This window comes from Bos javanicus, chromosome 1 (genome assembly GCF_032452875.1).
Source record: "Bos javanicus breed banteng chromosome 1, ARS-OSU_banteng_1.0, whole genome shotgun sequence".
Lineage (NCBI taxonomy): Eukaryota > Metazoa > Chordata > Mammalia > Artiodactyla > Bovidae > Bos > Bos javanicus.
The window spans coordinates 151,260,584-151,321,531 of record NC_083868.1 but is presented as its reverse complement, the minus strand read 5'-3'; the positions used below and the strand labels follow the sequence as shown (position 1 = coordinate 151,321,531).

General features: G+C 45.7%; 3 long non-coding RNA genes across 3 annotated transcripts; 2 read left to right on the top strand and 1 right to left on the bottom strand.

Annotated features, from left to right (window-relative positions):
- Positions 1 to 438: 438 nt before the first annotated feature.
- Positions 439 to 14,046, top strand: LOC133252252 (uncharacterized). Its single transcript, XR_009737869.1, has 2 exons — positions 439 to 2,393; positions 3,015 to 14,046. It is a non-coding gene; the product is annotated as an uncharacterized LOC133252252 (long non-coding RNA).
- A 2,365-nt stretch (positions 14,047 to 16,411) lies between these two features.
- Positions 16,412 to 39,045, top strand: LOC133252263 (uncharacterized). Its single transcript, XR_009737880.1, has 3 exons — positions 16,412 to 17,431; positions 36,226 to 36,541; positions 37,000 to 39,045. It is a non-coding gene; the product is annotated as an uncharacterized LOC133252263 (long non-coding RNA).
- Positions 26,842 to 30,048, bottom strand: LOC133252274 (uncharacterized). The gene is made up of 2 exons (XR_009737890.1): positions 29,906 to 30,048; positions 26,842 to 27,604 (listed from the first exon to the last, which is right to left on the bottom strand). It is a non-coding gene; the product is annotated as an uncharacterized LOC133252274 (long non-coding RNA).
- Positions 39,046 to 60,948: the final 21,903 nt, after the last annotated feature.

Below are 60,948 nucleotides of genomic sequence, written 5' to 3'. Positions count from 1 at the left end.
CAGGCTTGCCCTGGGGATGCTCTGGGGTCTCTCGTGCTGACCAGGCCTGGGGAGGACCCTGCCCCTTGACGGGGCTCCCTGTAGCCTTTCCTGGGCTGGTGGAGCAAATGGTAAAGAACCTGCCTGCCAATGCAGGAGACATAAGAGACCTGGGATCGATTGCTGGGTTGGGAAGATTCCTCTGGAGGAGGGCATGGCAACCCACTCCAGTATTCTTGCCTGGAGAAGCCCATGGACAGAGGAGCCTGGTAGGCTACAGTCCACGGGGTCACAGAGAGTCGAACATGACTCAGTGACTTAGTACAGCACATGCTTCATGTTAGTGCTCGGTGTTGGGCACACCTCGATGTTACTGGGTCCTGACTCAGGCTGGAAAGAGTCACCTCCCTTCCTCAGAGAACACAGAGGAACTGCCCATGGTTAAACAGGAAGGTGAGAGCTGGGCCTGTGTTGTCTGTCGTCTCCCGAATCTTCACACTCCACCTCTGTGCTTGTGCTTTCTGGAACCTCACTCGGCCACAGAGCACGAGGGGCTCCTGAGTCCTAAGCTCCTCTTCTACCAGCTTGGCCTAACTTTCTTAGGTGGGCTTTCCAGGTGGTGCTGTGGGAAAGAATCGGCCTGCCAGTGCCAGAGATGCAAGAGATGGGGGTTTGATCCCTGGGTCAGGAAGATCCCCTGGAGGAGGGCATGGCAACCCACTGCAGTATTCTTACCTGGGGAATCCCATGGACAGAGGAGCCTGTTAGGTTACAGTCCATGGGGTCACAAGTGAGCGACTAACACTCACTTTTTTACGCTCATGAGGACTCGGTGAAGGAGGTTTAGAATGTGGCCTCATTCTTCAAAGAGGAGGTCACTGACGCCCATGAGGACTCTGTGTAAAGTGATGCTGGAGTTTATGGATCTCATCTGCTGGACCTCCCTGTGACATTACGTTCCATCTGCCCTCACTCTGGGCCTGTGCACCCAGCTGTTTCAGCTCTTCTGTTTTTCTGTCCGGGTCTAGGGAAGAAATCCACGGTGCCTTTCACATTGGATGACATGGAATTTGGGGGTGAAATATTTTAGCTGCTCTCTCTCTCTTTTTAAATATTTATTTGTTTGGCTGTGTCGAGTCTTAGTTGCAGCATGTGGGATCTTTCCGTGCGGCCTGGGGCCGTCTCTAGCTGCAGTGCTCGGGCTTAGGTGCCCAGGGCATGTGGGATCTTAGTTTCCTGATCCGGGATCAAACCCAGTTCCCAGCATTGGCAGGTGGATTCTTAACCACTGGACCACCAGGGAAGGCCCGCTGTTCATTTTGCAATCGTGCTGAGATGTTATAAATGAATAGATCAGAATCCTTCTTCATGCGCACAGTTCATTCGTTGCAGTAAAGCTTTCAGAACATTCAAGGTCTCTAAAGGGCAGAGAAACCTCGGAGGGTGATGGCTGAGCTGAGCTCTTTCAGAGTCTGCTGTTTGGTACAACCTTGCCGTAGCGAATCTGGGGTGGGGGGGCTTGGCGGGCAGACAGGCCCTGGTTCCCCCATCCCACCGTTGAAGCCACGCATCACCAGGTGCAGATATCCCGGCAGAGGCCCACTCACATTCCGAAGGTCCTTTGGGGAAAAGGAAAACAAAAGCAAACAGTAACAAACCACAAGTTTCCAAACCTCACAGCGGATGCGTTTTGTCAGACAATGCAGTCACCCTCTTACTCTCCACTTTTCATTTAATCAGACTAGAACTGACGTACTTTGAATACCAGGAAAAGGGGAACTCATGTTCCCTGGTATCCCCAAAGAGGAAGTGAAACAAACAAGCAAAACAATTCCATTCAAGAAAAAAAAAAAAAACCCAAACTGCTTATAGAAATATGACTTGTGCTTTCAGCTAACCAGGCGTCTAAAATAAGAATGGTGCTCAGCACAGATTCTGGGAAGGCTTTTTAAGAAAGGGAGGAGGAAATGAGTCGTCATCCTGGGCTCCTTGGGCGCAGGACTCGCCTTGGTCGTGGTGTCTGAAGATGACCTCCTGCCAAACCAAGAGCCAGGGTCCACGGTTGGAAAACTGCCCACCGGCCACTGATGTTAAAAAGAAGCTGGGGAAAGTCTACTTAAGCGCCCTGTGCCTTGTCTGTGCCTTTGAATGATGTGTGACTTTTCTTATTCAATTTAATTCGGCACTCGCAACCTGCCATTTCTTCTTCTTCTTTTTCTTGCATGCATGATCTTAGCTCCAACTAGGGGTTGAACACACACCCTCTGCAGTGGAAGCACAGAGTCTTAACCACCGGACAGTCAAGGAAGTCCCTGCAATCTGCCACTTTTGTTGTTCTCAGCTCCTTCCAGAATGGGTCACCCTTTCCCTGGGACTCCTCACCTGGACAGGCCCTGCCTCACCTGGGGAGACAGGTAGAGTATATTGGCCTAAAAGTATATTGGCTGGTTTTTGCACACGGGCTCCGATGGATGGGGAATAAGAAGGGAACAAGGAGAGGGGTCTCTTAGGTACTTTCTCCCTCCCTTGACAACTCCCGGGTCTTTGCTCGGGGTTACCACTCTGGCTGGCACATCATCCGTTGTCACGGCGGCAGGTCAGCTGGGGAGAAGCTGTACCTGTTGGCCATTCAATCTCGCTGGGGGCTGGAGTTGGCTGTATGGGCACAGACTGTGGAAGACTTTGTGAAAGATGCTATCTGCCCGGGGCCACTGCTCGGTCATCACCAGGGTCTCACAGTTGCAGGCAGGGCTTAGCGGAGGCCCATGGGTGTGGGAGAGTCTGGCCAGGCTGGTGGAGGAGACTCAGGCATTAAGGATGGACGCTGGGGAGGCAGAAGAGGGGCCATGGAGTCCACAGGGGCCCCTCACCCTCCTTCCAGTTGAGCTCTTCTCTTTTTTTTTTTTTAAAAAAAATTAATTTTTATTGGAGTAGAGTTGCTTTACAAGGTTATGTTAGTTTTCTGCTGTAAAGCAAAGCTGATCGACTCCACAAATACATACATCTCCTCTTTTTTGGATTTCCCCCCCATTTAGGTCACCACTGAGCTCTGAGCGGAGTTCCCTGTTCTGCACAGTCGGGTCTCGTTAGTTGTCTGCTTTATACATAATGGTGTGTATATGTCAATCCCAATCTCCCAATCCCTCCCGCTTTCCCCCTCGGTATCCACACATTTGTTCCCTATGTCTGTGCCTCTATTTCTGCTTGGCAAATAAGTTCACCTGTACCATTTTTTCTAGATTCCACATATCAGCCTTGCTAGGTGACATTTGTTTTTCTCTTTCTCATCTGCTTCACTTTGTATGATGGTCTCCAGGTCTGTCCACGTCTCTGTAAATGGCACTATTTCATTTTTTATGGCTGAGTAATATTCCACTGTACACATGTACCACACCTTCTCTATCCATCCGTCTGTTGATGGACATTTAGGTTGCTTCTTTGTCCTGGTAGTTGTAAATAGTGCTTCAGGGAACACTGGGGTGCGTGGATCTTTTTGAATTATGGTTTTCTCCAGGTATATCCCCTTTTTAACCACAGATCCAATTCAGTTGTCTCCACAGGAACCTCAGGGGACTTCCTGTTCCCATACAGTTGCTACAGAGATGCAGAAATCAGGTTCACTCTTCACTCCTTCAAAATGTACAGCGGGCGTGTTAGACTTGAGTTAAAGGGACACATCTGGTTTTCTACCAGGTGTAAGAACGGTTTTGACCAGACTGTGTGTTTCAGAATCACTGGCTTCTGCTGTAACCGTTTGTGATTTATTTTACGTATTTGAGAACATCTGATGGCTCCCCCGCCCTGCCCCACGGCTGCCATGGTGGGAGCCTTGGATACAGAGGGCTTCTCCTCCCTTTGGCCTCAGCACCCAACACTCCACACTTCTCCCAGGAACCCATGCTGCTTCAGCTGAAACTTCATCTGATGCTTCACAGGGAATTGGAATCAAGTTGGGGGCGTGGTGCCTTCCAGGCCAGGATGGCAGGGCCCCTCCAGTGGGAAGGGTCAGAGGCTCAGGCAGCGTGGGGTCAGGCACCCAGGGAGCAGATGAAAGTCTAATCTTGGACCATGGGTTTTCTTTGGTTTCTTCTCAAAGGCTGCGTTTGGAACTCAGACCCCACTGATTGGCTGGTCTTTTGACTGGTGTTGGGTTTCTAAACACCCTCCTCCACGGAGAGGTCCCTGGAGAACCAAGGTGGTCAGTGAGATGAATGGAAGCTTTTTTTTTCCCCCTTTAACTTTGTTTAAAAAGAGCTATTTTGTTATGAAAGTATCAGTGTTTGCTCACTGTAGAAAATAGATCACATAAAAGGAAAAACATCCTCGCTGCTTTCTGCCACCCCAATAGGCTGTCAAGGATGTAGGGTCTATCTTTCCATCCTGGAAGGCAGCCTGGTACCCACACTGCTTGTCACCCTCTTTTCCTCTTGCTTAGTAATGTATTGTGAATATCTTCCCACGGTAAAATGTTTTGCCATGCTACAATCCCTTCTGTACGACTTACTCCATCAGTGTATGAAATTAACTGTTATCCTCAGTGTATTATTTGTTCAACTTCCTGGTGTTAGCACACTGACTTTTTTTATTCTTATAAGTGATGCCCATCTTGTGTCCATGAATCAGTATTTGTTTAGCTCAAGAGAAGCTTTGTTTTTTTTTTTTTTTTTGGGTCACAGTCTACAAAGGAGGCTTTTCTTTCTTTCTGGCAATGCTATGAGACATAGAAATTAAAAATAAAAATTGAATCCTTCAAGTAACCAGCTGGAGTTAGCTGGTTGACCATTCATGAACAGTTTCAGCCCAAACCCCACGAACTCTCTCTGGTGGCCCAGGAACCAGCCAGGAGAGCTGCCCTCTGCTGGCCCTACCTCTCTGGAAGTCATCCCACCTGTCCCCCAACTCCACGCAGGGTAGAAGTGGAGACAGGGGCACAGTAGGATGGGAGGCGGTCAGCGTCCAGGGGCTGGGTCTGGGAGGGACCAAAGGACGGAGGAGTGTGTTGTCCAAGCTATGAACTGACTCCCTAAAAAGGTGGGACACAGTGAGTGGCGTGCTGAGTACAGAAAGTTCTAGAACCCGGAGGACCAAGGCCTGGCTTTGTCTCCAATTGGCACCAGACTCTGAGCTTAACATTACCATTCATGGCCTTTAGCTGAGCACCTACTTTTTATTTATTTTTCTTGTGTCTGGCCTCTTTTAAGGCTCAAAGTAGATAATATTGGTAAGGGTGCTTAAGAACAGCTTATTTCATTAAAGGAGCCAAAATCTAGTCTCTGTTGTAAGTGAATGTACCTTTTGTAAAAAAAAAAAAAAAAAACGTTTTGAGCAATAAAGTAATTTGTTTATTGGCTGTACCCGTGGCGTGTGGGATCTTAGTTCCCTGATCAGGGATCAAACCCATGTCCACTGCACGGGAAGCACGGAGTTTTAACCACTGGACTGCCAGGGAAGTCCCAGTAAATTATTCTTAGATTAATGTATAACGTACCTTTTCTTAATAAACACAGAGCATCATCCTCCCAGTTGTCACAGGAAGAAGCCCCTTCTGGAGGTGTCCTTGATCCCCAACACCTGCCGAGAAGCTGAGTCACCTCCATTCTGACCTCAGGGTACCCCCTCTTTCACTCACCCTTAGCCTGGGACCACAGACCCCAGAAACAAAGCCAGGAGTCAGTGGTCCCAGGCGACTAGCCTGAGCAAATCCACTCATTCCTGCAGCTCAGGAGCCAGCCAGAGCCTAGGGGCCTTCAGGCCTCCCGGAAGTCCTGCTGGGCCCTGGTCTCCTCCACCCTGAAAGGACCAGTGCCAGGCTCTGGGCTCTGGGCATGAGTGTGAGCTTGAGGCCTGTTAGGGGGTGCCTGTGTCTCCCAAATGTCGGAATCCTTACCCCCAATACCTCAAAAATGAGTTGATGTGGAGACAGAGTTTTCACAAAGGTGATCAAGTTACAGTGAGGTCATTAAGGTGGCCCCAATCCAATAGGAGGGTTTCTCTGGTGGCTCAGTGGTAAATAATCCACCTGCAATGCAGGAGATAAGGGTTTGATCCTTGGGTCAGGAAGATCCCCTGGAGGAGGGCGTGGCAACCCACTCCAGTATTCTTGCCTGGAGAATCCCATGGACAGAGGAGCCTGGTGGGATACAGGCCATGGGATTACAAAGAGTTGGATACAACAAAGCAATTGAGCAACAACAAATCCAGGACTGTGTCCTTATTCAAAAAGGAAATTTGGACACAGGCAAACACAGGGAACTAAGATCACGGCATCCAGTCCCATCACTTCACAGCATATAGATGGGGAAACAGTGGCTGACTTTATTTTGGGGGGCTCCAAAATCACTGCAGATGGTGATTGCAGCCTTGAAGTTAAAAGACACCTACTCCTTGGAAGGAAAGTTATGACCAATCCAGACAGCATATTAAAAAGCAGAGACATTACTTTGTCAACAAAGGTCCATCTAGTCAAGGCTATGGTTTTTCCAGTAGTCATGTATGGATGTGAGAGTTGGACTATAAACAAAGCTGAGCGCCGAAGAATTGATGGTTTTGAACTGTGGTGTTGGAGAAGACTCTTGGGAGTCCCCTGGACTGCAAGGAAATCCAACCAGTCCATCCTAAAGGAGATCAGTCCTGGGTGTTCATTGGAAGGACTGATGTTGAAGCTGAAGCTCCAATACTTTGGCCACCTGATGCGAAGAGCTGACTTATATGAAAAGACCCTGATGCTGGGAAAGATTGAAGGCAGAAGGAGAAGGGGACGACAGGATGAGATGATTGGATGGCATCACCGACTTGATGGACATGAGTTTGAGTAAACTCCGGAAGTTGGTGATGGACAGGAAGGCCTGGCGTGCTGCAGTCCATGGGGTCGCAAAGAGTCAGACATGATTGAGTGACTGAACGGAACTGAACTGAGGCACAGGGAGGAGAGGAAGCCATGTGGAGAGGAAGCCATGTGAACAGGAAGGCAGAGATCGGGGTGATACTGCTCAAGCCAAGATGATCAGCAAAACATCGGAAACTCAGAGGGGTCTGGACACATTCCCCTTCACAGCCCTTGGGGCTCCTCTGTCCATGGGATTCTCCAGGCAAGAACACTGGAGTGGGTAGCCATTTCTCTCCAGGGGATCTTCCCGAACCGGGGATCGGACCCGCGTCTGTTATGTTCCCTGCATCAGCAGGCAGATTCTTCACCACTGCCTCGGGCTCTGGGACTTTCGGCCTCCAGAGCCTGAGGCAGTGACCTCCTATAACCCCTCAGCCGGTGAGACTTTGGTGGCCAAGCACCCGGCTGCCTTGACCTCCTGGGAAACCGGATTGGCTTTGCTCTCTCGGCATTTCTGATGTGCTTGCAGGCTCTGCTCCTCTGGAGCATCTCAGAGACCAAAGGAAAAAGCCCACAGCAACCACCCAACCAAACAACAACAGCAAAAAGGGAAGAAGTGACGACTGGACACCTTCTGGGGTCAGCTTCCACTGGGGGAAGTGGCTGGGGGGAGGCTTTTCGTCCAGCTGCGAAGGCGGCTCAACTCAGCAAAAACTGTGGGGAATTCAGCAAAGAAAGGCTGGGAACGGGCTCTGTGAGTGTTGTGCTGATTAAAGGCCTGATCCCTGCTGTCCGCCACGTGGATACAGCCAAGCTTTGCTTTCAAAGCTTTGCTTTCAAAAACTCTGGCCTTGGATTTTTGGCAGCTGCTCCCAACCCTGGCTGGAAATGAGCATCACCCCTGGGCCTTAAAAAAATGTGCCCCTAACAGAGCCTGGCAAGACCAATGTCTTCAGAATCTCCAGGGAGGGTCAGACAGCAGAGATATACAGAGTGGATTCTGGCATGCAGCATGCCTAGGTGGCCGCTGACCCAAAGGGTGAGGGCAGAGTGTTCTGGATCAGCCAATGGCTTGGCCGCCTTCCCACCCCACCCAGCCTCTCCAGGCTCCACCTTCAGTCCTGACCCGCCAGCCAGACTCTGTTGCACCTGACAGTCACCACGGAGTCCTGTCCTGGGGCTACTGTGAGTAACAGAAGTACCACAGACTGGCAGTGAAAAAGAAGGAATGTGTCTTCTCATGGCTCAGGAGGCCAAAATCAAGGTGCTGGCAGCGCTGGCTCCTTCTGGTTCCCTGAGGCTCCCCCAGTTCCTGGTGCTCCCCACAATCCTCGCATCCCTTGGCTTGTGGATGCATCACTCAGATCTCTGCCTCCATCTTCATATAACTTGGTCCTGTCTGTGGGTCTTCTTTTCTGTCTCTCATAAGGACATGTTGTGTGCTCAGTCACTCAGTCGTGTCTGACTCTTTGTGACCCCATGGACTGTAGCCTGCCAGGCTCCTCTGTCCATGGGATTTCCCAGGCAAGAATACTGGAGAGGGTTCAGTTCAGTTCAGTTCAGTCGTTCAGTCATGTCCAACTCTTTGCGACCCCATGGATGGCAGCATGCCAGGCCTCCCTGTCCATCACCAACTCCTGGAGTTTACTCAAAACTCATGTCCATCGAGTTGGTGATGGAGTGGGTAGCTACTTCCTTCTCCAGGGGATCTTCCCGACCCAGGGATCAAACCCACATCTCTTACATTTTCTGCATTAGCAGGCAGATTCTTTACCACTAGCGCTGCCTGGGAAGCCCCAAAAGTCATTGGGTTTAACGTCCACCCTAATCCAGGATCACTTCATCTAGAGAGCTTTACCTTAAAGACATCTGCAAAGGCCCTTATTCCTAGTCAGGTTGTGCTCTGAGGTCCCAGGTGTATATATTCCAGGGAGCAACACTGCTCAGCCCACGACCCCTGGAGGGTTTTATATATCCTGCTGGGCCTGGGCACAGAGCCGGGAGTCTTCAAAGCTCCTGATGATTCCAACCTGCAGCCTGGGTTGCAAAACCCAAGGGAGACGTGTGTCCTCAGGTGCCTTTTATATTGAAAAATCTGAACTGAGACCGGCTCAGTGGGGTTGCCCCTGGTGGAGGGGTCCGTGCAAGGTCTAGTCTTCCCAAGTCCATGGTTGTGGGCTGTGTGTCTGTGTGTGTGTGTGCGCGTGTGTCCTTTTTCAGTAAATCAACCATCGTGAAGGGCAGTGTGGGCGCCGGAGCTCCGGCATCAGCTGTCGTGTGTTATTTCTGGCTTTCTGCACCTGGGCAGCCTTGGCTTCGCGAGGAGATGTTTGTTGTCACTGGGCAGCACCAGCCACTTTGTAATCCGAATCTCTGGTGGTCACGCGAAGGCTTGAACAAAGGTTTACTTCACTCCTCGACGACGTCTGAATGGTTTTCTCGTAAGAGACCGTGAAGCTGGTTTTCTTGGGTCTGTCAGCTGGATTTCCAGCCAAGGGCTTTTGATCCACAAAAGGGCCATTCAGGGCTCGCCTCGGCCTTAATTAATCGCAGGCCCTTGGCCGGCGGGCCCTGTGGGGCTGAGAGCCCCGTCTGGTTTCCATCCCGCCCCGAGGCTGCACCCGCTCCACCAGCTCCCCGGGCGCTCTGTGCCCGCAGCCTCCGCTCAGACCCCAGCTGGCTCCTCTTGGGGCAGAATCAGGGCAAACAGGAGCCTCAGGCGCCAGCTCGGGGACCAGCTTCCACGCCGGGTAGCCATAGGCTTTCGATCCTGAACCTCGCTCACTTCTAGGGAAAGGGAATGAGCACCGGGGAAGGGCCCGCAAGCAGAGGGCTGGCTCGTGGGATCCACGTCTGTTCCGGCCCGGGGTGCAGCCCTCGGGACCCATGTGGGTTCGCAGCCCCGCTTCGCTGTGCCACGCTGCAGGACCTGGAGCAACTTCTTAACCTCTCTGTGCTTCCTGGACGCCCTGGAACGTGGTTATGGCCGCAGGTGACCGCATGTGGCCCTTGGCTCCCTTTGCGTGATAAATGCTCGCAGTCATCGCTGGAGCCTTGTTGGAGCCGCGACTCTGCCTGAGGCTCCTCGTGTTGGAGGGCACATCTTGGTCATCAGAGATCATGTAAGGAAATACCATTCCTTATCCATGGCCTGCAAAGACATGAAGGGGCTCCAATCATGCCCAGCAGCCCAGCTTACTTCTCCTTCTCCTGGGCACTGCCACTTTCTTCCCCAGATGCCTTTCCATGCCTGAGGCTCTTCTTTGGAATTCCTTCCCAATTTCTTTTATTTTAATTTATACTTATTTATTTATTTGGCTGCACTGCATCTTTATTGCAGCATGTGAGATCCAGTTCCCAGACCAGGGATCAAACCTGGGCCCCCTAGGTTGGCAGCGTGGAGTCTTAGCCACTGAACCACCAGGAAAGTCTGGTTCTCAGTTTCTTGATCCTCAAACTTAAATGCCTCCCAAAGCAGGACACCCAGCTGAGCAGGTGTAGGAAGCAGGGACACTGGGGCTATGAAGCCAGATTCTTCCGGAGTGAACCAGCTTTTGCCAGGTTAATTGTGCTTAGTCACTCAGTCATGTCTGACTCTTTTCGACCCCATGGACTGTAGCCTACCAGGCTCTTCTGTCCACGGGATTCTCCAGGCAAGAGTATTGGAGTGGGTTCCCATGCCCTCCTCCATGGGATCTTCCCAACCCAGGAATCAAACCCAGGTCTCCTGCATTGCAGACAGATTCTTTACTGTCTGAGCCACCAGAGAAGCCCAAGAATACTGGAGTTGGTAGCTTATCCCTTCTCCAGGGGAACTTCCTGACCCACATTAATAGTTACACTAATATTATTAATAAGAAATAAGGCTGGAACTTGAGCCCAGGTCTGTTGATGCCCCGGCCCTTGCCATTTAATCAACAGGAACAGGTGAGGAGGGCTTGTGTGAAGTCCCTTGGAGCCAGGTTAACTGTGAGGCAGGGTTTTCAGGGGGTGGTGCTGCCTTCCTGTTTTTGTAAAGGACCCAAAGCTCACTCCCAGCCCTCAGGACAAATGCCCAGTTGATCTGACTTGTTCAGAAGGCTGTTCCTATAAATCAAGAAATTGTTCTCACAGCAAGAATGACATAAGATTTCTTGCTTCTTGTGACAAGGCTTTTACTGGCATCAGCTTTTACTGAGCACCCTGGTGATGACTTTCTTGGGTGTTGAGCAGTTCAAGGGAAGCTGCTTTTGAAGACCAGCATTTTCAGTTGGAAAATAAACAGAAATTCAAGTGCCAAATGCTGACGGCAAGGTTTCTCCATGAATGGAGAGTGGGCAGGTCAGCAAGGGCTGGAAAGGGCCAGAGAAGATTGGTTCCTGATTGAGGGGAGCTTGAGCTTCGGAGGGTGAGGGGTGGGTAGGTGTGGGGTCGGAGGGGTGGCAGCAGAGGCTGGAAGGCTCAGTGTGTTGTGTGATCCCCAGGAGATGAGCGGAATTGCAGCAGGAACGCAAAGTCCAAGTCAGCTCAGTGGGGACCAAAGGGCTCCCTATTTCGTCCAGAGCTGTCACTAGCACCAGCCCTGCAGGTGCGTTTGCGAGTCCTGGGGTATTTGATCTGTGCTTCAAGCTGGAAGAGAAAGCACACTCCACACTGGGCTTTGAAGTCCTGGGACTCTGAATTGAAATGCATAAGGATCTGGTCAGGTTTAGGGGGCTATTTTGGCACAAGACAGACCAAACCAGAACCTTGGAGGGGTTGCAGCTCCCTCCGCTCCCAGCAGCCTTCCCTGCAGACACGCCTGCCCTGGGAGCTGTGCTCTGTCCCCAGTGAGGAGGGAGGTGTAGACAGCTCCCTCTGGAGTAGCGAGACCTGGACACGTCCATGCCCCTGGGAAGCTCAGTCTCCCCTGAGATTCGCCCACTTCAGCTACATCAGAGTCACCTGAGGGCGTGCCTCCACCTCTGGTGTCTCTGATTCTGCAGGTCTGGGCGGCGCCTGAGCATCTGCATGAATCTGACAACCTGCCAGGTGGTGCTGATGCCGCTTGTCTGGGGACCACACTTTGAGAACCACTCGTCTAGGGGATTCCCTCTTGGCTCAGACCGTAAAGAGCCTGCCCTCAGGGCAGGAGGTGTGAGTTCGATCCCTGGGTGTGGAAGATCCCCTGGAGAGGGAAATGGCAACCCACTCTGGTATTCTTGCCTGAAGAATCCCACAGACAGAGGAGCCTGGCGGCTACACACACTCGATAGGATCATAGAGAGTCGGATACGACTGAGCAACTACACGCTTTCATCTAAGATGCCGGTCCCAAATTTCTGATGCCTGAAAATCATCTGGGTCTAGTTTCTGGAAATTTAAAAAAATTTTTATTTATGTCTTCTTTTTGGCTGTGCCGGGTCTTCATTGCTATGCATGGGCTTTCTCTAGTTGGGGTGAGCAGGGGCTACACTCTAGCTGTGGTGCGTGGGCTTCTCACGGCAGTGGCCTCTCTTGCTGCAGAGCGCGGGTGAGAGGGCTTCAGTGGTTGCGGCCCATGGGCCTCGTTGTCCCACGGCATGTGGAATCTTCCTGGACCAGGAATCGAACCTGTGTCCCTTGCGCCAGCAGGTGGACTCCCAATCACTGGACCATTAGGGACGTCCCCATGGAGATTTTGATAAGTCTGCCATATATCGGGGTGAAAGTGAAAGTTGCTCAGTTGTGTCCGACTCTTTGCAACCCCATGAACTACACAGTCCATGGAATTCTCCAGGCCAGAATACTGGAGTACGTAGCCTTTCTCTTTTCCAAGGTATCTTCCCAACCCAGGGATTAAATCCAGGTCTCCTGCATTGCAGGTGGATTCTTTACCAGCTGAGCCACAAGGGAAGCCCAAGAACACTGGAGTGGGTTGCCATTTCCTTCTCCAGCAAATCTTCCCAACCCAGGAATCGAACTAGGGTCTCCTGCATTGCAGGCGTATTCTTTACCAACTGAGCTATGAGGGAAGCGCCAGCTACCAGGGAAGCCCTGTTCTGGGGCAGATGCATGCATTTTGATGATGTTGCTGGGGACTCTGGGATTTGTGAATCTCTGGCTTACAGAGGGAGGTACTTGTTGCTGCAGCCCCCCAGGTTTCTCCCCAGGTTCCAGACTTGCATCTTTAACAACCGGTCCTCTGACTCTTACAATGATACCGGCTGGGGAGAGATGAGTGGGAGTTGCAGCTCCTATGTCTGGAGGGAGGAAGCATCTGTTGTCTCTTTGTCAAGCCCTGGGTGTCTCCCACCTCCCTTTGCCAGCTCTCCTCTTCCACAGCAGCAGTGCAGCCACTGGCACGGATTTAGGAAGTGCCCATTGTCCACTATGTTTCACTTGGCATGTAATGAGTTGCCCATACCCTTCGGTATTCTCAACAATGGAAATGCCCAGCAGTGTGAGGAACATTTTGACCTTGTTCAGTCTCATCAGGGCTGGGTCCTGCACCTCCCAGTGTTCCCTGCCGCCCCGTCACTTCCCCAGCTCCAGCCTCAGCTGCTGTCGACTGTTTCAATGGAGTGACTGCTTGCAGCACTTTGAGTCCTTACCTCCAACCGCAAGAAAGCAGAGATGCTATCCAATACGGCTAATGACATGCCTGCTGATGCTCATGTAAGCACGTGCCCCGGGATTCTTGCTCATCTTTCCTGTGCAAGGCTGATGCAACCTCCCCAACCCCCTCCCCCACCCCAGCATTGAGGAGATTGGAGGCCCCTAAATATGAGCACTTGCAAAACAGTGCGGTTTAAACAGGATCTGGTTTCCTAAGCAAAATGGTCCAGCTCCACCCCATGCAATTCTGTGACTACTACTTTGGGGAGATTCCTTCAAGGAAGTCCTAGAGACTGAAGGGAGACTTGAGAGGTCAGAGGGCAGGGGAGAAGAGGGCAAAGGGTAGATTTTTACTGCTGTGAGGCTCTATTTTGGAGCAGTCATGACTGTAGAACACAGAGGAAGGGAAATGCAGACTTGGTTGCTTAGATGGTGAAAAATCCGCTCGCAGTGCTGGTGACCTGGGTTCGATCCCTGGGTTGGGAAGATCCCCTGGAGGAGGGCATGACAACCCACTCCAGTATTCTTGCCTGGAGAATCCCATGGACAGAGGAGCCTGGCAGGCTACCATCCATGGGGTCACAAAGAGTCGGACACGACTGAGCGAGTACACTTTCACTTTCAACCCAGCCCCACCCAGAAAGTGGAAGCCTGTGCTCTCTCCCCCTACTAGGCAGAACCAAGCAGCGCGGGTGAGATGAGAGCTCAGGACGGGGAGCAAGCCCCAACCTGGCTTCCCCCACCCCTACATGAGTGGAATCCCTCAGTTTATGCATCTGTGAAATGGGAGGGAAATGTCTCTCCGACTCCCTGCTGAGGGAGACCTGGGAGGATGCAGTGTTTGAAGCTGGTTTCCCGGGAGGTTTGGCATCACCAGGCTGCTGGCAGGGCCCTCCCTGGTAGCAGTGTCTGGGAGGAGGCACCCTCTTCCACCCCCAGCCCCGTAGAGTGTCGATATTAGTGGGGAATCCTTCTGGAGAGGCCCAAGGACTCTAAAGGCGGTGGTCAGAAAATGAAAATTCATCCTGACCTTTTGTGTACATTTTTAAGACTATCCTGGAGGAAGTGGGCAGCGGGCGGGGGGCCTCCCTGTTTGTTATTTTCACTGATGCTGTTTCTCCTTTCCTGGCTGACCTGGCATCTTCAAGGTCACCCGGGCAGAAGATGGGGAGATACCGCCATACTTTAAGAAAGCAAAGGGACACCCAGGCCAATAAACAGGTGCGCATTTGTCCTAACGATCCTTGTCACGTGGTGCCCCATCCTCCCAAGTTCAGACAGAGGGGGACACAGAGACAGGCGAGCTTGGAGGTGGCCACACAGAGTGCATGCACTGCGCAGGCCGGCGTGAAGGATGCTTGGGCAGAGGGCAGAGGTCGCCAGGGTCCGGGCTTAGGTCTGCAGGACCCCTGGGCTGAGCAATGCTGGGCAGGAACACATGTATTTCTTTGCTTTGTTTTCTTTATTTTAAAAATAGCAAGATCTCCGACGTGTTGTTAGCCTTGCAGTTACAGGGTTCTGGGGCCGTGGTTCACACAGCAGCTGTAAAACTGTTCGGTGAGAATGAAACATTTATATAACCAGCTCTCTCTGCCCTGCAGAAAAGCTCAGAGTCATTTAGTCACTGTAAAGTGTGAAGGTGGTGAAAGTGCTGATGGAAGCCCAAGGAGCATCCCTGGAGTCTCAGCTGCTCATTGGCTCACGGGTTGTAGGGCAGCCTCCGACCCAGGCCCGGGGTGTGTCCCTGGCTCCATGAGCTTGACTCTTGACTAGGGCAGGGGTTCTGCCTTCTGGTGCTGTGACACCTTTGAGGAAGCCTGTTGGCTCCTTATTAGGATAACATTTTTAAATGTATAAAATAAAACACTCGGGATTGCAAAGGAAATCAGTTTATCTTCTCTGGTGGCTCAGATGGTAAAGAATCTGCCTTCAATGCACGAGATCCGGATTTGGTCCCTGGGTTGGGAAGGTCCCCTGGAGAAGGGAAAGGCTACCCACTCCAGTATTCTTGCCTGGAGGATCCCATGGACAGGGGAACCTGGCGGGCTATGGTCCATGGAGTCATAAAGGGTCAGACGCAATAACAAGGAGGAAAGATACAGTTATCAAGTTAAAAAAATGTGCTCTTGTTTAAATGTGTTTTGTAATAAGATCTACCAGCGGTTCGGATAACCGCTCTAATTTGAGAGTGGTGGGAGATTATTCTGAGATTTGTACACCAAGTGTAACGTTAGATCAAAGCATCTGCTGTTTCTAATCCATGACCAGTTCCCAGGATCTGTTCATTCTGTGTGTTGTGTCCATTCATGATGGAAAGAAATGCTCATTTTCAGTTGGAGATTAGTGAAAATATGAATGTCATTATTTGCCTATGCAGTTTCAAAGACTCCTTAAATTCCGTCCATGGACACTCCTGACTAGGACCCCCTCGAACTAGAGCTCATTTACCAGGAATGTCTGCCTGGCTTCCTGCAACCGTGCTGTGCACTTCTCTACCTCCCTCCACCCCTTCCTCTCTCCCTTCCTTCCCCACTGTTTTCCCAGCCTGATATGAGAAAGCCCTTAAAAAATATTTCTGGAAGGAGTGAATTCCTTCAATTGTAGGCATGAGGGGAGGTCGTGTTATGAGGCCAGGGCTGTGTAAGGTGATGGTTTAAAGAAAGCACTCCACCAAGGTCCTTGCTCTCCACGTGGAGCTCCGCAGTTGGGCTGTGGTCCCCTCTGGCCAGGATTGGAGGCGGCCGAGTAGGAAGCCTGCAGCAGAGCTCGGGGTGTGACTCCAAGTTCCAGGCTCACCACCTGTGTGACCTAGACATTTTTTTTTTTTTACAGTGTGAAGTAAGTCAGAAAGAGAAAAACAAATACCGTATATTAATGCATGTATAGGGAATCCAGAAAAATGGTACTGATGAATCTATTTTCAGGGCAGGCATGAAGACGAAGACATACATAATGGACTTGTGAGCACAGTGGGGGAAGGAAGAGACGGGACACATGGAGCGCGTAGCACTGACACGCATGCACTGTCGCGGGGACATAGGTGGGTCGTGGGACACATGGAGCACGTAGCACTGACACGCGTGCACTGTCGTGGGGAAATAGGCGGGTCGTGGGAAGCTGCTGTGTAACACAGGGAGCTCAGCTCTGTGCTCTCTGACAACCTAGACGGGCGGGATGGGGTACATGGGAGAGAAGCTCAAAAGGGAGGGGATACACGTACACATATAGCTGACGCATGAGGTTGTATGGCAGAAACTAAGGCAGCATTGTAAAGCAAATATCCTCCAATTAAAAAATTTAAAAATTGAGGTATGTCAATCACTGACATATTGTGTAAGCTCAAGGTGTACAACATATAGCTTTGATACATTTATGTTACAGTGTGATTGCCACTGTAGCATTAGCTAAAAGCTCTGTCACATCCCATAATTATCATGTCTCCTAGTCCCTCCTGACCTGTCAGGTCCACACCTGTTAAGAGGCGAGGAGCGCAGGAGCTGCCCTATGGGTGGTCCAGGTCAAATGAACTGATGCATTGAGCGTGCTTAGAACATTCGGCACACGGTCAGGGTGACCAGTTGTCTCATTTTCCTGGCGCTTCCTGGAGGCACTGAGGTTCACTGAATGCTGGTGGCTTCCAATATTAAAAACCCCAATAGACCCAGGCAAAGGGGAATGAGTTGGTCGCCCAGTGATTGCTCAGCAAACGTTAGTTACCATCACCCTCTTGGGTGGTGTTGCCATGGTGCAGGAGGAAAGGAAAGGGAAGTGATGTGATGGGTGGGAGTTTGCTAGCCTGACCTAGCATGACCTACAGGCATCCCTGTAGGATTTTGATCTTCTTTGCAATTATCTTAAAAGGATGCCCACTCTTTGTGACCCAATTTAAAATGGAATGCCTCCAAAAACAGAATGCATAAAGTCCAAGCCTCAGCATGACAAAGGGAGAGGTTGGGAGGGAGACCCAGGCACCGCTCACAAGGATCCCAATTCACCAGGGACCTCCGAAGCTGGCAACGCCTGCCTGGGGTTCTGGAGCTCGGATATTTTGCTGTAACAACAGGCTGACTGGTGAGTGAAACTGCTTTGTTTTACAAACCCACAGTTTTGGGGATCTCTTTGAGGATGTAAGTGTTGTAACAGCAGGATTCTATTCTGCAGGCTGATATTTCAGTGGATTTGTTGCAGTTTCCATACCCACCTGCCAGGTGCTATTAGCTGGTGCTGAAACCTAGAAAGGTCAATATTCTAATCTTTGCTTCCTGAGCGTATGAACACTGAGCTCATAGAAATGCAGATCTCTCTCGGGTACATGCTTGGCTTATACCTTGTATGTAAGGAACTGGAAAAGATGCAAGCAACACTGGCTGGTAACTATTAGAGGCCTTTTCTGTATTTTTCAGTTGATTGCAGAATTTCATTGTTGCCTTTAGAATTAATTTCATGCCCCTGCCTCTTTGGGAAATAAATGAATATCTCACTCTCGCTATACACAAAATATTTTTTTTTAAAAAACAATGTAAGCTTTATCGTTTTCTAATATTTATATTTATTTATTTCTTTGACTGTGCCAGGTCTTAGCTGTGGCATGCAGGCTCCCCCTGACTGGGGATCGAACCTGGGCCCCCTGCATTAGGAGTGTGGAGTCTTAGCAACTGGACCATTAGGGAAGTCCCCAGGAAATACTTGTTGATTGCCTCTACCGTCTGCTTCTCCTGCCCTGGTCACCTCCCCAGACAGCACGAGGGGGGCCATGAAATGGAACCACAGGTGTTTTTCCTCACTGGCTCCAAGAAGTCCTGATGGATGCATTAGCCAGAGGTTTCCAGTTCTTCCTGACTGTAACCAAGAAAAGTCTAGCAAAATATATGCACACATATGTGTGTGTGTGTGTATAATTACAGAGGTTTCTGTGAACAGTTGGGGAGGCTTCCCTGGTAGCTCAGATGATAAAGAATCTGCCTACAATGCGGGAGACGCAGGTTCGATCCCTGGGTCGGGAAGATCCCCTGGAGTAGGAAATGACTACCCACTCCAGCATTCTTACTTGGAAAATTCCATGGACAGAGGAGCCTTCTGGGCTACAGTCCATGGGGTCACAAAGAGTCAGACACGACTGAGCCACTGACACCTTATCACTGTTCTGCGAGCCATGCTTACCTTGAACATACTCTCCCATGCCAATGCTTTCAACTCTAGGCTATGCGAGTATGCCTGTACCCACATGTTTTTACAGCATACACATGTATGCACATGTACGTGTGGCTGAAACAGTGTAACATGACACCCTCACCCTACGGAGGCTATGCATTCTAATCTATTGTATTCTATTCCATTCTCACTTTGCTGTTATTGGTTGCTGGCTGTGACATTTCAGTTGATTTCAGGACTTACTGGTGGTTGAGATCCTGGACAGATTGCTGCTGGAGAACAGATCTTACAGGTGTGGGTAGGGTGCCCTGAGGCCTATGAACCAGCCAAGGAATTCCTGGGGTAAGGTGGGGTGGGCTGCTTCTAGTGGCTTCTGCATTTGGGCCCTTCCCCCTTTCTTCTGGCCTTGACCTCTGCCTCCCTTTGTTTGCATCAGACTCATTTTTTTCTTTAAACCTCAGTGTATGCACACTCAGTCATGTCCAACTCTTTGCAACGCCATGGACTGTAGCCCTTCAGGCTCCTCTGTCCATGGGAGTCTCCAGGCAAGAATAGTGGAGTGGGTTGCCATTCCCTACTCCAGGGGATCTTCCTGACAAAGGGATGGAAACTGTGTCTCCTACATCTCCTGCGTTGGCAAGAGGACTCTTTACTACTGAGTCACCTAAGATGCATAAGAGAGAGTAGGAAAATATAATCTAAATTTGGAGAGATTACTCTCAAAAAACAGTATGGCAAAAGGAAAAATCTTTAAGAAAACATGAACAAATAAAACACGCACACATAGAACATCCATTTGGAAGATCAGACAGAACATTTACATCTCAAAGACACAGAGAAACGTAAGTTTCCCCCAGAAAGCCTTTATGTAAAGTCCAAAAAGATATTTTTACTAAGTCAGCTTATAATGTTAGTTAATGTAACTTAACTGCATATGCAATAAAAGAGCCCCCTCAATTTTTAGGGTGAGATTTTCTTTAATTAAACCTCAGGCTATCAACTTAGCCCTTTGCCCCGAAGGCTGCTTGGTCTCTGTGGGGTCCCCTCCACCCAGGCCTGCACTAGCTGGTGGTGAGAGATCAGGGGGGAAGACCTCACTGGCTGTCAGCGCCTAGCCTCAGGGTCACGGGCACAGCAGGTGAGGTGGCTCATCGAGGCATCTCTGTAAAGCTGCTGGATCATCACCCAGGCTTTCAGAGCAGGAAACCCTGCCCCCTGCAGCTCTCTGACTCACCCCGTCTCCAGGTCCTGCTGCAAGTAGGGCAAAGGGTTTCTCTCCAGCCCAGACCTGCCCGGCTCCCAGGCCTGCGGTTTTCATCTCTGCTCCCTCCAGACTCTTCTTTGCTTTTTTGGAAACCATGGTTTAAGGGAAGAGCTCTGACAATGTCTTTGGAGCAAGGATGCCCTCTGCTTCGTGGGAATCAGCTCCTTAGAAGTCGACTGTCAACTCTACCTGAGTTCAGGAGCTTCCCAGTAAGTCGTTGAATGTGAAAGTGATTTTGCCTTGAAACACACCAGCAGTGATAAAGGGTGCCATCAGTCGGTGATCCTTTGTTTACCTGCTGTTTCCTGGGCTCCTTGCCTGTTCTCTTTGTATCTGTATGTGGTGGGGGTGCCTGTTGGTATTTGACTGGTGGGAGGATGCTTTTGGACTTTGGTGTTGAAAAGACTCTTGAGAATTCCCTGGACCTCAGGGAGATCCAATCAGTCCATCCTAAAGGAAATCAACCCTGAATAATCATTGGAAGGACTGATGCTGAAGCTCCAATACTTTGACCACCTGTTATAAAGAGGCAACTCATGGGAAAAGACCCTGATGCTGGGAAAGATTTAAGGCAGGAGGAGAAGGGGACGACAGAGGACGAGATGGTTGGATGGCATCAATTACTCAATGAGTTTAAGCAAACTCTGGGAGATGGTGAAGGACAGGGAAGCCTGGCATGCTACACTCTATGGGGTCGCAAAGAGTTGGAAATGACTGAGAGAATGAACAACAACAACGAGGCAGGTGTGGAGTCATACTGGGAGGTTTAGGTATTTCTGAGGAGGCAAAGCACTGTCCAGTCATGGGGTAGGATGTCCTGTGTGGGTCGTGAGCGCCCCACTACCGGAAGTGTCCAGATTTCCCGGAAGACTCCTGGAATGCGTGATTTGGAATACCCAAGAGGTAGCATGGTGCCTGTATACAGTGCTCAATAAATGCTTGTTGGATGAGTGAGTTTCTGAGCTTGGGTGCCCCCTTTCTGCCCTGATGAATCTCGGAAGAGGGTGAATGTTAGAAAAGACATTGAGGGATTTGTTGGTGAATTCATCAGCCCTGCATCTTCAAAACCAGCCCAGCCAGAGGGTGGCCACCTTTCCTCAAACTCGACTCAGCTGCTCACGTTGAGGACTTCAGATGCTTCATAATCAGGAAGTTCTTAAGGTGCTGTCTTGAGTCCCTTCTCTTTTTTGGCCACACCATGGAGCATGCAGGATCTTAGTTCCCCCACCAGGGATGGAACCCACGGCCCCTGCAGAGTCTCAACCCCTGGACCACCAGGGAAGTTCCTCAAGTCCCTCCTGCCACGAGTGAAGTCCACTTTCCTTGGCATGCTCACCAGCACTGAAGATATGATTGTGCCTGTGCCCATATACGTGTGGAAAGTGCTTTCTGACCTGTCCTGTCCTGTCCTGGCTGAAGGAGATCCATCCTTCATGGAATGGAGCACTTGCATGAGGCTACCTCCTTCTGCGCTCGTCCTAGAGCTGAGGTTGGCACACTCTAGTCTGAGGGCCACATCTGGCCTGCTGCCTGGGGCTGGTTTGTTGTGAATGAAATTTTATTACAGCACTGTAAATGTCATACACATTGTCTGTGACTGCTTCATGCTGCAAAGGCAGAGCTGACCACAAGGCCCATGAAAACGAAACTATTTACTTACCTGGCCCTTGGAGGAAAAGTTTGCTGGCCTTTGATCTGCAGCAAAAATATTCAACATAAAGATTGAAAATATGAGCAGATATTGCACTGAATACCCTGAAATGTACGGTCTCAGTAACATCGGCTGTGTGGTCAAAATGGTGAGGATGCAGAGTGATTCCAGCCCTAGGTATGAGCCCCAGAGCACTGAGGTCAAGGACCCAAAAAGTACTTGTACGTGAACGACCAGGGCAGCATTATTCACAATAGCCAAAAGCTGGGGATTACCCAATGTCCACTAGCGGACAAAATGTGACATTTCCACACAATACACTACTATTCAGCGATGGCAAAAGGTGAAGTCCCAATGCATGCTTCAACATGGATGACCCTCAGAAACATTATGCTAATTCAAAGAAGTCAGATGCAAAAGGTCATATATTGGAATTTCATATAATTCCATTTTTATGAACTGTCCAGAATAGGTAAATCCAAAGAGACAGAAACAATTAGTGTTTTCCAGGAGCTGGGGGTATGGGAAAAGGAGGTGACTGCCTAATAGTTGCAGGGTTTCATTTTGGGCTGATGAAAAAGGCCTGGAACTAGAGAGAAGTGATGGTTGTATAACACTGTGAACACATGCCTCCGAATTGTTCACTTTCAAATGGTCAATTTTCTATTGTGTGAATTTCAGCTCAACTGGAAAAACTGATAGGGATGCTAAGCAGTATAATACATCCTAGAGTGGCAACTGCAGCCTCAGAGTCCAGAGTGTGAAAGCCTCCCTTTGTCTGTGATGCGTTTGGGCTTGTGCGTCTGTGACGTTCCTGAGTCCCTTACAAGGCAACACCATGACCATGGTTTTCTCAGGGCAGAGTTCTTTAAGGGAAGCGACCAGAATCTCATTATCCCTCTTCAGAATTTTTCCTTCATGTACATCCCATCAATTGCTGCTTAAATTCCCATTCCAATCTTCATGGTCCTTAACATTTCTTTAGAAACACAGAAGCCGCAGTGCATCCATGTTAGATGCGCACACACTTCTGAGAGGTGTAGGTGGGGAGGGAAGGCAGAGAATGAGGTGGAAATGCATTAACAGGAAGGGTCTTGTTGCAAGGTTCTGTAAGGAACAGGATGGGGAATAGGAGAGGCTGAGAACTGTGGCCAGAGAGTGGGTCCCTGTGAACAGTTAGCATGAAGACAAGGGAGGGATAATTTGCTGAAGACATGCTTGCTGTGTTACACGGTTTTAGAGGCACCATAACCTGATGGCTATATGTTGCACAGTACACAACCTGAGCAACTGTACATGGTGGTCTTGGGTGACAATCAGTTCACCAGACTGACGAACTTTAACTTTGATGTTCAAGTTGTAGACTTATCTGAGATCATTATCTCATCTAACACTCAAATATTGCATGGGACATACTTATACTGAATAATTACTGTTTATATTACAAATAAATATATTATACATTTATCTGAAATTCAAGTTTAACTGGGTATCCTGCAGTTTTATTTATAAAATTGACAGTTCTGTGTCTAACGCATCCTTCAGACACTGGAACTATACGTGCGAGATGCCAAGTCACTGATGTGGGTCTGGAACCCAAGCTGGGCTGACATGTCTGAGTAATGGAAAATAAACCAGTTACAGGAGCTGTTGGAATTCTGGTCTGTGTTAGTTTCCTAGGGCCTTTGTAACTTTGTTTACAAAACAAAGTCTCCCTGGTGGCTCAGACTATAAAGAATCTGCTTGCAATGAGGGAGACCTGGGTTCAGTCTCCGGGTCAGGAAGATCCCCTGGAGAAAGAAATGGCAGCCCACTCCAGTATTCTTGCCTGAAAGACCCCATGGACAGGGGAGCCTGGTGAGCTACAGTCCATGGGGCCCCAAAGAGTCGGACACGACTGAGTCACTAACACTTCCACTTCTTTGTACCAAAGTGCCATGACCTCAGTGGCTTAGAACAACAGATGTTTCTTCTTTCACGGTTCTGGAGGGTTGAAGTCTGAGCTCCCGCTGTCGGAGGGCCAGTGCTCGCTCTGAAGGTGCTGGGGAAGGATCTGTCCAGGTATCTCCCTCAGTTTCTGGGGCCCCAGATGGTCCTCGGCTTGTCACAGCATAGCATCAGCCTTCACGTGGCATTCTCCTCCATCTCTTCACAGCTTTCCCCCTGTGTGTGTCCAAATTTCCTGATGCCAGTTACATTGGATCAGGGCCCACCCTCGTGAGCTAATTTTAGTGTGGTTACCCCGGTGAAGACCTGATCTCCTGATAAGGTCGCCTTCTGAGGTCCTGGGATGTCTCAGTCTGATTTGTGGTTGTTGTTTAGTTACTCAGATGTGTCTGACTCTTTGCAACCTCGTGGACTGTAGCCCCACCAGGCTCCTCTGTCCATGGGACTTTCTGGGCAAGAATACTGGAGTGAGTTGCCATTTCCCTCTCTAGAGGATGTTCACGGCCCAGGGATCAAACCTGGGTCTCCTGCATTGACAGTCAAATTCTTCAGCACTGAGCCACCACGGAAGCCCCCTTGGTATCACTGGGTGGTTCTAAAGGAATCCCGTAAACTGAGTGCTTGTATGTTGTGTCTCACTGTCTGGAGGCTGAGAAGTTAAAAACCAAGGTGCCTGATGAGGGTTTGGTTCCTGGTTCACAGACAGTGCCTTCTTGCTGTGTCCCCAGCTGTAGAAGAGGTGGCAGAGCTCTCTGGGGTCCCTTTACAAGGGCACTAATGCCATTCATGAGGGCTCCACCCTCGTGACCTCATCCCCTCCCAGAGGCCCCACCTGCTGATACCATTCCATGAAGGTTAGTGTTTCACGTAAATTTTGGACGGACACAGGCACTCAGTTTAGAGCACAGATGTCAGGATTTCAGCATATCTCTTTTAGGGAACACTGTTCAATTCATAACACGGCCCTAGGTCTGTCCAGGGCCTTTGTTTTCTGAAACTGAGTTGGATGGCTTCCATGTGGAGGGCTGGATAGCCCACATGTATCTGGCCTGTGGACAACTGGTCTTAACTAATGACAGTTCAAAGTGTGGCTGAGAGTCACGCCTGTCCAGAGGGGTCAGGTCTTGGGAAGGCCGATCATCAGAGGACAGGCACAGAGGCAGCCAGCCCAGCCATGAGAGAGGGGCGTGTGTCTGCCGGACGTGTGGAAGTTTTCAAGGGAACAGGCAAACGTGCACGCTCACTTCCGCAAAGTAAACATTTCTGGAAACCCTTGCTTCATAGAAAGGGCCCACGAGTTTTGCACAAAATGTTACACAAGCTTTGGAAGTCATGGGTAGAAACTGTTTGCAAAATCCTTCGAGCCTCATACCAAATGTTTGCTTCAGTCTTGAAGCCTGAAACAAACAACCCTGCTGTGTCGAAAATGTGGACTATGTATAAATAGGTAAGCAACAAGGATATTCTGTATCACAGAGAAAATTATAGCTGTCATCTTATAATAACCTGCCATGGAGTATAATCTGCAAAAATACTGAACCAGTGCGCTGCACACCTGCAACTGACAGCACTGCAAATCAGCTGTGAGTGCAGTTCAGTCGCTCAGTCATGTCTGAACCTGCGGCCCCATGGACTGCAGCACGTCAGGCCTCCCTGTCCGTCACCATCTCCCTGAGTTTACTCAAACTCATGTCCATCGAGTTGGTGATGCCATCCAACCATCTCATCCTCTGTCGTCCCCTTCTCCTCCTGCCTTCAATCTTTCCCAGCATCAGGGTCTTTTCCAATGAGTCAGCTCTTCACATCAGGTGGCCAAAGTATTGGAGTTTCAGCCTCAACATCAGTCCTTCCAATGAATATTCAGGACTGATTTCCTTTAGGATGGACTGGTTGGATCTCCTTGCAGTCCAAGGGACTCTCAAGAGTCTGCTCCAACACCACAGTTCAAAAACATCAATTCTTCACTGCTCAGCTTTCTTTAGAGTCCAACTCTCATGTCCATACATGACCACTGGAAAAACTATAGCCTTGACTAGATGGACCTTTTTTGGCAAAGTAATGTCTCTGCTTTTTAATATGCTGTCTAAGTTGGTCATGAGTTTTTTTTTTTTTCCAAGGAGTAAGTGTCTTTTAATTTCATGGCTGCAGTCACAATCTGCAGTCATTTTGGAGCCCCCCAAAATAAAGTCTGCCACTGTTTCCACTGTTTCTCCATCTATTTGGCATGAAGTGATGGGACCAGATGCCATGATCTTAGTTTTCTGAATGCTGAGCTTTAAGCCAACTTTTTCACTCTCTTCTTTCACTTTCATCAAAAGGCTCTTTAGTTCTTCAAATTGACTGTACTTAAAAAAAAAAAATCAGCTAATGAGACATTTTGTTCTTTTTCAGCTGTACTTGTAATAGGGAAGAAACTTTGTATTCTATTGCAAGTTAATCACTAAAGGGATGTTTCCCATAAGCTTAAATTATGCATCATGGTCCATCTCTGGGAGCCCTGCCTCCCAGGTAATGAGCATTATTCTAAATTACCTTTGGTTAGTTTATAGGAAACATCCTGATCAGGCCCACCTCTGAATGACTGCAGGGAGGAAAAAATTGGCATACCCCTCTGGAGTCTGGTTGGAAATGGGAAATGTTGGGCTTTACTCCCTCCCCTTTCAGTATGAATGAGTTTGAGTAAACTCTGGGAGTTGGTAATGGACAGGGAGGCCTGATGTGCTGCGGTTCATGGGATCGCAAAGAGTTAGAAACGATTGAGTGACTGAACTGAACTGAGTCTAACTCAGGCAAGATGGTTCTTTGGGGCATGAGCTCACCGTCTTCTCAGCTGTCTGCCTTTCTGTCAACGTTTCTCACTCCAGAGACTCATCACTTGATTTATCAGCCTGTGTATGGCAAGCAAGACGAGCTTGGACTTGGTAACAAAGGCAAAGGTATCATTAGGAAAAAAGCCCCAAATGTATCATGTTGGCCAAGAAAAGAATCAGCTGAGGACTCCAGTCATGCTTGTTGCTTTGATCAGAAATAAGGCTGATATCAGCTTAGCTAAGTATTTTGTTGGACAGGCTTAAAGGTCAATTTAAAGGACAAGCCTCTGATACCTGGAACTAGGCATGTTCAGTCAAGGGTCAGCAGGATAATCTTCAAAGGAAGCCCTGGCTAGGCTGACAGAAAACTTGTGGCAGGTATATATGTGGTACCTGTAGCCCCTTCCTTCTGCTTTCTAGACAGAAGAGATGAGATGACAAGACTATCTTGACAAGCTGATAAGTTTTATGAATTTTCAGAAAACAGAGAATCAGATATAAAACGGTCTTTAAGAATACTTCCAAGAATCATAGCTTTGAAGTTTGGGGAATCCCTTAGATCAGGGCTGCCCAAGAGAAATATAATCTAAGCCTTTTTTTATTGGATCTAAAATTTTCTCGTGGCCACATTCAAAAAAAGAAGAAAGAAACAGCAAAATCAGTTTTAATCATATAGCTTATTTATATCCAAATATATACAAATATTACCATTGCATCATGTGTGTGTGTTAGTCGCTCAGTCGTGTCCAACTCTTTGCAACCCCATGGACTGTAACCCTACTGGAATGGGTTGCCATTTTCTTCTCCAGGGGATCTTCCAAACCCAGGGGTCAAACCCAAGTCTCCTGTGTTGCACGAAGTTCTTTATTGTTAGATCCACCAGGGAAGATGGCCTGACTTCTTGGCCCAAATCACTTAGCCTCTTGGTGTCTCTATTTTCCCATTGATGACATGGAATTTACGTTCCTGGAGGGTCTCTCCTGAGTTTGGAGGAGGCATTTTGGAGCCACTAGGGGAGAGAAGTACTGTTGCCTGGAAAATCCCATAGACGGAGGAGCCTGGTGGGCTGCAGTCCATGGGGTCATGAAGAGTCGGACATGACTGAGCGACTTCACTTTCACTTTCCACTTTCATGCATTGGAGAAAGAAATGGCAACCGACTCCAGTGTTCTTGCCTGGAGAATCCCATGGACGGAGAAGCCTGGTAGGCTGCAGTCCATGGGGTCGCACAGAGTCGGACACGGCTAAAGCGACTTAGCAGTAGCAGCAGCAGGGGAGAGAAGGGATGAAGTGCAGGCTCTGTGAAGGACACACATCCAGATGCTACACTAAGATGCTGGAGTGATAATCTCCAAGCCGGGAATTCCAAGAAACCCCCATGTTCAGGTTTTACCAGAAGGTCAAACCATCCTCAGGCAGGACTGAGAAAAAAAGAGGAAAACAAAATTAGACAAAACCACGAAGAAATCCAAGAGGTGATGGAGAAAAAAATCCAGCCCAACCCTCCCAGGGTATAAATGACCCGTAGGAATGGACAAGCCTGCTGATGGCTGTAGACATGTTTCCAGCCCGTCTGGAACTTTTGAGGCTGGTGGGTAATGTGAGCCATGCTCAGATCTCTGTCAGAATCCTTTCATATGATTTTCTTTTGTTAAAACTTTATTTAAAAATGCTTTACAGTATTGTATTGGTTTCTGCCATACATCAACAAGAATCGGCCATAGGTATACATATGTCCCCTCCTGAACCTCCCTCCCACTTCCCACCTCATCCCACCCCTCTAGGTTGTCTCAGGGTACCAGAGTAGTCACTTCATAAGATTTTAAAGAAAGATTTCTAGGAAGTCACTGGCTTACAAACTTCTTTTATGCAAACACTCCATAACGAGTTCCTGGCTGTGGGAGGTGGCTCAGGGCAGGGTCTCTGGGGACATGGTTGCTAGTAGAAATATCGCCAGGCAGATTCCACCAGTGGTGCAGGGACCAAAAGCCTGATTTCTCGTGGAGAAAGGCATGCGAAGAGCATGTCAAACCCTCTGCATCATACCTTTCTCCAAAGCTATAAAGGTGAAATGCCCAAGTCATCTCCAGCCAGAAGTTTCTAGAACAGTGATTGTGCTGCGTGCAGTCAGTTGTTCAGCCCTGTCTGACTTTTGCAACCCCACAGACTGTAGCCCACCGAACTCCTCTGTCCGTGGGATTTCGCAGGCAGGAATACTGGAGTGGGTTGCCATTTCCTCCTCCAGGGCATCTTCTCCATCCAGGGATGGAACCTGTGTCTCCAGTGTCTCCTGCATTGGCAGGGGGATTCTCGACCAGTGCGTCACTGGAGAATGGTGAGCACTTAATAATAACACACCAGGCTCTGTTCCTTTGGGGACAATCCAGGTAGTCACATCTGTGAAATGGCTGTGAAATGACTTTGATGGTGAGGACTTCTGAAAGCACAAATAAATCCTTCATTCCATCACATGCTTGCTGCCTTATTTTAAAAACCAAGTGAATACATTCACCATTTCATGCCAGGTGGAAATTTTAAGTGCTAAGATGCATTGCTGGATGGGATTAGCCCTTCCGAGTTGACTCATTGGAAAATACTCTGATGCTGGGAGGAATTGAGGGCAGGAGGAAAAGGGGACGACGGAGGATGAGATGGCTGGATAGCATCACTGAATCGATGGACGTGAGTTTGAGCAAACTCGGGGAGTTGGTGATGGACAGGGAGGCCTGGCATGCTGCGATTTATGGGGTCGCAAAGAGTCGGACATGACTGAGTGACTGAACTGAACTGACTGAAAGAATGTTTCCCAGACACATGGGTGAAGAGTCAAGAGCATTACTTCAGATGGCTCATCACTCTCTACTCTTCAAAATTAAAATATAAACATTTCTCCTAATTATCAGTTTTACATGCCCATGGTAGAAAGCCAGAAATTAGAGTGTAGACTAAGGAATGAAATTTACTGTAATAATCCCACCAGCCAAGATAATATCTACTGGGGACATTTTGGTCTAAAACATGTTCATTTGAATAGCTTAGATGTTATTGTGTTTACTTTTTTCCTTTTCTGCTTAGTATAGTGAAAGTGTTAGTCACTCAGTTGAGTAGATAATGGCATTTGCCCATGTCACTGAAAATTATTTGCAAGCAAGATTTCAAAACAGTTCATTATAAAATTTTAAAATGTACCAAATTCAATAGCAGTTTATCATCAACTGGAAACACTGACAATTATCAGGATGTGGCTAGTCTTGTTTCTTTTAATCCCACAAATCATCCCACCCCCAGAATTTACTGGAAGCAGTTTCAAGGAATCACATAATTTTATCTCTAAATATTTCATTATGTAACGGAAAGATGATGAAAAGACAGAGAACTTAAATCATGCCAATAAAACCACAGTACCATTATCTCGTTTAAAAACAAGCACAAATTTTTAGTCAAATTAAAATAATATTTTTTTAATCATCCAGTCAATGCTTACATTTCCCTGAATGTCTTGAGAGTTTTATTTTGTTTTTAGCATTTTATTTGAATTGGGATCCAAAAACTTTGGTTTGTTTGGATTGGTCCATACATCTCTCTCTCTCATTATTCAGTTATTCTTGTAACTTACTTATTAAAAGAACCAGGACACTCGTCCTGTCCTTTCCTGGAGTCCCGTGTTGCTGGTTACATCCCTGCAATTTTTTCAGTTTTGCCCTGTTCTTTCTTTTTCTTACCTGTTCGTGGTTCTGGCCCCTTCCAGTGAGCCTGCAGGCTATAACATGCTCCCAGGGAGATTCAGGGTCCTGAGAGGAGGTGTCAGCAGGAAATTCCATCCTGCCCATGACTCCTCCCCTGAGGAAACAGGCAGCCTTGAGCTCTGTGGTTCCGTCAGGAGGGACTGAAAACATGGATACACAAAGGGAAGACCAGAGGCAAGATTCTAGAAAATGTACCAGGTCAGGGTTAGGGGCCTGTGTGGTGTGTGTGTGTGTGTGTGTGTGTGTGTGTGTGTGTGTGTCCTGAGTACGCTGTGTGTGTGTCCAGAGTATGCTGTGTGTGGGTACTCTGCCTTACCTCTAAACTGGATTTTGTTGGTTGAGATATAATCAGATTGGTGCTCAAACTTGGAATATTTCTATTATTGATAGAATGTGCCTTGGTGTTGTTGAGTCACTAAGTCATGTCTGACTCTTTGCGACCCATGAACTGCAGCAAGTCAGGCTTCCCTGTCCTTAATTATCTCCTGGAGATATATATATATATATATACACATATATATATATACACATATTGCATGGTATCATTCTATTTGCTTACTTATATTGCATTTTCTCATAACTGTAATTCATTTTTTATTGTGGTAAAATATGCCTAACACAAAAGTTATCATTTCTGCCATTTTTCAGTGTACAGCTCAGTGGCATTAAGTATATTCACTTTACTGTACAACCACCACCACCAACCGTGTCCAGAACTTTCACATGTTCTCCAATTAAAGCACATTGAGTGCTAATTCCTCCCCGTCCCCTCCCCAGGCCCTAACAACCATTGTTCCTCTTTCTCTGTGGATTTTACACTGTAGGAACTTCATGTAAGTGGAATCACCATTTTTTTTTTTTAAATTGTGTGGTGGCTTACTTCACTTAGTGTAATGTTTTCAAGGTAGCATTGAAATCCTAACATTATTAAGTCTTTTAATCCATGAACCCAGGATGTCTTTCCATGTATTGGTATCTTCTTTAATTTCCTTCAGCAACATTTTGTTCTTTTTGATTTTATTTTAAATGAAGTCACTAATTTCCTTTCTGGATTGTTCACTGTTAGTGTACAGAAACACATCTGATCTTTGTGTAATAATTTTATATGTGGCAACTTTGCTGAATTCATGGATTAGTTGTCACAGTTTTTCTTTGGTGTAATTTTTAGGGTTTACTATGTATGAAATCATACATAGGAATAGACAGTAATAGATACTGATAGACAGAGTGCCTGATGAACTATGGAATGAGGTTCATGACATTGTACAGGAGACAGGGATCAAGACCATCCCCATGGAAAAGAAATGCAAAAAAACAAAACGGTTGTCTGAGGAGGCCTTACAAATAGCTGTGAAAAGAAGAGAAGCAAAAAGCAAAGGAGAAAGGGAAAGATATAAGCATCTGAATGCAGAGTTCCAAAGAATAGCAAGGAGAGATAAGAAAGCCTTCCTCAGCGATCAATGCAAAGAAATAGAGGAAAACAACAGAATGCGAAAGACCAGAGATCTCTTCAAGAAAATTAGAGATACCAAGGGAACATTTCATGCAAAGATGGGCTCGATAAAGGACAGAAATGGTATGGACCTAACAGAAGCAGAAGATATTAAGAAGAGGTGGCAAGACTACACAGAACTGTACAAAAAAGATCTTCACGACCTAGATAATCACAATGGTGTTATCACTCACCTCGAGCCAAACATCCTGGAATGTGAAGTCAAGTGGGCCTTAGAAAGCATCACTATGAACAAAGCTAGTGGAGGTGATGGAATTCCAGTTGAGCTATTTCAAATCCTGAAAGATGACGCTGTTCAAGTGTTGCACTCAATATGCCAGCAAATTTGGAAAAGGTCAGTTTTCATCCCAATCCCAAAGAAAGCAATGCTAAAGAATGCTCAAACTACTGCACAGTTGCACTCATCCCACTCCAGTACTCTTGCCTGGAAAATCCCGTGGATGGAAGAGCCTGGTAGGCTGTAGTCCATGGGGTCACAAAGAGTCAGACACGACTGAGTGACTTCACTTTCACTTTTCACTTTCATGCATTGGAGAAGGAAATGGCAACCCACTCTAGTATTCTTGCCTGGAAAATCCCAGGGACGGGGGAGCCTGGTGGGCTGCCGGCTATGGGGTCGTACAGAGTCAGACACGACTGAAATGACTTAGCAGCAGCAGCAGCACATGCTAGTAAAGTAATGCTCAAAATTCTCCAAGCCAGGCTTCAGCAATACGTGAACCGTGAACTTCCAGATGTCCAAGCTGTTTTAGAAAAGGCAGAGAAACCGGAGATCAAATTGCCCACATCCGCTGGATCATCAAAAAAGCAAGAGAGTTCCAGAAAAACATCTAGTTCTGCTTTATTGACTATGCCAAAGCCTTTGACTGTGTGGATCACAATAAACTGTGGAAAATTCTGAAAGAGATGGGAATACCAGACCACCTGACCTGCCTCTTGAGAAACCTATATGCAGGTCAAGAAGCAACAGTTAGAACTGGACATGGAACAACAGACTGGTTCCAAATAGGAAAAGGAGTACGTCAAGGCTGTATATTGTCACCCTGGTTATTTAACTCATATGCAGAGTACATCATGAGAAATGCCAGGCTGGATGAAGCACAAGCTGGAATCAAGATTGCTAGGAGAAATATCAATAATCTCAGATATGCAGATGACACTAACCTAATGGCAGAAAGTGAAGAGGAACTAAAAAGCCTCTTGATGAAAGTGAAAGAGCAGAGTGAAAAAGTTGGCTTAAAGCTCAACATTCAGAAAATGAAGATCATGGCATCTGGTCCCATCACTTCATAGGAAATAGACAGGGAAACAGTGGAAACAGTGTCAGACTTTATTTTTTGGGGGGCTGCAAAATCACTGTAGATGGTGATTGCAGCCATGAAATGAAAAGATGCTTACTCCTTGGAAGGAAAGTTATGACCAACCTAGATAGCATATGAAAAAGCAGAGACATTACTTTGCCAACAAATTCCATCTAGTCAAGGCTATGGTTTTTTCTGTGGTCATGTATGGATGTAAGAGTTGGACTATAAAGAAAGCTGAGCACTGAAGAATTGATGCTTTTGAACTGTGGTGTTGGAGAAGACTCTTGAGAGTCCCTTGGACTGCAAGGAGATCCAACCAGTCCATCCTAACCAACCAGTCCATCCTAAAGGAGATCAGTCCTGGGTGTTCATCGGAAGGACTGATGCTGAAGTTGAAACTCCAATACTTTGGCCACCTCGTGTATAGAGCTGACTCATTGGAAAAGACTCTGATGCTGGGAGGGATTGGGGGCAGGAGGAGAAGGGGACGACAGAGGATTAGATGGCTGGATGGCATCACCAACTCAATGCACATGAGTTTGGGTGAACTCCAGGAGTTGGTGATGGACAAGGAGGCCTGGAGTGCTGCGATCCATGGGGTTGCAAAGAGTCAGACACGACTGAGCAACCGAACTGGACTGATGTATGAAATCATGTCATTTACAAGCAAAGACAATGTCTCTTCTTTCTTTCTGATTTAGTTGAATTTATTTGCCACATTAAATCTTTATTAATTCCATTCCTATAATGGAAAGAGAAAGTAGGTCAGAGAAGGAGAAAGCAGAAGCTGGGCTAAGGACTGTGCATTTGGTTAATTTCTTCCCCACCCATAAAAGAGTCTCTTGGTTCAGACAATTTTGACTGAGGGGCCTGGTTTAAATTAATAGAAGTGCAGCTCAACGTCTTAATTTGGGACTGAAATGCTTTGCTGAGTGTTCACTGAAGCTTCCAAAAACAAGACCATCTGGTCAATAAAGAAAGGACCAGGGAAGGCTCTGCTGCATTTCCAAACAATGTTCATGGATCTTGAATTCTCAGTATTCAGGTTGAATTAGCAACATCTCCTTTGTTGATAAGCTGAACCTGCTTCTGAACCAAGCATCATTGTATGGTATTTTTCCATAAACAAGAGTGGTCATATATCATATACATAGATCTGTAATATATGTAAAATGCTGAAAAATAACAGCACCCTATAATACATGAATCTGGAACATTTCTCTGGATTCGAGGGGCCTGCAAGATTTGGGGAGAGAAAACTAAGTGTGGTGGTAGGTGGTGGCCATGTCTTGGGATTTCCCTCCACAAGACTATGTCACTTAGCTATGTCTGCAAGGATGCATATGTGACAATTCTGAGATCCAATTCTGAGTTTGAAACAGGAGCTGTTTGACTGAGTCACCATAGGTTAACCTCCATAACAAACAATCCCACTGTTTTAGTGGCTTAGTATAATAGAGTTTATTCTGTATCTGGTGGTGGGAGTTTGGTGGGAAGGAAGTCTGCTCTACAGCCTTGTTCAGGAACCCAGGCTCCTCCTGTCTTATGGCCATGCCTTCCTCCAAGACCTGGGGTCCTCCCTTCCCAAAGGATATGGGAAGAGAGAACGTAAGCAGGATTTCCCAAAAGATTTCTCAGGGTCAGATCAGGAAGTAGCTTGTGTTCTTTCTGCCCATGTTCCATTGGCTAGAGCCGTCACCTGTCTGCAAAGGAGACTGGGGTGTTGGTCCAGGTGGGAGCCTCAGAAGCAGAGGAGCCCACTGGGACACAAGGCATTCTCTGTCATTCTGGCCAACCTGAAAACTGGTAAGTCAAACCATCCCGGGGATGGGAAAAAAGGCATTTTTATTAAATCAAAGGATTGTAAATTAGTATCTATTACATTTCTTCGGTATTCAGTTGCTTTTCGACTCAGTGAAAAGACTTTTAAAATTGATATAATTTTCATGACTTTTTTTCAGAGTTTGGTTAGGCTTCAAAGGCTAAAATAAAATTTTCTGTATAAAGGCCTTAAGACATAATTTTTTCCTTCTAGTTTTATGGAGATAGAATGACATCCAGCACTGAATGTCGAAGGTGTACAGCATAATGATTTGACTTGCATACATCACGAAATGATGACCCACTGTAGTAAACATCCATCATTTCATAAAGATACAAGATGAAAGAAATAGGAAAAAGTTTTCTCCCTGTGATGAGAGCTCTTACAGTTTCCTCTTTCAACAACTTTCATATATAATGTATAGCAGTGTTAACTGTATTGGTCGTTTGTACATTACATCTTTAATGCTTTTTTATATTATAACTGGGAGTTTATACCTTTTGATTACCTTCCTCTAATCCCCCCTCCCTGTCCCCACTACACAGATTCTTTACCAGCTGTGTCACCAGGGAAGCCCAAGAATATTGGAGTGGATAGCCATTCCCTTCTCCAGGGGATCTTCCCGACTCAGGAATTGAACTGGGGTCTCCTGCATTGCAGGCAGATTCTTTACCAGCTGAGCCACTAGGGAAGCCCATTTAATCCCCCTTCCCTGTTTCCACTACTGGTAGCAACAAATCTGATCTATTTTTCTATGAGTTTGTCTGCTTTTACAATGTCAAGAACTATGAAGGGTCCTAGATTTTAACCCTACTTGTAAGCTAACGAGTCAGCATGCCTGTCTCATAGTAAAAGACATGAAACTCCCAGGCCAGAAACATTATTTATCTTGTTCACAGCTGTCTAAGCAGTGCCAAGAGCACATTGTTTGGCACATAGGAGTTTCAAGTAATATTTAGGAAGGAATGGACAAGTTAATATTCATGTATTATGGATTTATTAATATTCAAAATAAATGATGTGTACACACTAGTATATTTAAAATAAATAACCGACAAGGACATATGGTATAGCACCTGGAACTTGGCTCAATATTGTGTAATAACCTAAACGGGAGGAAAATTTGATAAAGAATGGATATTTGCATGGATATAACTGAATCACTTTGTTGTATGTCTGAAACTAACGCAGCATTGTTAAGCAACTCTACTCCAATGTAAAACAAAAATTAAACAAAATCAAAGCATAGTTAAGTCAATGAATACTGGTATAACAAATAAATGAGGAAATACCATGACCTAGTCTCATCAAGCCCCCTTCTTATACTTTGTCCTCTGTTTCAGTAAAGGACACTCTCAGTTGCCAAAATAAAAAACTGAGGGCCACTCTCAACTCTCCCTGTTGTTGTTCAGTCGCTGTCATGTCTGACTCTTTGCGACCCTATGGATTGCAGTTTGCTCAAAGTTATGTTCACTGGGTTGATGATGCCATCCAACCATCTCATCCTCTGTCGTCCCCTTCTCCTCCTGCCCTCAATCTTTCCCAGGATCAGGGTCTTTACCAATAAGTCAGCTCTTCTCAACAGGTGGCCAAAGTATTGGAGTTTCAGCTTCAGCATCAATCCTTCCAATGAATATTCAGGGTTTATTTCCTTTAGGATGGATTGGCTGATCTCCTTGAAGTCCAGGGGACTCTCAGGAGTCTTCTCCATCACCGCAACTCTCCTTACTGGAATGGAAACAGTCACATTCACGAAACTACCTATCAGCCAAACATGGGCCCTCCACGTGTCAGCTCCTGCTGACTTGATCTTGCTGTTGGCTTTGAAGATGGAGGGAGGGCCCATGGAATGCAGGCAGCCACCAGAAAGCTGGAGAGACCAGGAAACAGACTGTCCCCAGAGCTTCCAGGAGGAACCAGACCTGCTGAGACCTCGGCTTTGGTGCCCATGTCAGATGTCTGACCCCAGAATTGTAAGATGACGTATCTCTGTTGTTTTAAGCCAGTGCATTTGTGATCATTTGTTATAGCAGGAAATCAACACAGGAGAGAAAGGGCTCCCTGAGACGCCATCCCTCCCACTGGGAACTGGCCAAGGACTCTGATGACATCTTGAGAAGATTTGTTTGTAGGATGAGCCTTGATGGGGAAGGGGTGTTTTGTGGGTGATCAGAAACAGGAACTGGAGAGCTTCTAAAACAAATTTCCAGGCAAGGCTGGAAGGAACCAGAAGGGCATGTCCCAGCTCCTCCATCCAAGTTCTTGAGACTCTTCAGTGCTCAGAAGGGCGTGGGGACAAGTGGGGAAAGGAGAGGTTAAAATTAGTACATGGGTTAAAAAAAAGAAAATTAGCAAACAGGTGCACAGCCATGCAAGAAAGCCGGACCTGCTATTTCGGGAACAAGACTTTTTTTCTTTCTTTCTTTTGCAGGGAGACTTCCCAAACCGTCTCACCTCCCTGTGAGCCAGATCTTGGCAGCTCTGTGAGGTCCACCTTCCCGGCTCTGTTCTGCCTGCTGAGGTCGTAGCTTTTCTTCCGCTCCCCCTTCCTTTTAAATATTCTTTTCTTCTCCTGATGGCCTCTCCTTTATGGTTTTCCAGTAGAACTTGGGATGTAGTACAGGGGAAAAACAAATGACAGATGAGACTTAAAAGTGGAATGTTCTGAATTTCTCAAAGGAGACTATGAAAAAAGGAAAAATGTTTAAGTAGCGTCTACAAGGGAGGAGAGAGGACAAATGAAAGGAACAATTTTTAATGGGATTTGCAATAGGCGTGGATGGGCATGAATCGAGGGGCCTTGAATGAGCGTATACCCCACCAGGGACTCTGGTCTCCTGGAGAGGATGGCTGGATGGGGACACAGGAAGAGGATGGGCCAGCATTTCTCGCAAACATCAGAGAGGCCAAAGGAAGGCACACGTCATGAATCTGATGGCTGGATTTTCGTTATTTTCCTTTTAAATGTCCATTTCTTTTTAATGTTTTAATTGGAGTCTGATTGCTTTACACTGTTTTGTTGGTTTCTGCTGTACAACGAAGTGAATCAGCCATCATTGTTGTTGTGTTCAGTTGTTCAGTTGTGTCCAGCTTTTTGCAAACCCATGGAGCGCAGCCCGCCAGGCTCCTCTGTCCAGGGGATTTCCCAGGCAAGAATACTGGAGTGGGTTGCCATTTGCTTCTGCCATCCAGACCCAGGGATCACGGTCATCTCATACTGTCTCCTGCTTGGCAGGTGAATTCTTTACCACTGAGCCAGCAGGGAAGCCTGAATCAGCCATATACACATGCATATATCCCCTCCTTCTTGAGCCCTCCACCCCCCCATCCCACCCTCTAGGTCATCACAGTGCCCGGAGCTGAGCTCCCTGCTATACAGCAGCTCCCCACCAGGCGTCTATTTTACCCGTGGTGAGGTAGATGCCATGCTTCCAATTTGTCCTGCCGATGGTTTGATTTTCCTATTCTGATTCTTGGCCTTCTCTTAGATGTTTTTTCTCAAAGCTCCACCATACTAGAAAGAAGACACGGGCCTTGGAATTCTGTACTTCCATTCTCGTACTTCCCGAATGGCAACCCCGGTCATGTAGACTGGGAGCACCGACCTCATTTTCTTCCACAGCTTGGCCCTGTGGTATTTTGTGCCCTGTCCATTTGTCACCTGACTCCAAATATGTCTATGGTCCTTATGGTTGAAAGGAACAGTGGTTCAGGTCTTATGAAAGTGAAGTGAAAGTGAAAGTTGCTCAGTCGTGTCTGACTCTTTGTGGAATTCTCTAGGCGAGAATACCAGGGTGGGTAGCCTTTCCCTTCTCCAGGGGATCTTCCCAACCCAGGGATGGAACCCAGGTCTCCCACACTGCAGGCGGATTCTTTACCAGCTGTCGAGGAAGCCCTTCAGGTCTTACGCACGTATGCATCTGTGAAAAATGCAGACTGCTTTGTCTTCATACCCAGCGTTAAGGAATTTGTGTGGACTCGTCGAGTGACTTTGTGGGTTATTCTTCAGGAGTCATCCTCTAAACTTGCTTAGAAGTTATGAAATGTGTCTTGATATCAGCCTTGGTCTTTGAGTTGACAAATGGTCTCAATAAAAAATAGTTCCAAACACTGGCATGCAGTCAGGTTCCTGGATGCCTTCTGCCACTCATTAGAGCTTTCATTTGCAATTGTTTTTCGATCACTTATCCATTGTGTTAATTATGCTTTGTCGGTTTATTAATGTCTCGTATTTGCTGTCACATGTGATCATAGTATTGTAATAAAAGCCAGTAATTTGTAGGTGATGGCAGGCGGTAGGCATCCAAATGTGACCTAGAGGGAGAAGTGAATTTATAGATTGCATCACAATATTTTTCTCTTCAAAGTTCCCATAATGTTCTCTTGCAAAGCCTTTTTTTTTTTTTTTTTGGTGTGTTTGTCTTGAGGACACAAGCCTTTGAAATAATTTTTCTCCAGGAAGTTTCTCTGGTGCCAATTCTCCATGACAACTGTTTAAAATACCCTGAGATGTTTTATAAAAAAGAAACCCCAAACCCAATAATAGTAATAAAATTACTGGAAGCAAGGGTAGAGATCATCCAAGGCAATTCAAAAGTTTCTGAGTAGCAGAGCAGTCATCTCTGCCGTTGCAACTTTAATCATGTTGAAAATTGTCATTGTCTTGAATCCCTTTGATGAGAAATCTCCCTGGGTCGCTTGTAACGCCTCTGGTATGAGTGTCTTGGAAAAACAAGTCTAATTTCAGGCTTCCCTTAGGGTAGTGGAAGATGGAATATTTTTTCCTTTTCTTGAGCAGCATGTAATTTTGCCAGATTCCCTCTGAGAAGCTCCACATGGCATCAGTGTGATAAATGGCTATGTGGCTCTGCAAATAATTTGAAATTCTGGGGAAATCCTGCTGGGTTGGCAGGAAGAAGTGGGGGTCTGTGCCACATTTTGGGGAAAGTAGATATTTGAAATGAGCCCCCCATCTGAAGTACACAGCACTGGAGTACACACGTATTTTATGTCAGTTGCCCACCTAGACAGGGCAGACCAAGAGGACATTGACCATCTCTCAGTGGGGGTACTGATCAATCTCAGTCCTTGGAGGTGGCTGAACTCTCCTTGGAAGACCTGCCTGCAGAGAAGGCAGCTTCATCCCACACCTGGAACTTCAGAAAGTTGGCAGAGGGCTTCAGTTATGTCGGGAAAGCATGCAGATGAAGGTTTCCCTGGGAACTCTTGTTCTGACTTGAAATTACTTGAGCTAGTTACCAACCTGGGAGGCGGGGCACCTTCCGATGTGGGTGGGGCGGGGGGCAGGTGGCGGGGAAGCCATCTGAATGGCTCCTTGTCTGGATCCTAGCAATTGTCAGAGTGGATTTGCAGTTTCCTGTGGGAGGCCAGCCTCCTTGGGGACCTTTTGGCAATTAAGACACGGCCGATTTTAGGGCCTGAAGCCCCCACTCTGGAGCCCCGGGCGTGTGACGATGCGAGGGGAAGAAGGGGTGTGTCCCTTCCTCCCTTGGTTCTCTGCAGGCTGGTGTTTTCCTTGAAGAGGGAATACATGCCGTCAACTTCTCAGGGCCTCAAGCATCACAGAACAAACATTAGTTCTAGTTCCCTCATCAGATCCCCAAGAATCTCAACTTCCTTGAAAGAAACCCTCTGATCCTGTGGAATCTCTTCCCTGGAATTTCACTGAGGGCAACCAGTCAACAAGGACCAGGCCAGCACTTAAACCAGATTCTGCACAGAGTTTAAACACTTTGGGGAGGCACTTCACCCTGAGACTCTGCCTCCATGGCCTTGCCCCCTTCACGGGGAACTTCCTCCTAGCAAAGGGCAGGGCTGGGGACATCTACATGGGCCATACTCAAAGCCCCACAACTAATTTTTTTTATATGTATATACCGTAAAAGTCATCCTTTTAAAGGGCACAATTCAGTGGTGTTTTTTTTTTTTAATTTATTGAAATATAGTTGATTTACAGTGTTGTGTTAGTTGGAGGTGTTCAGCAAAATGATTCATTTATCTCAGTCTCAGTTCAGTTGAAGTCATGTCCGACTCTTTGCGATCCCATGGACTGCAGCTTGCCAGGCCTCCCTGTCCATCACCAACTCCAGAAGTTTACCCAAAGCTGGTGATGCCATCTGACCATCTCATCCTGTCGTCCCCTTCTCCTCCTGCCTTCAATCTTTCCCAGCATCAGGGTCTTTTCAAATGAGTCAGCTCTTCACATCAGGTGGCCAAAGTACTGGAGTTTCAGCTTCAACATCAGTCCTTCCAGTGAACACTCAGGACTGATCTCTTTTAGCATGGACTGGTTGGACCTCCTTGCAGTCCATGTACATATATTCATTCTTCCCAGATTCTTTTCCCATTTAGGTTATTATGGAATATTGAGTAGAGTTCCCTGTCTTATACAATAGGTCCTTAGGCCAATAGGTCCTGTTGGTTATCTATTTTATATTTGGTAGTGTGAATGAAGCAGGGCAAAAACTGATAGAGTTTTGCTAAGAAAATGCACTGGTCATAACAAACACCCTCTTCCAACAACACAAGAGAAGACTCGATACATGGACATCACCAGATGGTCAACACCGAAATCAGATTGATTATATTCTTTGCAGCCAAAGATGGAGAAGCTCTATACAGTCAGCAAAAACAAGACCAGGAGCTGACTGTGGCTCAGACCATGAACTCCTTATTGGCAAATTCAGACTTAAATTGAAGAAAGTAGGGAAAACCACTAGACCATTCAGGTATGAGCTAAATCCAATCCCTTATGATTATACAGTGGAAGTGAGAAATAGATTTAAGGGCCTGGATCTGATAGAGTGCCTGATGAACTATGGAATGAGGTTCCTGACATTGTACAGGAGACAGGGATCAAGACCATCCCCATGGAAAAGAAATGCAAAAAAGCAGAATGTCTGTCTGGGGAGGCCTTACAAATAGCTGTGAAAAGAAGAGAAGCGAAAAGCAAAGGAGAAAAGGAAAGATATAAACATCTGAATGCAGAGTTCCAAAGAATAGCAAGAAGAGATAAGAAAGCCTTCTTCAGCGATCAATGCAAAGAAATAGAGGAAAACAACAGACTGGGAAAGACTAGGGATCTCTTCAAGAAAATCAGAGATACCAAAGGAACATTTCATGCAAAGATGGGCTTGATAAAGGACAGAAATGGTATGGACCTAACAGAAGCAGAAGATATTAAGAAGAGATGGCAAGAATACACAGAAGAACTGTACAAAAAGATCTTCACAACCCAGATAATCATGACGGTGTGACCACTGACCTAGAGCCAGACATCCTGGAATGTGAAGTCAAGTGGGCCTTAGAAAGCATCACTACGAACAAAGCTAGTGGAGGTGATGGAATTCCAGTTGAGCTATTCCAAATCCTGAAAGACGATGCTGTGAAAGTGCTGCACTCAATATGCCAGCACATTTGGAAAACTCAACAGTGGCCACAGGACTGGAAAAGGTCAGTTTTCATTCCAATCCCAAAGAAAGGCAATGCCAAAGAATGCTCAAACTACCGCACAATTGCACTCATCTCACACGCTAGTAAAGTAATGCTCCAAATTCTCCAAGCCAGGCTTCAGCAATACGTGAGCCATGAACTTCCTGATGTTCAAGCTGGTTTTAGAAAAGCCAGAGGAACCAGAGATCAAATTGCCAACATCTGCTGGATCATGGAAAAAGCAAGAGAGTTCCAGAAAAACATCTATTTCTGCTTTATTGACTATGCCAAAGCCTTTGACTGTGTGGATCACAATAAACTGTGGAAAATTCTGAAAGAGATGGGAATACCAGACCACCTGACCTGCCTCTTGAGAAACTTGTATGCAGGTCAGGAAGCAAAAGTTAGAACTGGACATGGAACAGCAGACTGGTTCCAAATAGGAAAAGGAGTTCATCAAGGCTGTATATTGTCACCCTGTTTATTTAACTTCTATGCAGAGTACATCATGAGAAACGCTGGACTGGGAGAAACACAAGCTGGAATCAAGATTGCCGGGAGAAATATCAATAACCTCAGATATGCAGATGACACCACCCTTATGGCAGAAAGTGAAGAGGAACTCAAAAGCCTCTTGATGAAAGTGAAAGAGGAGAGTGAAAAAGTTGGCTTAAAGCTCAACAATTCAGAAAACGAAGATCATGGCATCTGGTCCCATCACTTCATGGGAAATAGATGGGGAAACAGTGGAAACAGTGTCAGACTTTATTTTTCTGGGCTCCAAAATCACTACAGATGGTGAATGCAGCCATAAAATTAAAAGACACTTACTCCTTGGAAGGAAAGTTATGAGCAACCTAGATAGCATATTCAAAAGCAGAGACATTACTTTGCTAACAAAGGTCTGTCTAGTCAAGGCTATGGTTTTTCCTGTGGTCATGTATGGATGTGAGAGTTGGACTGTGAAGAAGGCTGAGCATCGAAGAATTAATGCTTTTGAACTGTGGTGTTGGAGAAGACTCTTGAGAGTCCCTTGGACTGCAAGGAGATGCAACCAGTCTATTCTGAAGGGGATCAGCCCTGGGATTTCTTTGGAAGGAATGATGCTAAAGCTGAAACTCCAGTACTTTGGCCACCTCATGCGAAGAGTTGACTCACTGGAAAAGACTCTGATGCTGGGAGGGATTGGGGGCAGGAGGAGAAGGGGACGACAGACTCGATGGACGTGAGTCTGAGTGAACTCCGGGAGTTGGTGATGGACAGGGAGGCCTGGCATGCTGTGATTCATGGGGTCGCAAAGAGTCGGACACGACTGAGCGACTGATCTGATCTGATCTGAGTGTATGTTAATCCCGAGCTCTTAATTTATTCCTTCCCTGAACCCCCTTCCCCCTTTGGTAACTGTAAGCTTGTTTCCTATTGTTAGTAATATGTCTGTGAAATCCTTTCTGTTTCGGAAATAAGTTCATTTGGATCCTTAAGATTCCACATATAAGAGATGAAAGTGAAAGTCACTTAATCATATCTGACTCTTTGTGACCCATGGACTATACAGTCCATAAAATTCTCCAGGCCAGAATACTGGGGTGGGTAGATCTCCAGGGGATCTTCCTAACCCAGGCATCAAACCAGGGTCTTCTGCACTGCAGGCAGATTCTTTACCAGCTGAGCTACAAAGGAAGCCCAAGAATACTGGAATAGGTAGCCTGTCCCTTCTCCAGTGGATCTTCCCAACCCAATCAAACTCAGGTTCCCTGCATCACAGGTGGACTCTTCACCAACTGAGCTATCAGGGAAGCATATAAGACATACCATTTGATATTTGTCTTTCTCTGTCTGACTTCATTTGGTAGGATAATCTCTAGGTCCAACATGTTGCTGCAAATGGCATTGTTTCATTCTTTTTTATGACTAAGTAATATTCCATAGTGTACATGTACCACATCTTCTTTTTCCATTTATCTGTCGATGGACATATACGTTGCTCCATGACTTGGTTATTGTAAATATTGCTGCAGTGAAGACTGGAAACCTCACAATGATTTCTTGTCCCTGAGTTGTAAGGAGTTCTGGAATTGAAGAACATGCCTGCTTTCCTGATGGGGCAGGAGGAAAAGCACCTTCTTGCTAAAAAGCTACAGCTTTCCTATAAGAGGCCAAATAGGTTTTTAGAGCTTTGCTGGTCCTTTATATAATAATTCAACACTGCAATTATAACATGAGAGCAGCTATGCGTGATACTAGAGCCAGACATCCTGGAATGTGAAGTCAAGTGGGCCTTAGAAAGCATCACTACGAACAAAGCTAGTGCAGGTGATGGAATTCCAGTTGAGCTCTTTCAAATCCTGAAAGATGACGCTGTGAAAGTGCTGCACTCAATATGCCAGCACATTTGGAAAACTCAGCAGTGGCCACAGGACTGGAAAAGGTCAGTTTTCATTCCAATCCCAAAGAAAGGCAATGCCAAAGAATGCTCAAACTACCGCACAATTGCACTCATCTCACACGCTAGTAAAGTAATGCTCCAAATTCTCCAAGCCAGGCTTCAGCAATACGTGAGCCATGAACTTCCTGATGTTCAAGCTGGTTTTAGAAAAGCCAGAGGAACCAGAGATCAAATTGCCAACATCTGCTGGATCATGGAAAAAGCAAGAGAGTTCCAGAAAAACATCTATTTCTGCTTTATTGACTATGCCAAAGCCTTTGACTGTGTGGATCACAATAAACTGTGGAAAATTCTGAAAGAGATGGGAATACCAGACCACCTGACCTGCCTCTTGAGAAACTTGTATGCAGGTCAGGAAGCAAAAGTTAGAACTGGACATGGAACAGCAGACTGGTTCCAAATAGGAAAAGGAGTTCATCAAGGCTGTATATTGTCACCCTGTTTATTTAACTTCTATGCAGAGTACATCATGAGAAACGCTGGACTGGGAGAAACACAAGCTGGAATCAAGATTGCCGGGAGAAATATCAATAACCTCAGATATGCAGATGACACCACCCTTATGGCAGAAAGTGAAGAGGAACTCAAAAGCCTCTTGATGAAAGTGAAAGAGGAGAGTGAAAAAGTTGGCTTAAAGCTCAACATTCAGAAAATGAAGATCATGGCATCCAGTCCCATCACTTCATGGGAAATAGAAGGGGAAAGAGTGGAAACAGTGTCAGACTTTATTTTTCTGGGCTCCAAAATCATTGCAGATGGTGACTGCAGCCATGAAATTAAAAGACGCTTACTCCTTGAAAGGAAAGTTATGTCCAACCTAGATAGCATATTCAAAAGCAGAGACATTACTTTGCTAACAAAGGTTCGTCTAGTCAAGGCTATGGTTTTTCCTGTGGTCATGTATGGATGTGAGAGTTGGACTGTGAAGAAGGCTGAGCATCGAAGAATTGATGCTTTTGAACTGTGGTGTTGGAGAAGACTCTTGAGAGTCCCTTGGACTGCAAAAGTAGGAAGTCAAGAAACACCTGGAGTAACAGGCAAATTTGGCCTTGGAATACAGAATGAAGCAGGGCAAAGACTAATAGAGTTTTGCCAAACAAATGCACTGGTCATAGCAAACACCCTCTTCCAACAACACAAGAGAAGACTCTACACATGGACATCACCAGATGGTCAATACCAAAATCAGATTGATTATATTCCTTGCAGCCAAAATGGAGAAACTCTATACATCAAGACCAGGAGCTGACTGTGGCTCAGATTATGAACTCCTTATTGCCAAATTCAGACTTATATTGAAGAAAGTAGGGAAAACCACTAGACCATTCAGGTATGACCTAAATCAAATCCCTTATGATTATACAGTGGAAGTGAGAAATAGATTTAAGGACCTAGATCTGATAGATAGAGTGCCTGATGAACTATGGAATGAGGTTCGTGACACTGTACAGGAGACAGGGATCAAGACCATCCCCATGGAAAAGAAATGCAAAAAAGCAAAATGGCTGTTTGGGGAGGCCTTACAAATAGCTATGAAAAGAAGAGAAGCAAAAAGCAAAGGAGAAAAGGAAAAATATAAACATCTGAATGCAGAGTTCCAAAGAATAGCAAGAAGAGATAAGAAAGCCTTCTTCAGCGATCACTGCAAAGAAATAGAGGAAAACAACAGAATGGGAAAGACTAGGGATCTCTTCAAGAAAATTAGAGATACCAAGGGAACATTTCATGCAAAGATGGGCTTGATAAAGGACAGAAATGGTATGGACCTAACAGAAGCAGAAGATATCAAGAAGAAGTGGTAAGAATACACAGAAGAACTGTACGAAAAAGATCTTCACGACCCAGATAATCACAATGGTGTGATCACTGACCTAGAGCCAGACATCCTGGAATGTGAAGTCAAGTGGGCCTTAGAAAGCATCACTACGAACAAAGCTAGTGCAGGTGATGGAATTCCAGTTGAGCTCTTTCAAATCCTGAAAGATGACGCTGTGAAAGTGCTGCACTCAATATGCCAGCACATTTGGAAAACTCAACAGTGGCCACAGGACTGGAAAAGGTCAGTTTTCATTCCAATCCCAAAGAAAGGCAATGCCAAAGAATGCTCAAACTACCGCACAATTGCACTCATCTCACACGCTAGTAAAGTAATGCTCCAAATTCTCCAAGCCAGGCTTCAGCAATACGTGAGCCATGAACTTCCTGATGTTCAAGCTGGTTTTAGAAAAGCCAGAGGAACCAGAGATCAAATTGCCAACATCTGCTGGATCATGGAAAAAGCAAGAGAGTTCCAGAAAAACATCTATTTCTGCTTTATTGACTATGCCAAAGCCTTTGTGTGGATCACAATAAACTGTGGAAAATTCTGAAAGAGATGGGAATACCAGACCACCTGACCTGCCTCTTGAGAAACTTGTATGCAGGTCAGGAAGCAAAAGTTAGAACTGGACATGGAACAACAGACTGGTTCCAAATAGGAAAAGGAGTATGTCAAGGCTGTATATTGTCACCCTGTTTATTTAACTTCTATGCAGAGTACATCATGAGAAACGCTGGACTGGAAGAAACACAAGCTGGAATCAAGATTGCCGGGAGAAATATCAATAACCTCAGATATGCAGATGACACCACCCTTATGGCAGAAAGTGAAGAGGAACTCAAAAGCCTCTTGATGAAAGTGAAAGAGGAGAGTGAAAAAGTTGGCTTAAAGCTCAACAATTCAGAAAACGAAGATCATGGCATCTGGTCCCATCACTTCATGGGAAATAGATGCGGAAAGAGTGGAAACAGTGTCAGACTTTATTTTTTGGGGCTCCAAATCACTGCAGATGGTGACTACAGCCATGAAATTAAAAGACGCTTACTCCTTAAAAGGAAAGTTATGTCCAACCTAAATAGCGTATTCAAAAGCAGAGACATTACTTTGCTAACAAAGGTCCGGCTAGTTAAGGCTGTGGTTTTTCCTGTGATTATGTATGGATGTGAGGAGGACTGTGAAGAAGGCTGAGCACCGAAGAATTAATGCTTTTGAACTGTGGTGTTGGAGAAGACTCTTGAGAGTCCCTTGGACTGCAAGGAGATCCAACCAGTCCATTCTGAAGGAGATCAGCCCTGGGATTTCTTTGGAAGGAATGATGCTAAAGCTGAAACTCCAGTACTTTGGCCACCTCATGCGAAGATTTGACTCATTGGAAAAGACCCTGATGCTGGGAGGGATTGGGGGCAGGAGGAGAAGGGGACGACAGATGATGCGATGGCTGGATGGCATCACTGACTCAATGGACGTGAGTCTGGGTGAACTCCAGGTGTTGGTGATGGACAGGAAGGCCTGGCGTGCTGCGATTCATGGGGTCGCAAAGAGTTGAACACGACTGAGCAACTGCACTGAACTGATGCATGATACTTAAATGAGTGGTCACAGCTGTGTTCCAGTACAATGTTACTTGGCAATACCAGGCAGCGGGACTTCCTTGGTGGCACAGTAGATCAGAATCTGCCTTCCAATGCAGTGGACACAGCTTTGATCCCTGGTCAGGGGAGATTTCACATGCAGCGGAGCACCTAAGTCCGTGCACCACAACTCCTGAAGCCTGTGCACCCCAGGAGACGTGAACTGCAACTACTGAGCCCCTGTGCCCAGTTCTGCGTCCTCTGCAGGTTTGGCCTAGGGCCTGGGTTTGTGACTCCCTAGCACCCTGCCCCCTGAATGTTCAGTCACTTGCGTCTGTGTGACCTCAAGAGGGACAGCAGATTCCTCACCTGGTGTATGTGTCTCAGCATCTTCATCTGGGAAGTGATGCCGGCCTCCCCCCGCCAGCGACAGAAAAGCATTTCATGGTTTGATGGTTGACTTCATTTGTCAACCTGGCCAGCTATGCTGTCCAATGATTTCATTAAATGCTAATCTAGGCGCTGCGTGGAGATATTACATAGCCAGGATGTTGGTTTAACCTCAGTGATCAGTGGACTTTAAGTCAAGGAGATTATATTATCCTCAGTACTGTGGATGGGCCTTGTGCAGTCCCTTAAGAGGCTCTCAGTGCACATCCTAGACTTTACCGAGGAGAAAGAGATTCTACCTTCGGTTCCTGCCTGAGATTTTACAGCCCACCCTACAGCCAGACGCCACAACTGCAGGTGCCAATTCCTTGAAATCAGGTCATCTGTCTGCCAGTTTGTCTACACAGACACGCGCGCACACAGAGCTGGTTCTGTTGCTCCACTAGAACCCTCACTGATACACATGGTGAGAAAAGACAGAGATGCAACTGTGATGACGCATTTAATTAACAAAGTGAGAGTTTAACCATGTGTTTTCCACTGGGAAGGTAGAAAAAAAGAGCCTGTCTTGAATGGAAAAGGTGGATCTATTTTTGGTTCTTTTGCTTTCATCCCAGGGGTCATTAAAAGACAGACGTCTGTTAATGCAGAAGTGTTGATGACTCTCTGCCCAACCCCTCACTCCCACCCAGGTTGGCTCAGTGGGCCTTGGAGTTGTTCACTTATGGTTCTCAGGTATGAATCAAGACAGGCTAGGCCTCGTAGACGCTTGCCTAACTCCAGCTCTGCAGGTGAGATTACGCCCCATCAGGCACACCCCAGCAGGGCTTTAGGGGGAAATCCAGTGATGCGTTCAGGCATTATTCACTCTTGCTAATGAATAAGTCATCTTGGGTAGACAACAGAGGTCTGGGGAAGTGACTCCAGGGCCTTAGAAGAAAGTTATGAGCCATGTTGAGTCTGAACCTTAAAGCAAATTACCCGTTTGGTGTCCAGGCTAAATGCCAGGCACAGGCCACTGGGCTGAGTCTTCTTGCAGCAAGCAGCTGTGTCGAATTACCCTGATGCCAGCTCATAGGGACGCAGTCCAGCACATGTTTCAGTCCTCACACACAGAAACTTCTGTGTCATGGGGCCAGTGGCCTATGGACCTGAAGATCTCTGAGAACCAAGGTGGCAGAGAGCAGGGAGGGCAACGGTCTACCTGCAGGGCCCAGAGAGTCCAAAAGCACCCGTTTCGACTCTGTGACATCAACAGTGGTGCCACTCACACCACTGACACCACCAGGTGTCACGAGCTGACAACCTGCCGTTTGTCCTTGGCAGCCCTTGCCCGGTGCTTAAGGCCAAGAGCTGGAGGAAAATGTGAATTCATGCAGGGAGGAAAGAAAAGGATGAATACCTCCTCCAGAAAAGATCAGCCCAAAACTGCCAAGGGTTAGGGAGCCCCCTGCTTTGTTTCAGTGGCTAAATCTCTGACTAGGCCTGCCAAAGGTAACAAATAAAAATACAAGATGCCGGGAAAAAGTGGTGCTGGGACAGCTAAATGTCCATATGAAAAGTGTGAAGTTGGAGTCTTTCTTATGTCATATACCAAATGCGCTCATGGACTTAAGCCTAAGAACTAAAACTGTAAAATGGGCTTCCCTGGTGGACCAGCTGGTAAAGAATCCGCCTGCAGTGCGGGAGACCTGGGTTCCATCCCTGAGTTGGGAAGATCCCCTGGAGAAGGGAAAGGCTACCCACTCCAGTATTCTGGCCTGGAGAATCCCATGGACTGTGTAGTCCATGGGGTGGCAAAGAGTCGGACACGACTGAGTTTTTTCAAAACTATAAAACTATTAGAAGAAAATAAAGGCTACATAGTTGTGCCTTTGGGTTAGGCTAAGCCTTCTTAGGTATAACACCAAGAGCATAAGCAACAAAGGGGAAAAAATAGATTAATTAAACGTCAACAAAATTGAAAAGCTTTGTCTTTCAAAATGTCTCAATGGTAAAGAATTCTTCTGCCATTGCAGGAATTGTGGGTTCAGTCCCTGGGTGGGGAAGGTTCCTCTGGAGAAGGAAATGGCTCACCCACTCCAGTATTCTTGCCTGGGAAGTCCCAAGGACAGAGGGGCCTGGCAGGCTACAGTCCATGATGTTGCAAAAAGTAGGACATGACTGAGTGGCTAAACAGTAGAAACATTTCCAAGAACACAATCAAGAAAGTGAACAGACAGTTCACAGAATGGGAGGAAGTATTTTTAGGCAATTTAACCAATATGAGTATAGTATTCAGAACTTATAAAGAACTCTTAAACTCAATACTAAAAAGATGAGAAACTCAATTAAAAAATAGGCATAGAATCTGAATAGGGGACTTCGTTGGTGGTCCCATAGATTGTCCTTTGCCTTCCAATGCAGGGGGTGCAGGTTTGATCCCTGGTCAGGGAGCTAAGATCACACATGTCTCAAAGGGTCAAAAAAAAAAAAAAAAAAACAGAACAGAAACAATATTGTAACAAATTCAATAAACACTATAAAAATGGTCCACCTTAAAAAAAATCTAAATAGATGCAACTTCAAAGAAGATGCACAAACAGCCAGAAAGCACATGCAACGATGCTTGTTGGTCATTAGGGAAATGAAAATCAAAACCACAGTGAGTCAGCACTTCACACCCACCCACCAAAGTGGAATAATAAAAAAGCCCAGAGACTCTTTTAGTAATTGTAGCAAAGATGTGGAAAAATTGAAACCCGATGTATTGCTGGTGGAAATAAAATAGTTTATCTGCTGTGGAAAACGGTTTGGCAATTTCTCTAAAGATTAGAGTTATTGAATGACCCAGTAATGCTACTCCTAAGTACACACCCAAGAGAAACGAAAACACATCCACACAAAAACTTGTGCATCACGGATGTTCACTGCAGGAGTGGTGGCTGCGCGGGCGCAGGAGGGCTGAGAGGATCTACTCCACATTCAAGGTCAGGAGGGGCGACCTCATCCAAGGTAAGGAGCAGTGGCTGCACTTTGCTGAAGCAGCTGTGGAGAGATACCCCATGTCCAAGGTAGGAGAAACCCAAGTAAGACGGTAGGTGTTGTGAGAGGGCATCAGAGGGCAGACACACTGAAACCATAATCACAGAAAACTAGTCAATCTGATCACATGGACCACAGCCTTGTCTAACTCATTGAAACTAAGCCATACCATGTGGGGCCACCCAAGATGGGCGGGTCATGGTGGAGAGGTCTGACAGAATGTGGTCCACTGGGGAAGGGAATGGCAAACCACTTCAGTGTTCTAGCCTTGAGAATCCCATGAACAGTATGAAAAGGCAAAATGATATGATACTGTGCCGGGGTCCAGCCCCGGCTGATTGAGGGTATTCGAAGCAGGGATGGCGTCGGCAAGGATCAGGATACAATAGCTTCAATTAGATATTAATTAAAGATGTAAAAAGTAATAGAATGAGGATAGCTCAGTAGGAAAATTCAGTGGAGAAAAGAGGCTGAGTAGCTTGGTTTACGCGGGAGACCAATAAAACTTCAAGACAAGAAGCTCGCACCACTTACATAGGCCGCAGGCGTCCTTCCATTCTCCCGAAGGAGAGGAGACACTGAGGCCTCCCCGGTCGGATCTTAGAAGCCCAGGCATAATTAGTAAGCATGGCGGGTTCCGTGCTCCAGATGGAGACTCAGCCAGAGTGAGAGAGAGAGCAACATGGGGAGACCAGTATTTCGAGAAACTGATCCCAATTCTTTATTTTCCATGGTCTACTTTTATACACTGAGATGTTATGCAAAAGTCACGCAGGGTCAGCAGTCCTGAATTTTATCAAAGTCAGGTGCTTCATACAAATGTATACAGAGGTCTTAGGGGTGTTACATCATCTTCTGGCCAGGGGGCCTGCTGACAATTTATGACCCTCTCCTTGTGACAGCAGTCAGTCAACCAGGACACTTATTTCTCCAGGGGTGATTATTCTTAAAACAGATGCCACCCAAATAAAGTTACATTCCTATAGGGTGAGGGTGTAGTGGGTTTTAGTTAAGGAAAGAATTTACTTAGCCTAAGGTCTAACATGATTAATATCAAAGGTTAATACTTATTTCTTCTATATATTCATTAATGCGTGTAAGGGCAGGGGATATGGAGACTTAGCAACAAACATTGGCTCAACAAATGAAAAACCCTTCACCAATACAATTTCTAATCAGCCCATTATACTTATACTAATGGTTTTCTAACTTTTCTAAGGAACCTGTTTTTAGAAGGTTTAAAGCATATCGTGCCTCTCACGGTTGGGAGGCTGTGAGCAATCACATGTGGCCCGACAAGCCTGTCAGGCAGGCTAGAGAACCTTCAGAGGAGTTTGTAGGTTAAAACACTCTTGTCATGCCCAGGAGTTTTTATTAACTGGAGCTCTAGGTTAACTCCTTCTCCAAAAGAGGTGGTGGGGGACAGTCCCCCGTAAAGTCAGAGGTGTAGGTGGGAGCACAAAGTAGTAAAGTAGGCAGGCTCTGGTTATGGGGGTAGATGCTCGAGGATTTCCAGGGGGACTCCTGAGGCTCGACCCTGCCTTTGCATATGTCGAGCCTCCTTCCTCATGACCTTTGCCACGGGCGGAGTGCCTCACTCTGGCCCCCAACATCTCCCCCTTTTTATTTCTTAAAACAGCCAGATGCAGCTCAGTCGCAAGCTTCCGAATGCTCTGCCGAAGAATCCTGACAATACAAGGAAGAATGATTATGACAGGTAGGATTAGAGCATCAACGACAGCATAACTAGGGATATTAGACAGAATATTTTTTCCAGAAATAAAGTTAGAGAAGGTATGAAAAAAGTCATTAGCTGCTCCAGCGATGGTAAAATCCAGTTGAGAGTGTTCCAAGGTCTGTATTTGATTATGAAGTTTCCCTAAGTCCAGGCCAATATCAGAGCTATTCCAAACACCTGAGATATGATTTTTAATCTTTTCCCATTCATAATCTGTCTCGTTTACCTTCAAAGATGTCACACATATCCACCTGTAATCAGCGTGGCATGTCAAAGCCATCTTCACCTTTAAAACCTGTAACTCAGTCCCAATATGCATAATTGCTTCTTCTAAGGCATCTACTCTCATCTCTAATTTCCTATCTATAGCTTCCTGAGTTGCTAGAGTTAAAGAAACATTTTTAGACATGGTATCAACATATTGGGCAGTATGCACTTGTTGAGTCAATGATATTGCTGCCACAGTAACAGAACTAATTGCTGCTATTAAAGCTGATATTCCTAAAATAAGTAAGCTCACAAACCGTCACGATCACATTAAATCCTGTAGTTGTTGTAATACAGCAAGACCAAAATTATCATATCAATAAGTGGTTACATCATAAGATAAGGTGGACATTGTAACACTACAAAGAAGCAAACATATCGAGGGTTTAAACAAGATGAGAGCGTACATTGTTCACAAGTTACTATATTAGGTCCACCTGAATAATTCATATGTACATTGAGTTTCTTGGAGTCATTAGTAAAAAGAAAAACATAAGGCGAGGGTAGACAAGCTAAAACAGAATAAGTAGAATTCCTTTCTGGTTGGAGTTCGCGCTGCAGCAGCCCCGTCGGTCTCGCTGGGATCTTGATGTTTATCTTGCCTCCCCTTCCGGCGGGCTCCTCTTTTGTGATGGAAGCAATGGGGGAACTGAATGTCTGGGGATCTGCAACATGGCGAATCAGCCTGTCCCAGATCTAAATTGGAGAATCTGCATCCTGTGGAAAAATACAAGCACATCCTCGACCGCTAGTTAATAATGGGTCAGGACCCTTCCATTGTCCGGAGAGGAGGTCCTTCCATTTTACCAACGGCTTTGTATCTTGTTGTTCCGGATGAATCAGCATTTAGGTTATTTATTACAAAGAGAGCATGTTGTAAGATCTGATGGGGGGAACTATACTTAAACTCCCCTTCTTTTAATTTTTGAATTTGTATTTTTAATGTTTAGTGTGCTCCATCTACTATAGCTTGTCCCTGGGGATAATAAGGGATGCCCGTGTTACATTTTATTTGAAATTTTATACAAAATTTTTGGCATCTGGAATAGGGAACTGTTTGTATCTAACAGGGTAAATAACTGGGTGTCTAGATATAAAGTTTAACAAAACATTGGAGGGTAAATGATGTAAAAATTTGACCAAAATAGTTTCCTATAGCAGTCTGCCAATTTTCATCAATCATTAGAAGAGCATCAAGTTGTTCTTTATTATATGGAATTACAATTTCTGATGGCTCTTTACCAAATAATTCGATGTTCTGTTTTTTTCCTTTAATATCAAAGTAGCTATCAATCCTGGATAAGAAGCCGCTACATTTTTAACTTGAGCAGGAAGATGGACACACTCTAGGGGGCCGTTTTGCCATAAAACCAATTTTTTGTCTGGCTACCCCAACTACACCTATGGGGGTTTTATGGTAAAAGAATTGTCAAGCAGTTGTCAATTTAATTTTCTAAATTTTTAAAATTTACATTTTAACAACATAAATTTAGGAATAAGTTAATTTACATCTAATGTTTAGTTTAGGTCTCTGTGTAAATTTAAATAATAAATGTATAAACTCCTTATCTCATTTTGGTATACAGATATACCTAAATGCAAAATGTATTTATATATGTATTTATATATGGCAACAAGTATAAACTTATTGACATATAATATATATAAATCAATATACTTGAATCAATCTTTATAATTAATATATTAATTAATATATATTACAGCAATACAACACATACACAGCTAATACCAACCAACACAAACCAATGTACTGCAATAATATATGTCACACGTATATAATTATACAGTATATAGAACATATATCATCACAGCACATCAATCCATACCAATTAATATCAGCCACACACATTATATTACTGCAATATACATTTAATTATATAGTATATGTATAATATGCAAAGATAGTATACATATTAATTATATACAAATTAATTAAGTATAGATCTATAAATAGAATTAGGTATACCTTTATTATATTTTATTTATACCCATATCTAATTAGGCACACTGCAATTAGGCAAATATATTTATATTATGTATTTATAATAATACATATAGTATTGTTAATTGTACCGCCTGTTGATAAGTAAGAAATTGAGAAAACCCTTCTCTGAGTATCTCCTATCTGAGACAGCACGTCCCTCCCACATAGGGTAAAGGGGAGCGTAGGAACTACATAGGGTTGGAAAGTTCCGCAGGTATCCTCAAACTGCCAATCTAACATTTTTGAACTTTTAACTACTGTGGGGGCTTGAGGGCAAATGAAACAAAATTTGACCCCTGAAATCTATCAGGGCAACTTGCCAATCATCACTATTTTGTAAAAGACTTGCAGTTGATCCTTATTGAATGGAATTACTATATTTGCTACTTCTTTTCTAAAAAGTTCCACACTTCTTTTTCCCTCCTTTTGTAATTAACTGTGCCACCAAGCTGGGATAAGATAAAACTATTTTTCTTGGGGTCACTGGTAGATGGAACCAATGGGCCTTTTTGTCACAAGCACCCTGTAGGTGTATGTTTCGTGGCAAGAATAATTTAATCTCATCTTTTGGTAATATTAATCTTAATTAACTGATCATTTAAAGTCTCATCTACTTTAACAAGAGCCAACTCTGTCTCATTAGTCAACTTGCTCTTAGAACTGGGATTAGGATCGCTTTTTAAGCAATCAAACAAAGGCTTTAAATCTGCAGTACTCAGTTTTAAATGTGGGCGTATCCAATTAATGTCCCCTAATAATTTTTGGAAATTATTTAAAGTTAGTAAACAATCTCTCCGCAGCTTCAAAGGGGCATTGTCAGTTTTCAAAACTTTTGGCACCTAAATATGAGAAGCAAGTAAAGAGGTGTTGCACAACATCTTTATAAGCTTCTCCAGTTATTGTTTTGTAACCTAAATCTGGTCTATAGCTTTTTAGATGACAAGCAACCATCTAATCTTTGTTTGAGTACCTCCAGCAATGGAGAACTCACTACTCTTCAAGGTTTTAAACTTTCCCTCAATTTTTTCTCTACAGCATTCCCACTCTGCATACCACTTTCTCTAATCTCACCAACTCATTTTCAGTAGTATGCGTGGGCCAGGAACTGGGCCAGTCTTTCCCAGCAATGTTAAGAGACGTCTGTTCTTGTGTCTAATAGCCCTGACATTTTATTTTCTTGAATTAAAAGATCTTTTAAAGGCCTTGGAGCTGTAATTTCCTGCACCCAAAAGGCTAGATCGCTAAATCCAAATACTCTGTGGCTCCTAGCCTGAGAAGTCAAGATTTTTCCTGTCTGATACTAAGGTAAAAGCAAAAGCTGTGTTACTCTTTGACCTTTATTAATTTGCACAGTTTTAGTAGGCGGTGAGGTCAAAACTTTAATTTCTCAATATAATCAGAATCTACTACACCATGCACCACCAAAATTTTCTTTTTCTTTTTTTTTTCTAAGAAAGCGAGCTACACCCTAGCACAAGTCCTACAATGCCCTCAGGTAGGGGGCCAGCCACTCCCGTTGGAATTGGAGTAACCAGCTCGTCAGGGGTTAATATTGTTGCTAAATCCCCTTACCCTCCGGCTTTTCTCAGCCTGGGTGAGACCCCCCCGGAGGGGGTTTTCTCCAAGGTGCAGGCTCTGCATATTGTGTACACAGTCCGTTTTAAAAGCTCCACTGTTTAAAAAACTTTTTATCTTTTTCAGGCTTAGGCAACATTTTGAGAGGCTTTGGGGGCAAAGTGGGGAACTTTTGGGCCCTCGAAGGCGCAAACGGAGGCGGCGGCTATCGCCCCAAATCAGAAAGTGGTGGATAAGTTTTTTTAAAAGTTTGCGCAGAGGGAGGTAGCTTGCCAGGGCGTCTGGCCACAGTGTCCTGTAAGTCCTCTCCTCTCTCCTCTGCTGATTTTTTCTTTCTCCTTCTCTTTAAATCTTTCTCAAGTTTTCTTTCCCTCACTCTATCTTTTTTCCTTCCTCTTCTCTTCTCTTTTACTATCATTTCCTTCTTGTTTCCCTCTTTCATTCTCCCTTCTTCCTTCTTACTGTCTCTCTCTCTCCCTCTCTTCCTGAGTTTCTCACTTTTCTCTCCCCCTTCCTTTCTCGCTACCTTCTCTTTCCTTCGTTTCTTTCCCTTTACCCTCTTTCTCTCTTTTTTTTCCTCCTCCCTCTCTTTCTGTCTGTATCTCTTTTTCTAACTTCCTTTCTTCCTTTTTCTATCTTGCTGCGTTCCCTGATTCCTTCCTCCTTCGTTCCTCTCTCCTTTTCACTCTTTAGTTCTTTTTCTATCTTTAGATCTTTCTCTATTTTCTTTCCTTTTTTCTTTTTCACTTTTTCACTTTTTTCTTTTTCTTTTTCTCTCTCTCTCTCTCTTTTTTTTTTTTTTTTTTCTTGGGTGAGGCCCCCCTGAGGGGGTTTTTCTGCAAGGAGCAGGCTCTGTATATTGTGTATTTTTTAAAAGCTCTTTTGTTTAAAAGAAAACTTTTTTTTATCTTTTTCAGCCTTAGGCAATGTTCTGGGAGGCTTTGGCTGTAAACTGGAGAATTCCTAGGCCCTGAGAGGCGCAAGCGGAGGTGGGGTAGTCGCCTTAAATCAGAAATTGTTGGACAAATTTTTAAAGGTTTGTGTAGAGGGAGAGGGGGCTTGCCAGGGCGCCCGGCCGCAGCGTCCTGTAAGCCCTCTCACTCCTCGGGAGGTAGAGCACAGTCTCCCGCCTTTTCTTCGTCAATGGCAGAAAATATGATCTGTGCAGAAGGTGGAGACCCACTACCATCCACCGCTATAGCCTCTCCCATAGATTAACCCACAGCCTCATGATGGGGGTCCAGAACATTTTTAATCATATTTATAGGATAAGTTTTTAGTTTTTTTTTTTTTATCTTCACCGAAGTATCTAAATTAACAGTAGCCTCTTTAACAGTTTCAAGATTACTTGTATAAAAAGTTGCCGTTCTTAGTTTCAGTGTTAGCCATGTCAGAAAATTAAGTATAATAGAAGATAAAGCTTTTAGCTTTCAAAAGATCAGGCTTTTCTTTGGCCTTTTAACTTCAGAAACTGTTTTTTCTCTCTAACTCTTTAACACTTTCAACACTTTCCACTCCTACTCGTCCTGTCTACCCTACAGGGGGGTCCGCGGCACCCTGAGTGGGGTCCTATCCAGCCCTAAAATTCAACACTGGGGGAAAGGTTTGGGGACCTACCTTTGAAACGATATCTAATTGAAGCTATTGTATCCTGATCCTCACCGACACTGTCCCTGCTTCGAATACCCTGGATCAGCCGGGGCTGGACTCTGGCAATACTGAAAGGGGAACTCCCCGGGTCAGTAGGTGCCCAATATGCTACTGGAGATCAGTGGAGAAATAACTCCAGAAAGAATGAAGGGATGGAGCCGAAGCAAAAACAATACCCAGCTGTGGAGGTGACTGGTGATAGAAGCAAGGTCCAATGCTGTAAAGAGCAATATTGCATAGGAACCTGGAATGTCAGGTCCATGAATCAAGGCAAATTGGAAGTGGTCAAACAAGAGATGGCAAGAGTGAACGTCGATATTCTAGGAATCAGCGAACTAAAATGGACTGGAATGGGTGAATTTAACTCAGATGACCATTATATCTATTACCGTAGGCAGGAATCCCTTAGAAGAAATGGAGTAGCCATCACGGTCAACAAAAGAGTCCGAAATGCAGTACTTGGATGCAATCTCAAAAACGACAGAATGATCTCTGTTTGTTTCCAAGGCAAACCATTCAATATCACAGTAATCCAAGTCTATGCCCCAATCAGTAATGCTGAAGAAATTGAAGTTGAATGGTTCTATGAAGACCTACAAGACCTTTTAGAACTAACACCCAAAAAAGATGTCCTTTTCATTATAGGGGACTGGAATGCAAAAGTAAGAAGTCAATAAACAACTGGGGTAACAGGCAAATTTGGCCTTGGAATACGGAATGAGGCAGGGCAAAGGCTAATAGTTTTGCCACAGAAGGCACTGGTCATAGCAAACACCCTCTTCCAACAACACAAGAGAAGACTCTACACATGGACATCACCAGATGGTCAACACCAAAATCAGATTGATTATGTACTTTGCAGCCAAAGATGGAAAAGCTCTATACAGTCAGCAAAAACATGACCAGGAGCTGACTGTGGCTCAGATCACGAACCCCTTATTGCCAAATTCATACTTAAATTGAAGAAAATGGGGAAAACCACTAGACTATTCAGGTATGACCTAAATCAAATCCTTTATGTTTATACATTGGAAGTGAGAAATAGATTTAAGGGACTAGATCTGATAGAGTGCCTGATGAACTACGGACGGAGGTTCATGATATTGTACAGGAGACAGGGATCAAGACCATCCCCATGGAAAAGAAATGCAAAAAAGCAATTTTTTTTTTTGTCTGAGGAGGCCTTAAAAATAGCTGTGAAAAGAAGAGAAGTGAAAAGCAAAGGAGAAAAATGAAAGATACAAGCATCTGAAGGCAGAGTTCCAAAGAATAGCAAGGAGAGATAAGAAAGTCTTCCTTAGTGATCAATGCAAGGAAATAGAGGAAAACAACAGAATGGGAAAGACTAGAGATCTCTTCAAGAAAATTAGAGATACCAAGGGAACATTTCATGCAAAGATAGGCTCAATAAAGAACAGAAATGGTATGGACCTAACGGAAGCAGAAGATATTAAGAAGAGGTGGCAAGAAAACAAAGAAGAACTGTACAAAAAAGATCTTCAAGACCAAGATAATCATGATATCCTGGAGAGCCAGATATCCTGGAACATGAAGTCAAGTGGGCCTTAGAAAGCATCACTATGAACAAAACTAGTGGAGGTGATGGAATTCCAGTTGAGCTTTTTCAAATCCTGAAAGATGATGCTGTGAAAGTGCTGCACTCAATATGCCAGCACATTTGGAAAACTCAGCAGTGGCCACAGGACTGGAAAAGGTCAATTTTCATTCCAATCCCAAAGAAAGGCAATGCCAAAAAATGCTCAAACTACTGCACAATTGCACTCATCTCAGTTCAGTTCAGTTCAGTCACTCAGTCGTGTTCAACTCTTTGCGACCCCGTGAATCGCAGCACGCCAGGCCTCCCTGTCCATCACCAACTCCCGAAGTTCACCCAGACTTACGTCCATCGAGTCAGTGATGCCATCCAGCCATCTCATCCTCTGTCGTCCCCTTCTCCTCCTGCCCCCAATCCCTCCCAGCATCAGAGTCTTTTCCAATGAGTCAACTCTTCCCATGAGGTGGCCAAAGTACTGGAGTTTCAGCTTTAGCATCATTCCTTCCAAAGAAATCCCAGGGCTGATCTCCTTCAGAATGGACTGGTTGGATCTCCTTGCAGTCCAAGGGACTCTCAAGCATCTTCTCCAACACCACAGTTCAAAAGCATCAATTCTTCGGTGCTCAGCCTTCTTCACAGTCCAACTCTCACATCCATACATGACCACAGGAAAAACTATAGCCTTGACTAGACGAATCTTTGTTGGCAAAGTAATGTCTCTGCTTTTGAATATGCTATCTAGGTTGGTCATAACTTTCCTTCCAAGGAGTAAGCGTCTTCTAATTTCATGGCTGCATTCACCATCTGTAGTGATTTTGGAGCCCCCAAAAAATAAAGTCTGACACTGTTTCCACTGTTTCCCCATCTATTTCCCATGAAGTGATGGGA